Source organism: Protopterus annectens, chromosome 4.part0 (genome assembly GCF_019279795.1).
Source record: "Protopterus annectens isolate FY-2018-M chromosome 4.part0, PAN1.0, whole genome shotgun sequence".
In the NCBI taxonomy this organism is placed as follows: Eukaryota; Metazoa; Chordata; order Ceratodontiformes; family Protopteridae; genus Protopterus; species Protopterus annectens.
The window spans coordinates 1,042,869,326-1,042,941,414 of record NC_056733.1 but is presented as its reverse complement, the minus strand read 5'-3'; the positions used below and the strand labels follow the sequence as shown (position 1 = coordinate 1,042,941,414).

Sequence of the window (72,089 nt, the reverse complement as noted above, 5' to 3'; positions counted from 1 at the left end):
CAGCTGTATATTAACAAAAGGTCCCCAGGGTGGAGGTAAACATGCAAATTCACTGTTGGCATGTTTGCTTATGTTATATTCCAAACAAATACTACAATTTTGTACATACTGAAGTATCAAAGTGGAGACATAAGGGGCATACCAACTTTGGGTAATCTGATTAAATAAAGCTGTCTTACCTGTATGGGCTGGTAGATGATATGTCCTTACTAGCTAAGGTAAGGTAGCAAAGAGGCAGGCGCCACCAGTCAGCCATCCAGGTGTCATCATATACCATCAGAGGATTTTCTACATCCATCCTTGAGCCACCTCAGAACTTCTCCCTGTGATGTTTTAGCTTGAAAGGCTGACAATTTTGCAAAATCAAACATCATTACTGTTGTAGTTTGTTGCGGTCAACATACAAAGATGTTTACAACAATTTACTACTACTTGTTTAGCAGCTTGGTCTGCCACATTGTTACCTTTTGTAACAATGTTACTGCTTGTTTAGCAGCTTGGTCTGCCACATTGTTACCTTTTGTAACAATGTTACTGCTTGTTTAGCAGCTTGGTCTGCCACATTGTTACCTTTTGTAACAATGTTACTGCTTATTTAGCAGCTTGGTCTGCTAAGTTGTTACCTTTTGTAACAACATTTAACCCTTTTTGATGTGCACAACATTTGATTACAGACAGCTTTTTAGGTAACAAAAGTGCATCTAACAATGATTTTATGTACCCCGAATTTTTAATTTGATTTCCTGAAGAGGTTAAAAACCCCCTCTCTCTCCAAAGTTACCCAAAGTCATGTACCACCCCGAAAGCATAATGGCTGTCTGTAAAAATATTGGCCACCTTTTTGTTGGCTAACTCACAGGCTTTTTGCAAAGCCACTAGCTCAGCTATTTGAGCAGAGTGAACACCCTCTAATCTTTGTTGCAACAATATTGTTTCCTCGGTGCAGACTGCTATTCTCGAGATCAACTTTTCTGTTTGATCTCTTCTACAGGAACCATCCACAAACAGATGCATGTCAGCATTGGGTATAGAAGTGTTCTTTACGTCCTCCCTAGGAAAAAACAAATAGTTACACACACACAATAATGCTCTTTACTATCCTTTGCAGTAGGCAACAGAGATGCAGGATTTAGAACAGGACAGTGGATCAGAGAAATAGATGGATCAGAAAGAAGTGTAAATTCACATCTAGTTAGACATGCAGTCAAGAAGGGATGAGTTTCATTTTAAGTAATAAAGATGATTCAGAGTGAAGGATAACTACTGTAAGATCCTACTCTGAGATATTAAATATCCAAGATAACGTACCTGAGGGATAACTACAGCTGTAATTTTTTTGTTGACACTTTGTGTCCTTTTCCTGCAAGGATAGTCAGAAGATGCAAGGTATCCTGTTAGCATTGCTGAAAGGAATTTTGTGCTATCAGTAAATTATTTACATATTGTACTAAGACAGACTCACCTGGAAATGTCATATTGTCCAAATCTTTTGTAGAATTTGAGAAAATAATGAAGATTTAGTATATCCTTGTGGCAACCGTGTCCATGTATATTGCTGTCCCTGATAAGTAAAGGTAAACAGAACTGACTGTCAGGGTGAATAGGTATAGAAAAGAATGCTGAACATAAATCTATCACAGAAAAGTAACTAGCTGTAGGTGGTATGCAACTCAGTATTGTTGCTGGATTTGGAACAACAGGAAAAGTCGGTAGCACTGCTTTATTTACAGCCCTTAAGTCTTGTACAAAGTATCCTTTCCTAGCCTTTTCACTGGAAAATAAGAGTATTACAAGGGCTTTTATCTATTATTATTATTCCTTGATGTATTAGAGACTGAATTACAGGTTTGATTCCCTGCTCTTCTTCTGGCTTTAGTGGATATTGTGGACCTCTGGGGAGAGGTTTTGATGGATTTAATTTTATTTTTACTGGTTCTGCTGATTTTACATACCTACTTCATTTGCATGCTTAGTACCTGCTGCAGTAACTCTTCATCTGTCTGTATGCTTCCAGCAGGCTGTTCCTCAGCTTCTGCTAAAACTGCCAATACTTCCCCCTCTTATTCTGTTGGAACATTTAGATATACCCCTTCTGGCTTTAGTGGATATTGTGGAACTCTGGGGAGAGGTTTTGATGGATTTAATTTTATTTTTACTGGTTCTGCTGATTTTACATACCTACTTCATTTGCATGCTTAGTACCTGCTGTAGTAACTCTTCATCTGTCTGTATGCTTCCAGCAGGCTGTTCCTCAGCTTCTGCTAAAACTGCCAATACTTCCCCCTCTTATTCTGTTGGAACATTTAGATACACCCCTTCTGGCTTTAGTGGATATTATGGAACTCTGGGGAGAGGTTTTGATGGATTTAATTGTATTTTTACTGGTTCTGCTGATTTTACATACCTACTTCATTTGCATGCTTAGTACCTGCTGCAGTAACTCTTCATCTGTCTGTATGCTTCCAGCAGGCTGTTCCTCAGCTTCTGCTAAAACTGCCAATACTTCCCCCTCTTATTCTGTTGGAACATTTAGATACACCCCTTCTGGGGTACAGTAAATAGTACAACCCAGCATACATAACAAATCTCTTTTTTATCAGGTTTACTGGTGCAGTAATACTCAAAAGGAAAGAATGCTTTTCTTCACTCAGACCTAAAGAAATGGGGATTGGTTCTGAAACAGGATACATAACAGTTGCATTTGTTACACCAACTGCTTTTACTTTGTTTTTATACTGGTATTTAACTGTCTGAAGTAACTTTTAATACAGACCTACTGTTGCCCGTTTTACCAAGAATAGAATTGGCTTTGGATTTATTTTTACTTTAACATAGGGACATAGGGTCTTTTAGTGGCAGCAAAGGGATTAAGATTTATTTTTGTTTTATTTCCCTGCCATAGTCAGTACGGTGATTTACAGCACTTCATATGGAGTTTAAGTCTATTTCCTGCCAGTCTATAAGCACTTGTTTCATTTGATTCTTTTATACAGGGTTTGCAAACCCTGCACAAAGGCAGCTGCAATAGCTGGTTTAGCTTGTTCTTCTGGGTCTGGTATTCCTGAATGTCAAGCAAATACTGTTTTAAGGTGACTCAAATAGTCTGCAGGGGCTTCCCCTTTATTTTTTTTACATGCCTGCATTTTAGACTAATTAGTCCTAACTTGACACACATCTGTAATTTTATTTAACAATGATGTTTGTTTATCTATTACTGCATTTCCTATGAGAGTGAAATCTGTTATTTCAGCCTTTTCCAGTAACTGTTTTCTTATTTCATCTGAAATATCTACCCTGAGCAGTTGATTTAAATCTGTCAAAGTATGATTGTAACATTCTATTATAGTTTTTAATTCTTATTTGAATTTTAATGGATCTTCTCTAATATTTGGTAAATTTTTAGACATAGTATGCAAATCAGCAGGGTGACGATGAACAAGTTCCCTATTGTTAGCCCCCAAAATGTCCCTGAGAGGTGCCAATAGATCCACTCTAGAAGTTGTAATCTCTTGTTCTACCTGTCACGTGAGAGTGTATGGTAAGATACAGGAGTGTCAAATACTAATGCCCCTGTTGGGGAAGTACAAGCTATCTGAGAAAGATAGGAAGAAGAACCCCCCTCGACTGCAGATGCCTGTTCAAAAGATGAAGACTGAACAGGGGAACCAGTCTGAGATGTACCAGTATCACATGAACTGGGTCTCCAATGGACAGTAGACCGAAAGGTAGAAGTCTGAGATACAATGGAGTCTTGTACAGGAGGTACCCATACTGGTGCATATGGAGGTGGGGGTGCAGTAGCTACTGGAGGATTATCATTCACTTCAGAAGTTTCTGCTTATGGGCCATCCTCAGTTTGTTCCAAACCTGCTAAGACAGGATAAAGGGATCCCTTTTTACTGGTCTGTACTGCCTTTTTAACCTCTTTTACTTATTGCAACAATTTCTTATTAACATCCTGCAACCCTCTTAATGCTGACTCCTTTTCCCTTTTAAATGTTTCACTGTACCAAGAATAAAATGCTGTCATTTGTTCCCCACTTACTTTGCTTTTATTTTCTTCCAAAATACCTTTCATTGTCAGCAATTTAGTCTTATCATAAGTTCCATTTAATGGAAATACCCCACCAGCACAATTTTTTAGTAAGCTGAAACCAGTCATACAGGTATATTTACAAGTTTCCTTCCCATAGTTAAAATACATAAACTATGCAGCTGTTCCCTTTTCAGGGATTTGAACTTGCTGCTTATCTTTGCTCCCATTTTTTTTATTTTATAAATCAGTAGTAATAAAAATGTTAGGCTTACCTTACAACTCCTAGATCCTGGCAGTTCCAAAGACAGAAAATAACTGTAGTAATCCACTCACCATACAGGGAGGGAAGGGTAGGAAGTCTGTCACCGTGCAGCAACAGAGGAGAGGTTTCGATCAGCTTTTTCCCACATCACCCCCTTGCTTTCATCCTTGCATGAGCTCAAAAGTTACAGCTCCAGCATTGCGGCCGGGATAACGGGGCAGATAGGTACTGTGTCCAGAACTGACCACTGTTTCACACAGTCACACTGTTAAGTTCCAATGTGCTTTTGGGCTCATGAATTTATTTTAACAACACATACCTCTACTTCCTATCATGCGGTAGGCTCATGAATTTGTTTTAACAGTATATAGTCCATGTCCCAATCATGCTATGGGCTCATAAATGTGTTTGTATAGTCTACATTCCAATCATGCAGTGGCCTCATGAACTTGTTTTAACTTTACAGTCTACATCCCAATCATGCAGTGGGCTCATGAACTTGTTTTAACTTTACAATATATGCCCCAATCATGCAGTGGGCTCATGAACTTGTTTTAACTTTTACAATATACGCCCCAATCATGCAGTAGGCTCATGAACTTGTTTTAGGTTTACAGTCTATGTCCCAATCATGCTATGGGCTCATGAACTTGTATAGTCTACGTTCCAATCATGTGGTGGGCTTATGAACTTGTTTTAACTTTATCTTTAACTTTTAACTTTTTCTTTTCTTTCTCTCATGCATTCATACATTGACAGAATAAAAACATCTCTCATAATTCTTACCTTTCAATCCTGAGGGTACCGCCCTCGACACAAGGCGCCTCCTTGTGTTAATTTGTCTTTTACTGTATGTGCACATACATTTACTATACTCATTTATTGTGGGGTCCTTCCACTATTACTTGTATATCTTATAACCACTCAGTCAAACAAAAACACAGTCATGCACTTATACTACAAACACAATTATGCATTTATTCTACAAACACAGTCACGCACTTATTCTACATTTTGCTAAAATTGTCTAAAAGAGAGAAAGGAAAAAAAAACACAAACCAACCCTTTTCCCTTACAAAACAATTTACCTGCCAAGGCTAGCATGTTTGCACACCCTGAATAGCTGCACATCTGAGTCTCTGACTATTCCATACAAAGCAGTGTGAAATTCACAGAAAATCTGTGATGGGCCCTATTCCAGAACTGCCCTGCAGCAATTGGTTCAGATCCAGAGAACGGCACCAAATTGTTATAGTCATAAATAAATAACATTAAGAATTTACCTTATATGCTTCTAGTCAGGAACAACACTTCAGGATGTGCAAACAGAAATTTTATTCTTACAGCGCTGGGAGTTAGTTTTCATAATTCTTGATGAAGCATTCTCACTTTACATACAAAAACTGTAATTTTATACATTTTCTTATCAAACTGCTGATGCAATTTCATGACATTATAATGACTGTGTCCTATAGAAAACTTTGCAAATGTTCTCATCCCTCGTGATTTTTTCGCCTTAGACTTCATGTGAACACCTTCTTATACATGATTCACCTGCATCTAAAGGGTCTTGTTTCTGACCTTGGATGTTTCAAACCTGCTCTAGCAACAATGCACTGCTAGCCTGGAGAAGTCAGGCTAACAAATTCCTTTTTGTATAACTACATGCCTCACTTCATGCAACATGTACTATTCTCTCTTATTACATACCAATAGAATGCAGTTAAAAAAACAGCAATACTGTAGCTTATGAAGCTGTATTTTTCCCAGCCCTGCATACTAATTATATTTGCTTTTTAACAATCATATTATAGCATCATTAATAAACTGAAATTAATATACATTTTAATAAGCTGGTCTTGTCCCATAACACAAGAACAGGAAGATAAGCTAGGTTACTTGGAATGTTTAAAAGAAGTTGCATTCGCTAACTGTATTCTAAATTCTGATGACTTATGGTTCATCTCAGTGTTATGCTATGTCAACTTAAGTATGTTGTATAAGTAAACACATCAAAACAGTAGATGTTTGAAGGATCACTGCTGCAGCAGCCTTAACTATATGGGTTATGGCCTGCATAGGATATAATGCCTGGCCAGCTTCCAAAGCTTCAGGACATTTTCTATCTGCCCAAACTGCCAGTTCGGGCGCCAAGCCCTTCAAAGCTTTCCTGCCTCTGAAGAGCATGCTTGAGTTTTTTGAGGATTGATGGTCAGCTTCAGATGTTCCTTAGTTGGGCAGATAAGTCCATTTGGGGGAAAACTGATCTCAAAAGAAGATCTAGAAAAAAGTAGATCATATTTAATGTTACATGCTTATTAACATAGATTGTATGATAAATGTGCAGGACCGCATTGTATGTGTGCAAATGTTTTCTGATCTATTGCAAAGATGTTGATGCTGTCATGGCATTAATGCAGTTCACTGCAGATGATTAAGGTTATAGGTGTGCACTAGGCTAATGGCCCTGGGGCCTTTACAAGCCTAGCCATAGAACTACCCTGTCATCATACCACCCAACCTTAGTTCCCAGTGCCTCTGTCAAGTAGAGCACCTGGAGTGATCCCTGGGGTGAATTTTCTCTATGAACTGTTAATGATCTTCACCATATAGGTTCATAGGTAAGTACTAATCTAACTGCCTTTGCAGGCACTGTAAGCCTAGCCAGTTTCACTTTTTGTGCTCATAATAAAAGAACCCATCCCCTTTTGCTATAGAGAGGTCTTACTCATCCCATGGTTAATAATTATATAATTCCCCAGTGAGAATAACTGGAATCATACCATAGATGATTTGAAGGGACCCATGCATGGGATAAAACATTTATGAGTTGTCTCTGTTCATTAGTAGTACGGGGGCAGCCTGGGGTAAATTTTCTGTTTCCCATCCATAGGTCTCAGTTTTTCCTGAATATGGACAGGGATGAACTTTGTTTTATGTAGATGGTGAGTCTGTTCCAGAGCAGAAATATCCTCTATGAAATATACCTGTCCCTCAAAAACATTTTGTTGATGTTGCAGAAGATGTTTAGATCCCTACACTGAGTATTTCTGATGGCATTTTACTTTCTGATGTACAGTAAATCCATTAGTAATGGGTTGGAGAATGCTTTATATGTCAGACACAGGTCATCTGTTAGCACTCCGTAGGATACCGAGTATACTGCCAGGGCTTTGAGTTGGTCCATTTAGGACATGTTGTTTAGGTCTTGTATCATTCAGTAAGGTATCTCTGTGTGTGCTCCAGTTGTTGTATGTGTCTGGACAGATACATGCCAAAGGGGACATTATATTCAATTATTGGTCTAATGAGGGCTGAATAAAGGGGGTCAATAACATCCCCATATCTAGACACAATCCCTTTGTTTATAAGCTGTGCAGTATAGAAGGACTTTCTTATAACAGTGGACACATGTCGTTCAAAAGTTAGATCACTGCCCACGTAAGTTCCCAAATCCTAAACAACTGGGTCAACTCTTAGGGGCACAGTGTCAATGAGGTAGTTCCCTGAGGTAGATTATTTCCCAAAGGATACTATAATGATTTTTTGGCATTTACTTTCAGTCCATGATTTTAGTACTAGTTTGGGACAAATCTTCTTGCAGGATGGCTAAATCATTTGGGGATTGAATGACTGCTCCTAGCTTGCAGTCATCAGCAAACTTAGTCAGCCAGAGCCCTTAAGTATTAGGGTTTACTTCAGAAAAGTTGATGCCAAACAGAAGATGTCCCAACACAGAACTTGGACTGGTCTCTTTATGGAGGTAACGTCGACTATTTTGATTATCTGCATCTTATCTGTGAGCCAGTTGGCAATCAAGCAGGTGACATAGGGGTTTATTCTCAGTTTATTTAGCTTTTCAACTATGCCTGAGCAGGGAATTCTGTCAAAAGCTTTGCCAGCTCTTCTGTAGTCCAGGGTTTGATTCCCTCAGCCTGTGTGTAATATTCTGTGAGTCTAAACAAGTCACTTAACCAGGCTATTCTCTTCAATTACCACCAAAAAGAAGCTTGTGTCTAGTGGGTTTATCCAGTTAACAAATGAATATAAATAATAATAATAATTGTATGTAGTATGCATTACTTATAGAATATAATAATAATTGCATGTAGTATGCATTACTTATAGGATCATAGGATCAGAGGAGGTTACTAGGCTATTGGCCCTAAGGCCTCTACAAGCCTAGCCATGTTATACCCTTGTTCCCTTATGGACTAAGAATAAAATTTGCTCGAAACCACCACGAGGAAGAAATATTAAATCCTTTTTTATTGATAAGAACAAGCGCTTTCACGCAATAAAATGCGCTTCATCAGGTTACAATTCTACTAAAAATTTCAGCCATTTATATAGCAAAAGACATCATCAATTATTCAATTCATTTTGTAATTAGACCAGAAACAGTTAAAGCAATTTATCAAAATAACAGTGAAATGCTAATGCTCACTAAGACGGAAGCATATATATGTCATATATTAGAGTCCACAGTCTTCATGATGTAAATATTATGACACATACATAGTTCAGGTTGAGATATAAGTTATAACTGTGATTAATACAATCAGACTCCTACTTTAGTTCCCAAAGGAAGTTCTGCCCATATAAGGGAAGAAGTCCTTATTAGTAGCTAGTCATCGCACATCACATTTTGTAACTAGTAACAGCACAGAAGAATATATAATCCTGTTGTTCATTATGTCAATTAATTCGACTACAAACTCATACAACATAATAACTTCAAAGGCGCAAATGCATAATAAAACTCAGGGGAATTAACTTCCACTATGTTAAAACAAGAAACAAAAACAAAACCAAATTAAAATAATCAATTAATTGAAATTCTGCTACTAAAAGCCGAAGCTAAATACTGAAAAAAGAGCATTAAAATGCAAGAATTAACTGTGATTAATGCGACCAAGATATATAGTCTATGTTTGCACATGAATCTAAGATTAGCACTGGCTGCCCCTGCCTAAGAGGGGCATAGGTGAAACCCCCGGTGCAAATTTATGGTTTCCAATCCAGTTGTCCAGGTTACACTTAAATAGGGTCTTTGAGGAGCTCTGGTTTACATGAAATGGGAGTTTGTCCCAGAGGAGTGGCAACCTCTGGGAGACATATCTGTCTCTCCAGCATGTCTTGTTAATGTCGCAAGCTATGTTAAGATCCCTAGAGTGAGTGAATCTTGCCCCATTGGATTTGCCGATGTGCAGCAGCTTCATCAAGGCAGGGTCTGAGACTGCTCTGCATGCCAGGTACAAGTTGCCTATAAGCAGTCTAAATGATACCAAGTAAAGTGATAGGGCCTTCAGTCTGTCTCCTTAGCTCATATGTTGTAGACCCTGAAGTTTCTTGGTAAGAAACCCCTGAGGTCTCTCCAGTTGCTGCAGATGTCTGGTGAGGTACATACAGAAGGGAGCATTGTACTGTATTATTGGTCTGATGAGAGCTGAATACAGGGGAGTTATAACCTCCTTAGCTTTGGATGCTAATACCCTTACTTATGAGGTGTGCAATGTAGAAGGCCTTCTGTGGACACCTGATGATCACAATTAAGGCTGCTATCAACTTGTGTTCCTAAATCTCTCACCAATGGGTTTGAACTTAGGGGATATTATTAATGTTGTAATCAGCAGGAGTTTCTCCTTTGCTGAAGAAGATGATAATGTATTTTTTGCATTTAGTTTGAGTCTGTGGGTTTGACTGTCTGTGTAAGCCCATTTTCTAGTATGCTGACATCTTTGGGGGATTCGATCATTGCACCCTGTTTGCAGTCATCAGCAAACATGGTAAAGTATAGGCCATCTATCTTTGCCTGGATTTCTGAAAAATAGATATCACACAGTACTGGATCTAGCACAGATCCCAGTGGAATACCACTGGTAACAGGCATTCTAGTAGAGTTGGCATCCCCCAATTTTGACTGGATGTGTTCTGTTTATGAGCCAGTTGGTAACCCATCTACTTACCCTGCATTAATAACCAGGCTTATACATGTGTCTAGACATTTACATCTAATCTTTGTTGCTCGCTTTGTCACTCTCTCTCTTTATATATGTATATATGTACTTATATATGGGAGCACTTTACATGCTCGAATTACTGAAAGCTCGAATTGCATATGGTCGAGACCATATCCTCGAGCTTTCAGTAACTTGAATGTGTAAAGTGTTAAAAAATAACACTTTACTTACCTTAAAACATTACTTACATACAGAGGCAAGGACCCCTGTATGCTCTGTGTGTAAGTAATGTTTTCATTTTTTTTGTGATGTGGACAGGAAACATGAAATCTCCCATTTTGCGCTTCCGCATACAGTGCAAAATGGGAGATTTCCCTTTTCCCCACTGTAGCGCGATTTCGGAGTTGGTATATTTAAGTAGGGGGTGGGGGGTGCAGGGGGGAAAAGCTCCCCTGCGAAAGCGATGCTTGACTTTTTTTTTTTTAGCATTTTATTTTAGGAGTTCGAGTTTCTGAAAATCGAACTTATGGTCTTAACCACATGAAGTTTGGGTTTTTGGGAATTCGAGCTTATAAAGTGAATCCATATATATATATATATATATATATATATATATATATATATATATATATATTTTTTTTTTTTCACTTTTCTGTTATGTTACTTAGCATTAATATTTAAGTAGCTAGGTTAACCCACTGCAAAAGCTAATTTTTCCACAGTGTACATCTGTTATAGTCAGTGGATTTAAGCAGCTTAGTAATGCACTCCAAAGAATATGATTTATGTTGCATTTATAGTAATCTAACATTTCTGTTGGAGTAATGTTTTTTATTTCATCTTTCCTTTTTAGTGTATCTGTCAAATATTTTTCATTGTAATTCATATGTAATTGAACTCTCCTCCTTGGGACTCCTCTGAAAAATGAGGCCTCCAAGTTGGAAATTTCTGGTTAACAAATGAAATAAATAAATAAAATAAATAAAAATTGAGTTAAGCAAAATCACATCACAACTTAGAAATGTAGTTTGAATGAGGATTAGAAAATTGACTTGGATAATAATGAAACCTCGCTGGACATGGGCATTCCAAAGGGGTGAATTAATGAACAGTTTAATTTTAAAAAGTAAACAAACAAAAGCAGCTATTTATTGCACAAACCCCAATCATCATCTGAAATAATTTTCCTGATGCTATTTTTAACCCTTGCTAAACTTTCAAAGATGTAAGCTGCCAAGTATTATGATTGCTTTATTTCTAACTGAACTGTAACTCAGAAATGTTCTATGTATCTGAAATATTTAAATAATACAAACTTGCTGTGCATTATTAAAGCTGGAGTGAAGCCTTCAGTAGCTGTTTGTGCTACATTAGCGAAAGAGTGTTAGCTGCTCCTGTAAGTTTACAGCACATCTCACAGATGGATAAATCTGTATAGTGGTTCAGTTTTACTAAGGTATTCATTTTCGTCACTATGGAGGATGGCAGTGTGTTCATATGACTATGTGACCATACATGTGCTCTGTTTATGTATAAATTCTACTTTTGTATTTATTTTCAGCAGAATGAAAGAACATAGTGTGTGCATGCACATATGTAACTTTGCATGTGTGAGTGCAAGAGATTTCTGTGCACGTGTGCTGAAGAGAGAGAGAGAGAGAGTGAGAGGGATTGAAAGAGTCATATAGACAGACAGATTTCATGGTACTACATTCAGCTGTGCCTACATTTAAATTATAAATGAGCAATAGGTCTTTTATTGCCCAAAATGATTCAGTAACCTGACTATTCAAGTTTCTTCCATCCTCCATTTGAAACACTCAAAAATCAAACATTCAATTTGCACATGTATGTGTGTGTGGGTGTGTGCGTGCGCGTGCGTGCATGCGTGCGTGTGTGAGTGTGCACACGTGTGTGTGTGTGTGTGTTTATGCCAGCAAATCCATGTGCATACATTTCTGTTTAGGGTGTGGGGTATGGCACAGCCACACAAGTTATAAAAGCCCAAACTCACTCAATGCAGTTCTTTAACAGATCTCGCCCCTCTTCTATCTGAATATACACTGAAAGAAATCAACTTTGCTTTTCTTAGGAGGCAAGTCCATTTAGCTGCAGTTCCTGCATAATATAATCAACTTCTGAACTTGTGCAGTGATTAGCCAACAACAGGGACAAGTCATTTGATGAAGTAAAGGGCCCTTTATCTCAATTAAGCATCAGGGTACCTAGAAGCTTTAGCAAGCTACACATTAGAGAATCTTATTCAAATGACACTCCTTTTCCATATTTTATTACTTAACTTTAATTTCACTGAATATAACACATGTATTACCAATCTTTCACTTTAAGAGACCTCACAAAGACTGTATTTACAAATCAAATCAAAGCAAAATAGAAGTTATGTACTTACCATAACGTTCCATGTGAGTTGTTTATCTCACCTTTATTCTCACTGATGGGTTCGGAGCCAATCCTCGGCTCCGACATGGCTGATAGCAATTTCAAGGTTTGCCAGTAGCTCGAGACCAGCCCTTTATCCCACAATGCACTGCTGGAATTACCTCAGATCTTGTTTGCTGCGAATAATAGTCTATACATATATATACATATATACAACCCATACATACTCTTATATATATCTACGAAGAACAGTTCCCTAAGGGAAAGAAGAAATATTGAATAACCAGGATGGCACTAGCCTCTAAGTCAACAGTCAGCCAGGAGGGGGAAGGAGGGAGGGACGTGAGAATAGAGGCGAGATAAACTCACATGGAACGTTATGCTAAGTACATAACTTCTATATGTGAAGTTGTTAAATCTCGCCGTTTATTCTCACTGATGGGTAGCATCCCTAGCACCCTCAACCCTGGGTGGCTCATGGGAGTATGTCCTGCTGTACCGTAGAACCAAAGGAAGACCTGTCCCTAGAAGCCTTATCTACTTTTTGTAATGTGTGATAAAGGTAGGAGATTTAGATCAAGTAGCTACATCGCAAATATCATCAAGGGGCAATTTAGCTTGAAAAGCAGAAGAGGTAGAGACAGCTCTGGTAGAATGAGCTTTTGGTTTGTGTGTTAAAGGCATGTTCGCATTTTCATACACAAAGTATATACAATTGGATAACCATTTAGATAAGGTTGTTTTAGCCACTGGATTGCCTTTTCTTGCTTCTGAAAAGGATACAAAAAGTTGATCTGATTTCCTAATATCCTTAGTTCTGTCAAGATAAAATCTGAGCTGTCTGTGAACATCAAGTTTGTGCAGCATATATTCCAATTTGTTAGAGCGGTTGGGGAAGAAGACTGGTAGTTCAATGACCTGACTGATATTTGACTCAGCCTTTAGGTAAAAATGAGGGGTTTGTTCTGAAATACTCTATCAGCATGGAAGATCATGTAGGGTGGTCTGATGGATAATGCTTGAAGTTCTGACACTCTGCGGTCAGACGTAATGGCCACAAGAAAAATAGTTTTCCAAGATAAGAATTTTAAAGCACAAGAAAAGGCTGGTTCAAAGGGAGGAAGCATAAGTTGAGACAGCATAAGGTTTAAATTCCAGTGATCGGAGGTCTCATATGAAGAATGCCTTTAAGGAAGGTTTTGGGTACTTTATGGCTCATAATATTTAGCCATCAAGACCAAGGTGAAAATTTGAGATAGCAGCTAACTGAACTCAAACTGTAGCAGCTGCTGCCACTTCCTTAAAATTGTTTGTCAAAAATTCCAAAATGGAAGATAGCGGAGCTCGAAAAGGGTCAATGTTCTGCACGTTGGCCCAAACTGAGAACCTTTTCCATTTACTGCCATATAGTTTCCTGGTAGATGGCTTGTGAGAAGACAAGATAATCTGTCTTGTATCTTCTGAAATTGAATGAAGCCTGGCAATTAGGGGAAGTGGATTAGCCAAGCAGTCAGTTTCAGGGACTGCAGAGAAGGATGAAGGTCCCCTGACAGTTGCATCAGAAGGTCCTGAACTGTGTCCAGGATCCATGGATTCTCCAACAGATGATGGTGGAGAAATGGAAACCAAATCTGTTGAGGCCAGTAGGGGGCTATGAGTATAACCTTCCTTCCCAGCAATTTTGCTTTCTGTAAAAATCTGGGTATTAATGGGAAGGATGGAAATGCATAAAGGAGACCCGGGGGCCAATCGTGTATCAGTGCATCTCTCGGGGGATGACCTGGAGGTGGTATCAGGGCAAAGTAGCTTCTGCATTTTGAATTGAAGTGACTGGCAAAAAGGTTGCAGCAAGGCTGGCCCCATTTGCGGAAAATCAACTCCGCAACCTGTTGTTTGAGAGACCACTCATGAGGGAGTAATATTGCCCTGCTTAGCTTGTCCGCTATGATGTTGGATTTCCCCAGGATGTGCACTGCTAACAGAAAATGCTGGGATGACACAACCCATTGCCAAACCCTGAGGGCTTCTCGACAAAGGGGGTAAGACTTGGTTCCGCCTTGCTTGTTCAAGTACCAGACTACTGACATGTTGTCAGTCTGAAATGCAATAGTCCCTAGAGGGAGAGAGTCCTGAAAGTACTGCAATGCTAGAAGTACCGCTCTCAGCTCTAGAATATTGATGTGCAGATGTGATTCTTGATCTGTCCATGTGCCTTGGGCAGTCGTTCCCTGAAAATGCCCCACCACCCTATCAGGGAAGAGTCCGTGGTCACAATGGCTACTGGGGGGAAGAACAAAGGGTCTTCCTATTGTAACATGAAGAGACGTCAACCACCACCGAAGGTCTCTCCTGCAAGAATCCATGATAAGAATCATGTGGTCCATTGGTAGTTTCTGGTAAGACCACTGAGCAAAGAGGAGCCATTGAAGGATTCGCATATGCATCCTTGTGAGTGGTATAGCCAGGATTGCTGCCTCCATCAAACCTAGTACTTTCAATACCTCCGCTGCTGTAGCTTTGTTTTTTGACACCAGTGAGGTGACGTTTTGGCGGAGAAGAGAGACTCTTTCAAAAGGGAGGCATAGAGTGGTGGTTGAGGTATCTAACTCTGCTCCTATAAAAACGGTATGCTGAGATGGCGATAAGGCAGACTTTTCAAAGGTGATCGTAATGCCTAATTGATGGCAGAGTGTCAGAATGTATTGTGTTGCCTGAGTCAATTGATGCCTGGTGGTAGCGGTGAGGAGCCAATCATCTAAGTATGGAAACACCTGGAATCCTAGACACCTCAGGTGAGCCGTGACCACTGCCATACATTTGGTGAACACTCTGGGGGCTGAAGTGAGACCAAAGGGCAGGGCTTGAAACCGGTAATGATTGGCTCCCAGACGGAAGTGCAGATGAACTCTGGAGCATCTATCCAACTTTATGTGATAGTACGCATCCTTGAGATCTATGGAGCACATCCAATCGCCTTTCCCTAAAAAGGGAAGAATGGACTGAAGCGTGACCATTCGGAACTTCTCTTTCTTTACGAAGTTGTTGAGTCTGTTCAGGTCCAAGATAGGTCTCCAGTCTCCTGTTTTCTTTGGTTCCAAAAAGAATCTTGAGTAAGTTCCGAAGCCGACTTGGTCTGCTGGGACTGGTTAGATGACTCTTTTTTTCTAGCAATCTATGGACCTCTATGATTGCTTGTTCCCTACGATTGGGTGGAACATCTGGGATTTTTTTGATAGGAATGGGTGGGGTAAAGAACGGCATGAAATATCCTCTGGAAATTATGCTTTGTACCCAAGTATCTGATGTTATGTTTAGCCAGGCTTCTGGGTACAAAGACAAGCATCCCCCGACTGCCTCCAGAGCCGAACAGTCGGGCGCCCTTTCAGGGGTGCTGGTAGGACTGACCGGAGAACTGACTCCTGTCACCCTGTTGCTGCGGACCCCCTCTGCCACGGGGGTGGCATCTTCCATTATAATCCCCTCCTCTGCCTCTAGAGGGGGTTTCACCACGTGTGTCCTGAAAGGCTGCCTGAGTTTTTCGGCACCACACACCCCCCCCAGAGCCCTTGGGGTAGGGCCGAGTAGGAGTGGAAAAATGGACCCCAACGGCAGATAAAGTCTACCTTCCTGCTCACACCTGGTTAAAGTTTCCTTTACTTTGGGCCCAAACAGTGATGAGCCATCGAATGGGGTATTAATAAAGGAAGACTTGAAGGGTTCCGCAAAGGAACAGAGATGCATCCAGGCATGTCTGCGAAGAGCAATGCCCAAACTAGCGGCTCTACTCGAACCATCAGCTGCATAGGATATGAGACGCATGGACAAGTTCACTACTGAGTTTAGGGTAGTGAGCTGGGCGTTGACTTTGTTGGCCACTCCTGTAGCTACTGTACCCTGGAGAGTATCTCCTAGCGCTTTCAGGAGATCTCTCTGTAGTCTTGTAAAATGGGTCAAGTAGTTCCGTGATCGCAAAGTCGCTGAACTAAACATGCGCTTCCCATATCTATCCATAACCCTAGAATCTCTGTTAGGGGGATGGATAGAAGAGGATGTCTCAGATACTTCCTTTTTAGTGGCTGCAGCCACCACCATGGCATCCACAGGGACTCCTTTTGTCAAAAATGGCTTATCTACTGGGGCAGATATGAATGTGTTGGGTCTACGAGGGACAGGTTCCATGGCCTCCGGAGACTCCCACGCCTTATGAGAGATCAGTTCCATGAGCTCTTCATAAGGCGGAGACACCTAAGAAGTGGAAGGTTGAGACCCAAAAGCCTTCAAGAGCACAGACTCATCCTCAGTAGGGGTCTTGGACTGACAATCGCCCTTCTGACTAAGGATCTCTAATATCTCTGCAAAGGAGATATCCTCAGAGGGGGATCAAGGGGACCCTTCTGACTCATCTAAGTCCGTGTCAGATGTCAAAGACTCATGTGGGGAGTCTAAGTACCTCCTCTTGCACAGTCTCTTCCTGGGCACCTCCTCAGTGGGAGGATCTGGGGAGGTCTCAGAAGAGCAGGGGACACCCTGTGGGGGTACTTGAGGCTCGGGGTCTCTACACTTACAGGGGTTGGTAGATGCAGAAGTAGATACAGGAGCTTGAGGGGAGAGGGAAAGCTGAACCGATACTGATGTTGTATTTGGAGACAAAACTCTCCTCATAGCATCGAAGGCACCATGGCTCCGATGAGAAGGAATGGATGGACCCAAGAGCACTGTCCGATCCTCCCACACCGAAACCCTGGGCTCCGAGCCTGAGGTAGGAGCCGAGCTCATCCGAGCCGAAGCCCCGAGAGGAAGAGTCAGCACCGACAAGTCGATGCAACTATCCTCCCCGGACCCGACGGGAGAGCGTTGGCTCCAAGAGCCCTCAGTCGGTGCCGAGGACATTTGAGTAGATGGAGCAGATAACCCTGGTGTGGGTATTGGCTCCAAGGGTTTGACCACCATCGGTTCAACTTCCTTCGGCTCCGAGAGTCCAGTATGGCTCAGAGGAGGAGTAGACAAGTCTGGTTTCATGATCTTCGGCACCGATGAGCTGGTCGGGACCGACAACAATTTGGCAAGTCCTGGTGCCTGTAAAAGCTTCTGCACTAGCCAATCCATGTCCAAATCTGAAAGGCTGACTGAGGACTAAGCAGAGTGCACCGAAGGTGCTGACTGGAGCAGAGGTGAAGAAGGAACTTCAGAGACCGGCTCCAATACTGAGAGCTGGCTCCGAATCAAAGGTACACTCAGTTCCAATGACTGTGGAACCGATGACCCTCTTTCTGAAACTTTAGCCTTTTTGGAGATCTTATCTGATGACTTGGATTTTGAGGATTTGGAGGACATACTAGCACCTTCATGGCTACTCAAAACTTCCGAAAAAGATTGCTGTAGCAATCCCCTGTCTATAAGCTTCCTCCTTCTCTCCAAGAGGACTCTTGAAGAGGAGTGACAAATGCTACATGTGTCTTGTAGGTGCTTGGCCCCCAGGCAGTAGACACATTGAATGTGTCCATCAGTGACGGACATTTTCTGCCCACAATCTGGGCATTTTTTGAATCCCGATTTGGGATGGGATCTCTCCTTATCATCTGACATACTGAACAGAAAAACAGTAAATTAGATTCACAAACAACTAAGCCCAAACCGGGCACTATCCACAAAAGTATTTTTTATATATATATATATATATATATATATATATATATATATATAAATATAATACAAATATGGGGCTAAGAGGCCCACAGAAAAAGCCTAACTACTAAGGGATTAATAATAGGAGAAGCGGGCTAAGGCCCACACACACTAAGAAGCCAACAAGGCCCTAATTCTTATTTAGTGTTTGCTGTAGACTTCCTTACCACACCTTATTTAGTGTTTGCTGTAGACTGCCTTGCCACACCTTATTTAGTGTTTGCTGTAGACTGCCTTACCACACCTTATTTAGTGTTTGCTGTAGACTTCCTTTCCACACCTTAGTGTTTGCTGTAGACTGCCTTACCATACCTTATTTAGTGTTTGCTGTAGACTGCCTTACCACACCTTATTTAGTATTTGCTGTAGACTGCCTTGCCACACCTTATTTAGTATTTGCTGTAGACTGCCTTGCCACACCTTATTTAGTGTTTGCTGTAGACTGCCTTACCATACCTTATTTTCTTACTTTTGCATTGAGCCACGTGCCCAACTCATCTGCTTTTGTTGCACTTTCCCTTTATATATACCACAAACGTCCAACAGAGTGGACCTAGCATTTAGCCTTTTTACCAGACGCTACATAAAAATCTGACATGCATTTATTCACTGCAGCTCATCCCTCTTTTTAGCCACAGCCTTTTCCAGGCGCACAGTCTCTTGTCTTACTCTAATTTCCCTATAAGGTGTCATTTTTATCAGGCACCTCTTCTTTAAGATGCACTTATGTAACTTACAAAACCCTTGTATTTATAGACTTTACACCAGGTACATATATAGACTTTAACTCCAGTACCTTTATATTGTTTATTTGCATGTTTTCCAACCAGTGAAGTTTGTTCTGAATAAAAGGTTTCTTTATTCATTTACCCAGCACAGTTCAAACTTCATTCAATCACAGTTTCTTTTATGTTCCAGCAAAAGCAGAGCTGAGGGTGAGGCAAAGGGGGCAGCCACCCCAGGCACAAGGTGTTAGGGGGCACGACCAGCAAATCTATTTTTTATTTTTATTCTTCATGATGTGTCCCCTATGGGACAGAAGAGAGTGAAGGCATTAGGACCTGGAGTTCCTATTTAAGGAAGAGGGCAGCACCAGATCAAAGAAGGGACTTTTTTCTCACATAAAGAGTGAGTCCGTAGGGCATCAGGATGTGTGGATTAAGGCTTTAGGAGCTGACAAGGACTGCCAGATTCGAGAGGGGACCTTTTTTTGCCAGATCTTGGAGTGGCACCAGGCATCAAATGAACCAGATCTGGCTGTATGTCCCAGATTTGTTTGGTGAGCTCAGACAGACTTAAATAAAGGATATCTATTATGCACATCTGCACTACCTTGTTAAAATACTCCTTTAAACATGGTTTATAACTCTTTGTCTATTTTGCATTCTATCTGCTTTAGGTCAGCTATCAGCTCCTTTTTGACCATTTTGAAAATCAATTATAATGTTCTCTGTGTTTGGCAGTTCTCTTTTCAGTTTTGCTTATATCTGTATGAACTTTTCAAGCACTGTCTGTTTTAAATTCTCATTTAGTTCAGCAGCAGCTTTGTTAAAATCTTTTCTGTAACCTTTTGCATCTCTAAGATTTCCTGCCTTAAAGAGGGCAAATCTCTTTGAAATTATGTTAACTCAGTTATCACCGAATCTGTATTCTTTAACAAACCATGAAACAAATTAGAAACTGTTTATACATTCTTGAAAGGGCAGTGTATGAATTGTAAACATTACCATCCACTTTATTAATGACATTCCAGTTTGTGCCACCATTGTTGGTGTCATTTATAACCCTAACCACAGCATATTTCTTTAAATACAGCCTTAATCCACTGTCCCCATTCTTTTTTCCTAAATTAAGATAAAATGCTGCTTTTAGATTCATCTGAACTTCGCCTTTATAACATCTCTTCAATGTTGCAGATCCAGTTTTCATTTTTAGTCTAATAATGTCATCAGCAAGGCCCTGGATGAGGGAATGACGGTGCATACCACCTATCTTGACCTAGCCAAGGCATTCGACATAATCCCCCACTAAGATATTACAGGGAAACTCTCCCAATTGGGAGTTAACCCCTACATCACTAGATGGTAGCCAACTGGTTTGCCAACAGGACATATACTGTCAAAGTGGGTGACTTCACCTCTAGCAAAAGAACAGTCAGCAATGATGTACCACAGGGTTCTGTGCCCCTTACTGTTCAGAATTTATTTCTCAGAAGTCCAGGCAAACATGGAAGGCTTTTGGCTGACAAGTTTGTCGATGATTACAAATTGGGAGCAATCACTGAGTCTCCCAACGATAATATACTGCAGACAGAGTTAATGCAGACAAATGACTGGTGCCAAACCCACAGATTAAAGCTAAATGCAAAATAAATACATCATTATTCCCTTTGGGAAAGCTAACAGCCCTGCTAATTACATTATAGACAGCAGCCCCCCCCCCCCCCCCAAGTGTAGACTCAGTGGTATGTGATCTGGGTACTCAGGCTGATAGCAATCTGAACTGTGACCATCACATATACATGCATTCTCCTTTGGTAAAAACTCTGTACTCATGAGCTACCACATAGGTGGTAGTCTACTTAACACCAAAAGTATGATAAGAGACCTTGGGACACAGGTGGACAGTAGTCTTTCCTTTGATAATCACATTGCCACAGTAGTCAGGAAATCCTTCAACATGGCACACCTCATCACAAAAGGATTCTCATCCATGAAAAAAGAGGTCATTGTTCCCCTCTACTCATCACTCATTAGACCCATTATAGAGTACAATGCCCCTTTTGGAATGTACCTCACAAGACATCTACAACAACTGGAAAGGCCGTAGAAATACCTCACAAATGGATTACTGGCCTCAAACAGATGCCCTGTGCAGACTGTCTCAAAAACTCCAGCTTTACTCCATCACATATCGCCTACTCAGAGGTGATTTCTGCCTAACATACAACCTATGTCAAACCCAGAGCTGTTGGACATGCTCCACTTAAAGAAATCCCAATCCCTCTGAGCTATATGCTCTAGGGACCTAAACCTTGTCACCACAATAAACAGAACATGCTGGGGGGATAGATTCCTGTCTCAGAGACTTCCCATACTCTGGAACAAACTACCTATCTATATCAAACAAAGCTCCTCATTAGCACTCTTCAAGAAAAATCTTGATGATTGGATGGGAAATAGGAAATTCACCCCGGGGATCACCTCTGTGGCTCTGCTCAACAGGGGCACAGGAAAATAATTTTCTTGGGTGGTGAAAGCCAGGGTACCTTTTTGGCTAGAGTTGTATAGGCCCTAGGGCCGATAGCCTAGTACCTACCTATGAACCTATGCTAATAAGGAAATCCTTCTATGTGCCACATCTTATAAGTAAAGACATCACATCTAGATCTAAGGATGTTATAATTCCATTATACTCAGCCCTCATCAGACCAATAATTAAGTACAATGCTCCCTTTTGCATGTACCTCACCAGACACCTGCAACAACTGAAGAGAATATGGAGGTTTCTCACCAAGAAATTACAGAGTACACAAAATAAGTCTTATGCAGAAAGACTGAAAACCCTGTCACTGTATTCTGCCTCTCACAGGTTGCTAAGGGGTGACCTGTGCCTGGCTTGCAGGGCAGTTTCCAACCTGGCCATGATGGAAATGCCACACATTCGTAAATCAAATTGCACAAGGGTCACTCGCTCCAGGAATCTTAACCTAGACTCTGACATGAACAGGTCATGATAGAGAGATAGATACATCTCCCAGATACTGCCACTTTTCTGGAACAACCTTCCAATTTACATGAAACAGAGCCACTCCCTGACCCTCTTCAAAAGTAACCCAGATCAATGGATGTGTGACCCCAAAATTCAAAAATTCACTCTTGGGGTGGTACCCATGTCCCTCCTGGACAGAGGAAGTCATTATTAGCTAGTGTAGACCATTACCTCTGTAAAATTCACTCACCTAACTACCAACAACTGGGACAACTCAAAATAAATATGGCTAGGCCTGTAAGGGTTCTAGGGCTATTAGCCTAGTAACCTTCTGTGACACTATGAACCAATGATTATTTAGTAACTTCAATCCACAACAGATTTCTTGAAAACCACAGATTTTACAAGGAATAGATCAAAACTATGAAGCAAATTTAGGGAGGGTTGAAAGTTATACCCTCCAGAAATGTACACACACACACACACACACACACACACACACACACACACACACACACACACACACAAAATGATTTGTCAAACGATTAAAAGCCACTTGTATGATTTTGTATACTTCAGATACCTTCTTGGGATCAAAGAAAACAGTCAGCAGTGGAGTCCCCCAGAGTTCTTTGCTGGGACCTCTCCTGTTTGTCATCTACTTCTCTGACGTATAAGCCAATACCAAAAAGGATCTGGCTGACTAAGTTTGCAGATGACTGCAGGTTAGGAGCAGTCATCGAATCATCAAATGGTATAGTCATCCTGCAAGAAGGTTTGTCCCATGCAAATTATTGGGGCAAGAATCGTGGACTCAAACTATATGTAAAAATGCATTATTGTGTCATTCAGGAAGTTGTCTTCCCTAGGGAAATAGAAAATTGGCGTTATGCCCCTAAGAACTGACTCAGTTTTTCAGGATTTGGGAACATGAGTGGACAGTAACCTAACTTTCAGCCAACATGTGTCCACTACCATAAGAATGTCCTTCTATATTGCACAGGTTATAAACAAAAGGGATTGCACCTAGCCCTGGGGATGTTATTGTTCCCCTTTACTCAGCCCTCATTAGGCTAATCATGGAGTATAACCCCCCTTTAGACATATATATGTCCCGACAGATGCAACAACTGGAACACCCTCACAGATACCTCACTAAAAGGATATCTGGTCTAAACAATATGTCCTACATGGGCCAGCTCAAAGCCTTGCCTCTATACTTGGTGTCTTACACACTGGTAGGTGTGTGTTTGGGCTACAAGGCATGCTATAACCCAGTACTGATGGTCTCAATCCACTGTACAACAGCAAGTCAAATGGCATCAGTAATACTCAGTCCAGGGATATAAACCACTTCTGCAATGTCAACAGAGAACAGTTTGGCAGGATAGGTATATCTCCCAGAGGATACAACTGTCTGGAACCAATTCCCCATATGCACATAAAGAAAAGCTCATTCCTGTCCACATTCAAGTGCAACGTGGATCTCTGGATGGGTAAAACAAAATGTACCTTAGGACTCTTCCCTGACTACACTAGTAATGGACAGAGGTAACTCCCAATTGCTTTATCCTATGCAAGGATCCCCTCAAATTGTCTATGGTGTGATCCTAGTTATTCTCACTAAGGGTAACATTATATTATTTAGCATGGGATAGGTAAGGCCAGTCTAACTCCAAGTGAGAATGGTTAATTCAAACACCAAAAGGGAAACTGGTTAGAATTAAAATGGCTTGCAATGACAGCTAGCCTAGTAGTGCCTATGAACCTAAATAAATGCATAAATAATGGCTCAGGAATGCATTTCAGCTCATTCCTATCAAAACCATCCAGTGTAACCAATTGCAACCTACCTCGGCCCTTTCAACTTCTTATCCCAAGAATCAGACAAAAAAACTCAAAATCAGTAACATATTTTACATTTTCCTCTTAATATATTTAAAAATCTGCTAGAATAATACAATTTGCATTACCAAGCATTTTTCTGAAGGATGTGCAGTCTGAAACTCATATGCCTGTCAATATTTAGTGTCTGCATTGTACAACAAGTTGAGAGAAAATCATAATTTTATATCAAACTACCTCTCAATGTCTTTGCTCAAGAATTCTGAACAAATTCTACAGAAAAGCCAAAAGTAATTAGTGGACATCCACCCACAAAGGGGACTTGAAAGCCTTTGCAACAGTCATACAATATGCAATTGAAGATGAAAGGAATCAAACCTTGCACACTAGACTACAGGTAGAAGTTTATTATGAGTGTGAAACCGCTGAACCTTAATTCATTTCACTAACCACAAGACAGCTCTAATCTATATAAACAGATAATATAAAAACAGGTTTTAAATCAATATGTACTTTCTGACCATTATAAAGTATGAGATGCCATATGGCAGCATTACCGATTAATTGACTGTACTCCAAAGTGATTTACCAATGAAGGAAGCATTATATGAAGTATAGAGTAAAAGCAGAAGGCAAATTAATGACATTCTAAAAACTGAGAGACTCGAGAGGCAGATCTATTGCCCTCTGCCTGGCCCACACACACACACACACACACACACACACACACACACACACACACACACACACACACACACTGCATCATTTTAAGCACTGCATGGTTTTGTCTTTTTTTAAAAAAAGACTGCTGTAGTGTGCTGCAGGCTTGTTTGCTATTGGTCTGATTTGACTGTGATCAGCCCAGTAAACCTCTCTTTCATTGACTCTATAATCAAGCCAATGAAAGATAAGAAACTGGAACTTACTCATGTCAAATTGCAACAGCAAAGTGGAAGCAGATTTACTGTTTGAAATCAGAGCAGTCCACCAAATGTGGGTGTAGGAGGGATATGTCATCAAGGAGGGATAAGTCATAAATAACACAGAATGCTAGACATAACTCAATGCACAGGAATCTATATGAGACAAAGTATATGGACAGAGCTTCAAGCCTGTCTTGGTAACTGAGGGTATTTAATATGGTGATCTTTTTACCTAGGAACCTCTGGGATCATTTTTGTTGAGTGATATGTTTGCACAGATGCATATACAGGAAAAATAACTTATTTTGAATGAAGGATTTCCTGGCTATTTTAGTTTTATGGTTTTAAAAGACAGGGATATTTGTCTATAGAGTCTCAATGTCTCTGAGGACCCTATCATTAATGTGTAGGGTACTAGCTATGCTGTTGTCATGTTTTGTTACCAGAGATGACAACGAAATACTAATTTACATTTAATTTATGCTTATTTCCTAATAAACAATTGATCTGTATGGTTTAGCCCTTACTATAGTAACATGGTATCAACTGCTGAGTGAATGGCAGCAGCTATCTGGCAGTCATTGGCATATTTAGGTAGTGATACATCTGCGTTAGTAGTTTGGAGATCGTGCAAGCAGAGAGTGAATATAAAAAAAATCTCAGTACGGAGTCCCAAGGAATGCCTCTAACCATCTTTTTGCTTTTGGAGATGGCACTTGCTAAGCATACTTCAACAATGTGGGTTCTATCTATCAGCCACTTGGCTATCTGTTGTACAAAATGAGGGTTCACATTTAGGCATTTAAACTTATTTGGAATATCAGCTTGGGGAATAATATCAAAAATTTTGGCTTGATCCAGGCACAATGTATAAGCTGCATGGATATTATGTACAACTTTGCGTCTTTCTTGGAAGAAATGTTTAGTCAATTAATTTCATATGATCTCCTGATGATAAAACTATATTTTTGAAGGACTAGTACATGTTTATATTTATATTAGAGCTTATAAAATCAGATATGTGAGTATAGTGTATGGCTTTGCAAATTATGCTTGTTAGAACGATGGATTTATAGCTACTGGGAGCTGACATGGGGCCTCTTTAGAGAGGGATACAATAACTGCCATTTTGTATAACTCAGGAACATAGCCTGTGGCTATGTTTAGTTAAATGGTGTGTCCAATGCTGTTGGTTAAGTAGCCAGGTATATCATGAGTGGTTCAATATGACTCCAGTGTGCACAATTTGTAAATTCCTCAGTCAACCCTCATCTCTAAATATACCAAATTCAAGACTACAAGCTTCACTTTTCTTCAATTTAGGAGACAGAATTAAAGCTATGAGCTGTTAATTGGGTTTTATTCTATTATAGTCCAGAGAATGATTCTCTCATTATCCATTCACCTGTTGTGTGATTCTGAGCAAGTCAACTTCCCAGATGGTGCTGTCAGGCAGCTAATAAAAATGGACATCAGCCTATTTGTGCAACCCCATTAACGAAACAAATATACAAAAATAATGAATTAAATGAGGAGGTTCTACAGCAAAATACACCTTGCTACATACACAAACTCTGATATTGCACCACACAAAGAAGTAGCCACGAAGATATATCAAAATAAAAACATAGCAGACTGTATACTGCCCCAGACACAGCCTATGATGGAAGAAGTGAAGCCCAACTTAGAAAAAATAAAAACAGCATTAAGAAAAATAAAGTCAGGGAAGGCAGCAAGCTCAGATGATGCTGCAGCAGATATGATCAAGATCTTTGGTCATTTATGGGAGACATGGGCCCAGAGAGTACTCATAGTTCTGTGATGAGAAAGGCATATCCCAGATGACTGTAGAATAAGCATACTCATGCCAGTGTACAAGAACAAAAGGGACATCCACAACTGTGGGCAGTACAGAGGTATCAAACTCCTGGCATTGCATAACTGACAAATGTATATGCAGAGCAGTAGAAAGTCTGATGGAAGATGAGTTCAGATTCTGACCGGGATGCAGCACAACCATCCTAATGTTTGCATGGACCCTGTTAGGTGAGAAGAAGCTAGAGATGAATAAAGAGTTTGACTGGGCATTCCTAGACTTGGAGAAAGCATATGACAGGAGTTGGGAGGGTGGCCTAATGGTTAAGGTGTTTGCCTTACAAACACAAGGTGCAGGGTTTGAGTCTTACAAGGGATAATTGACTAGGCTTAAAATGGCTTGCAAGGGCAGTTAGATTAGTACTAACCTATGAACAAACACACAAGAAAGCAGATTTGGGCAGTCCTGTGATGTTTGAAGTCCAGAAATGGTAGAATTAACACAAGCTATGTACAAGGACTCAATGCTACATGTACAAACAGTGTTAGAACTCAAAGAGGGGTTCCCAATGTGAGTGGGTGTGCATCAGGGTTCAGCTCTGAGCCCAGATGGACAAAACTAGCAAACAGGTCAGGGATGAAATATTACAAAACCACTATATGGAGATGGTCTGGCTTACAGGCAGGCACTGAAAAAAAAGGTTCAAAAATGATAGGAGAATGGAATACACAGCTAAAGTCACAAAGGTGAAATTAAGTACAGAGAAGGCAATTGTGATGGCAACAAATGGGAGAAGTCAGAAGAAGCTGAGAACTGAGATAGAAGGGAAAACTGTGGAGCAGGTTAGCAGCTTTGACAAGTACCTGTGAGGAGTGATTGAGGAAAAAGGGAAGTTGGAATGAGGATGTCAGAGCTAGAGTCAGAGGGGGCTGCAGCCAACTCACACAGAGTGTCAAAGGTAGTGTGTGACAGAAGAATGCCAAAGAAGGTGAAATGTAAGGTGTACAAAGCAGTGATTCAACAAAGGAAGCTTGAGCTGATGGAGATGAAGAGCCTGAGATGGGTGGTAGGATGCCCATAGTGAGACAAACAAAGAAGTGAGGACATCAGAGCAAAATCCTATGTAACTGCAATTGCACAGAAGATCAGAGAGCAGATTACAGTAGTTTGGGCATGTGCAGGAAAGCAGAAGACAATCTGGGAAAGAAGATTTAGGACAGACAAGAAGAAGGCAAGAGGAAACAAGGGCATCCAGCAATGAGATGGATGGATGGATGGATGAACGTATGGATTATATGAAAGAACACCTTTGAGATTTAGGCATGACTGTCGAAGAAGGCAGAAAGAGTGGCACTGAATTCAGAGAGATGGCAACAGCTGACACGACACCCCAACCCTATATAGAAAATGGGAATAAAGGGGGCGATGGTGATGAAAAGTAACTTACTCTCAGCAAGTTTCACTGTGGCATGCATTGTCTGCATTTGGATAATATTCTCCTTTTCCCAAGGGTACATATGTTGAATTTGGTATATATATTTAACTAAAAGCAGTGGGAGGGACAGGGGAGATTAAAATGGGACATGAAATAGTATGCAACAGAAGGATTTATCAAACTCATATTTTAAGTAAAAAGTGTTTCCGTTCTGACTGCAAATGCAAGTCAGAACTGAAATATGCACAGCATACATTATACAGTAGTGCAGTAAAGACCGATTGGCATTTGCCAGTCATGCCCCCCTAGGATCCCCTTCAGAAGGTCAACTTTTCAAAAAGTCAAATTTCATATGGGCAAGACCACATGATCAAATTTTTGGAAGGCTGAACTTCAGAAAACAGCAAAAATCTACATATTTGCAGGGAGGGAAGCCCCCCTGCACCCCGTTGTGGGGGCTGTGCCCCCACACTCTCTGCATATTATATATACCAACTCTAAGATTGCACTACAGTGGGAAAAAGAATTCCCCAGTCCCCACTGTACTGTGATCTTCATTCAAAAGCTTCAACTTTATAAAAAGTCAGTCTTATGGTCTCGACCATATGAGGTTCGACTTTCCAAAGAGTCGAGCTTCTGAATAGGACCCACCTGATAACATTTTGCTCCAAGGATGGCTGAGACAGAGATTAGGACAATTTTGTGTAGCACAAAAATTAGATTTCATACCTCACACGTAATGCTGTGACATGTACAGTTGTTTCTTGGTTCTTACAAAATTTAGATTTTGGCCATTTGGCTTCTGAATAGGACCCACCCGATAACATTTTGCTCCAAGCATGGCTGAGACAGAGATTAGGACAATTTTGTGTAGCACAAAAATTAGATTTCATACCTCACACGTAATGCTGTGACATGTACAGTTGTTTCTTGGTGCTTACAAAATTTAGATTTTGCCCATTTTGTTTCTTATAGGAATGTTCCTATATGTAATGTTAAGGAAACATTGTTTCTCAGCATATTCCTGGAGTTAACTGTCTGATCCCCATCATGCACAAACCATGAGGCCATATACTGCCTCTCTGCATTTAAAAAGGGCCAGACAGAGTATTAGAGATGTCAATTAGCAAACTCAATTAACATTTTGTGCCAAAAAGAAATATAATATATGAAACAGCATGTTTTCACAGGTGTGTGTAATGAGTTAGGCTGTGTGTATTGGAAACATTTCTGACACAATATATGACTAGCTAAAAATTGTGGTTTTAATGGTACAAAAGTTAAGCAAATAAGAGACAGCATTGTGATTGGGTTAGCTAATGCAGAAGAGTCACAACAATTACAACTTAAAAAGTTAATTAAACACTTGAAATGGAAATACAAATAGCTCCAGAGAGGCTGAACAAGTGAAAAGGCAGAATGTTAACTCAGATTTGGCCAATAATGAGTGTAATGAAAAATGCAAACGTAATGTTCAAGTTCCATGAAAGACATAATGTTTGTCAGACTAAGTGAATTTTTAAGAAGCAGATAGCAAGGGTAGCAAATACATGAGGTGTGACTATTACCATAATGAGTCACTGACGTGTCCTGCACATGGCATGAGGTGTGGCCATTACTATACTGAGTCAGTGCAGTGTGCTGCATATAGCATAAGGTATGACCATAGCAAGGTTACCAAATGCATGAGGTGTGACTGTTACCATAATGAGTCACTGCAGTGTCCTGCACGTGGCATGAGGTGTGACCATTACTATACTGAGTCAGTGCAGTGTGCTGCATATAGCATGAGGTATGACCATAGCAGGGGTAGCAAATGCATGAGGTGTGACTATTACCATAATGAGTCACTGCAGTGTCCTGCACGTGGCATGAGGTGTGGCCATTACTATACTGAGTCAGTGCAGTGTGCTGCGTATAGCATAAGGTATGACCATAGCAAGGTTAGCAAATGCATGAGGTGTGACTATTACCATAATGAGTCACAGCAGTGTCCTGCATGTGGCATGAGGTGTGACTATTACCATAATGAGTCACAGCAGTGTCCTGCACGTGGCATGAGGTGTGACCATTACTATACTGAGCCAGTGCAGTTTGCTGCATATAGCATAAGGTATGACCATAGCAAGGTTAGCAAATGCATGAGGTGTGACTATTACCATAATGAGTCACAGCAGTGTCCTGCATGTGGCATGAGGTGTGACTATTACCATAATGAGTCACAGCAGTGTCCTGCACGTGGCATGAGGTGTGACCATTACTATACTGAGTCAGTGCAGTGTGCTGCATCTAGCATGAGGTATGACCATAGCAAGGTTAGCAAATGCATGAGGTGTGACTGTTACCATAATGAGTCACTGCAGTGTCCTGCACATGGCATGAGGTGTGACCATTCCTATACTGAGTCAGTGCAGTGTGCTGCATATAGCATAAGGTATGACCATAGCAAGGTTAGCAAATGCATGAGGTGTGACTGTTACCATAATGAGTCACTGCAGTGTCCTGCATGTGGCATGAGGTGTGACTATTACCATAATGAGTCAGTGCAGTGTCCTGCACGTGGCATCAGGTGTGACCATTACTATAATGAGTCAGTGCAGTGTGCTGCATATAGCATAAGATATGACCATTATGGCTGTCATTTGTAAACCCAAGCAGATTGCAGAGGTTAACACAGAAAATTCTGATGAAACTAATGCGTTTTTCTTCAGTTCATTTACTTTTGTGGCAGATGTAGAAAGTGATTGTCATGTAAAAATATTGATTTACAGAACAGTTTTGAGTTTTTAAATAGACATAGGATGAGGCCAGTGTTAATGATGATATCAGTACAACGTACGCAATTTCTCAAAGTATCCACAGCTGCCAGAGACTGAAATTCATAGTCTTGTGGGCGACCAGCTCTCTTAAGTACATTGATAAATTTCTAGCTATTTCTGAGGGGAAGGGAGTTTTGTGTTTATGTGGTCCATGCATAAATAATCTGGTCTGCAGTGCTGGGCAGTAAAATGGGATTAATTACCAAGAATAAATGAAATCAATTTAGACATGTTTGGTAAACTTGGCTTGCTTGATTGTGAAGTAGTAATAATCAAACTAAAATTGAACATGATTCTGTATGCCTTAACCACACCAAGGAGAGTGCCATTTGCTTTGCTGTCGAAAGCAGAGACAGGACTCAAATAGATGTAATATCTTACCATTACTGGAAGTGATCCTGAACTGATACAGTGATAATTAAAAAGAAAAGAGGAATAATCATTTACGTTGACTAAAACAAAACTCTCAGTGATACTGTTGTACACAATGATGGCATTATAAGACAAACATTAGTACTCCCAATGTTAGAGAACATAGTTCCCAAGCTAGTTTATAGTGAAGTGTTTTCAACTCTGGATGCTTCCTGTGGGTTCTGTCAACTATTTTAAAATAAAGAAGGTCAAAAGCTGACAAAGTTTATTACCATTCAGTATAACTTCAACACCTGAAATTTCACAGCATAAGGGCTGAGTTGCTCGACGTTCCAAAGGTTAGAAGTCAGTTAGAAGCTGTGCAGAGGTCTTACAATCAACCCAACTGTAACTCAGTGGTTGCTTAGATGGATTTTTTACCTTAGCCATTATCTGAACATCACTATCAAACCAGATACCAGCAAAGTTTGAGTAGCAGTTAAGTTACAAAATATCCTCTTGTCAAACTCAAGTGAGACAAGCCCTGGGCATAAGTAATTACTTGGGCAGGTTTGTACTAAACCTTTCCACAACCTGCTGTCTTTCTACAGATCTATTAAAGAAAAACTTGCAATGGTCCTGGAGAAATTTGCAGGCTCCAAACATGCATTAACTACTATAAAAGAATAAAAGAAAAGCTTCCAAAAGCTCCAGGTCCAGCAAACTGTGACATCACTAAACAGACAATAGACTGCAGATGCTAATTGCTATGACCTCAGTGCAGTGTTACTTCAATAAATTAACAAATGTTATGTCTTATAGCTTACTGTCCCAGAATGTTAACTGATATTGTGCAGACTTATTCTCATGTGGAAAAAATGAATGTTTTTCAAGTCTACAGATACCTATTAAGACCCAAAGAGTTTCTTTCCATCTCCAGACTGATGAGAAACCACTAGTAATGTTCCATTATTCAGTTCATACAATCTAGATAAAGTACTACAGGATCATGGGATCATAGGAGGTTACTAGGCTGTGTTGACCCTGAGGCCCTTATAAGCCTTGCCAAGAGTTTAGCCCATGTTTAGACAAGGCAGCACCCAATGCCCCTGTCCAGTAGGGACATGTTTCTCATATACTGCGCAGACATGCTATAGTTATACTAACCATTATCTGAAGGTAATGCTGCAGCTTATCTGCAAACCATAATAATAGCCACCTAAATACCAGAACTAAAAAGAGAATAAACAACCTACTCAATATAATAGTGAGTTGCAAAACGTGTGCTAGATGGCCCATGTACTGTCAGAGCAGAGTTAATCAGAGTACAATGGCTTACTGCTGTATCAAGACAACATACATACATGTGGGCCATCAAGAACTCAGACAACGCAGAGAATGAGCCAAACATGTCTATAGTGCATTGCCCTTTTAAGATGTGAACCGTTAATGCTGATGTCATTGCCACAGGGTGCCTGGCAAAAGATGGCCGCTGAACTGCACGAGTTCAATAACGACCTTGTTGTCAACTGTAACAACTCATGTACTAACTACAGCTAGTCAACAAACAAAGACACAAACTGGCATGTTAATATTAGAGTAAAACTTAAAACAAAAATAATACTGTTCCATACAGTAAAGAGCTATGTCCAAGCTGCAAAAGATTTCTACAAAACATTTAACAATCAAAGTCAGTCTGCCATTCTGCATGACCTCAACCTATTCTAGAGAAGAAGGAGGAAACACGAGTCACTATCAGTGAGGCAGTACAAATTACATGGTGTACACCACAGAGTCATACAATTACACAACATATTCAGGCAATCCCTGATGAGTGTTAATGTGATACAGTTAGCTACTGCAATGGTTAAGGTGTTTACCTCAGAAATACAAGGCACAGGGTTTGATTCTCACCTTTAAAGGGTAATTGGGTAGGCTTAAAATGACCTGCAAAGGCAGCTAGCCTATTCCTTACATGTGAACCTATAAACTGAATCCTGGCATTTCTAAAATGGTCAGTGTTGGACATAGCCTGCCTTTCATGATGCCATCCAACAGCATACGTTAACGTGTACAGTAGATAGAAACTGTAATGTCAGAAACCATAATACCTTCCTAAAAGTTATGTTGCTAGAATATTTTACTAACCAAATTTTTACCAATTATATCATCTGGTCAGTTAAAATGTTTTCCAGTGGCAATTCAGAGACATAGTGTCAGTAAAAACACCACCAATAAGGTTTCATTTTGAAAAAATATGTGCCTCTTGGTGAAAATGAATTAATAGTTATAACAAAGGAATAGGTACTTAATGTCTATTGTAAAACTTGTATCACCTATATGCATAATAAACTTTAATTTTTTGCCATTCTCAAAATTCAGATTCATTCATTTGACAGTATCTTTATGAGAAAGCAACATGTCTGCACACGCATGATTGTGATAATTCTTTCTTTGAATAAACTGAGCAAGACAAATGCAGATTCATTAACTTTGTTTAATTTATTATAGAGCCAAAGTGAAACTTTATGTTCACTCATAGAAGATTATTGGGTAAGTATATGGAGATTTCCATCACAGATATGTGTGAAGTAATGAAGACTCTTCTTTGCTGCTTAATTTGATTATGTAACCCTGTCAAAACCGTAAAAAAAAAACAGTTAATACAATGCTTAACAAAAATATTTACTATATAATTTAAATAATTTCTTGCTAGTTAGCTGACAAAAATTTTGACCACAGTACAATTAGAATTTAAGCACAGTACAAAAACAAAAACTAATGAATTAATACACTTTGAAAATATACTGACTGAGTTACATATTAATAAAAATATCAATGAAAACCTTTGCTAAACTTTTCTTGGCGGCTCAGAGCTGAAGGACTCGGAAGGTTCTTCATCCACTGACGTCTGGACTGCTGCTGTTTTCAGCTCAGGTGGGCACATTGGCAGGCCATTCACTGTTTTAAAGGACATATGCATTATTCAGATTAGTTTGCATATTATTTGTAAAAGCATTAATTGTATCTACACCTATAATTTACAGTTCATGGGCACAGTCGTGTTTCTAATGTACAGAGTTATGAAACTAAAAATAAAATCTTAAGGTGGTGTGCAACATTATCATGAAATTAGAAGTTATGTACTCACCATAACGTTCCATCTGAGTAGGTGTATTCATTTGTCTGCAACCTGTGGGTTATGGATCCGATATCGGATCCGAACCGGCATGGTTTTCCAGCTATGGATCCAAGCTCTCAGCTCCTCCCCTCACCCATAATGCCCTGCTCTACCCTCATGACCTCAGATCGAGTTTGCCAAAGCAACAACACCCTAAAAAGGGTAACATAGAATATGCAGGAAACTGAAAGGCCAGGGGGATAGGAGGGCGGGATGGTTGCAGACAAATGAATACACCTACTCAGATGGAACGTTATGGTGAGTACATAACTTCTAAATCTGAAGTAGGATATTCATTTGTCTGCAACCTGTGGGACAGAGTCCCCAGCTACCTGAATCTTGGGCGGCCATCATGGAAGGATATTCCGAGCACCGCGAGCCAAAGGATGCTCTACCCTAGATGCAAGATCCAACTTATAGTGGGAAATAAACGTATGAGATGAAGCCCACGTGGCTGCTGCACAAATATCATCTAGAGGAATCCTAGCCTTGAAGGCTGCCGAGGTAGATACTGACCGGGTTGAATGGGCATGAACACCCTCCGGTGCGGCCTTCCTGAAGCTTGATAAGCCAATAAAATGCACTGTGAAATCCAGCGGGACAGAGAAACTTTAGAGATTGGCTTGCCCAAATTGAATTTTGCAAAGGAAATAAACAGCTGGTCGGATTGCCTATGACCAGCTGTCCTGTTCAGATAAAATCTAAGTTGCCTGTGAACATCTAGTGAATGTAGCTTATATTCACCTTTGTTTTCATATTTAGGGAAGAAAACAGGGAGGTTAATGGATTGATTGATGTTTGCTTCAGAAGCGATTTTAGGAAGAAAGGACGGGTTGGTCCTGAGGGAGACACGGTCCGGATGAAATACCAAGTAAGGAGGTTTAGCTGATAATGCTTGAAGTTCAGAAACTCTCTTGGCTGACGTAATGGCTACCAAAAAGGCTGTCTTGTAGGACAAGAATTTGAGATCCACCATAGCCGCTGGCTCGAAAGGAGGGGCGGTCAAGGCCTGTAGGACCAGAGAAAGGTCCCAAGGAGGAACTGCTTGTTTTATAGGGGGCCTGAGAAGAAAAGTACCTTTAAGAAAAATTTTACACAATTTGGCTGACATAAGAGGATTAGAGTCATGGCCAATGTGATAGTGAGAAATTGCCGCCAGTTGTACTTTGACTGTGGAACTGCTGGCACCATCGTTAAAGAGAGTGGTTAGAAAGTCAAGCACTAAAGGGAGAGGAACCGTGAAGGGATTCAGGCCTTGCCGCTCCGCCCACAAGAGAAACGCTTTCCACTTGCTTGTAAACCTTTCTAGTGGATGGTTTATGAGCCGCCACCAAAATTGCCTTAACCGGTGATGAAATACCGAGTCCTTATCAAGAGTGGAACTGGAGCAGCCAAGCGGTCAGCTTCAGATTGTCCAGATTCGGAGGAGGAATGCAGGATGGATGGGATATCAGATCCGGATGGGATCTAGAATCCAAGGAGGATTCACCGAGTGAGACCTTAGGAAGGGGAACCAGATCTGTCGAGGCCAGAATGGAGCAATGAGAATCATTCTGCAACCCACCCGAGAGGCTTTCTGAAGAACTTGGAGCATCAGAGGCAAGGGTGGATAGGCATACAGAAGACCGGGTGGCCAAGCATGCACCAGAGCGTCTCTTGGGGTACCTCCGGGAGGAGGTATTAGAGCGAAAAACTGTCGCACTTGGTGTTTGAGGGAGAAGCAAAAAGATCGCATGAAGGGGTTCCCCACCGTGCGAATATGCGTTCCGCTACTTGACAATTGAGAGACCACTCGTAAGGGGTCAAAATGGTGCGACTGAGCTTGTCCGCTAGGATGTTGGACCGACCCGGAATGTGCGTTGCTATTAGAAAGCGATTGGTGGAGATTGCCCATTCCCAAACTCTCATGGCCTCTCGACAAAGAGGGTAAGACCTTGTTCCCCTTGCTTGTTGATGTACCAGACAACAGACATGTTGTCGATTGAATCGCAATTGTTCCCAAGGGAAGAAAGTCCTGAAGTGCTAGCAACGCTAAGAGCACTGCTCTCATCTCTAGAACATTGATATGCAGTAAGGTCTCTGAATCGCTCCACGTGCCTTGGACGGTCCGGCCCAAAGTGCCCCCACCCGAGGCGGAGGCGTCCGTGGTCACCGTGGCGAGAGGGGAGAAGCACAAAATGGGCGGCCTTTGTGGAGATCCGGGAGTGGAGCCACCACAAGAGGGACCGCTTGCAAGCCTTGCTGATCGCTATGGGATGATGCATGGGGAGAGCAAGGTATGACCACTGTACTAAGAGCGTCCACTGTAGAATGCGCATATTGAGCCTGGCAAGAGGAAGAAGTGCTATAGCCGATGCCATGGACCCTAGAGCCCTCAGGACCAACTCCGCTGGAACAGAACTTGAATGGAGAATGGCCCGCACCTGGAGCTGCAGATTTAGAACTCTGTCCGCAGTGAGGAAGGCTCGTAAACTCCTTGTGTCTAGCCTGGCCCCTATAAAATCTAAGAGCTGTGTGGGCCAGGTTGGATTTCTTTGTATTTATTGTGATGCCCAGAAAGGGAGCAAGATGGAGAAAGGAGTCTCGCCAATAGAAGTAGATGCCTTGTTGGGGCGGTAAGAAGCCAGTCGTCCAGGTAGGGAAAGACCTGCACCCCTGAAGCCTCAGGTGGGCCGCTACCACTGCTAATACTTTGGTGAACACCCTGGGGGCTGTGGTGAGACCAAAGGGAAGGACCCGAACTGGTAGTGACTGGCTCCCAGCCGAAGCGGAGAAACCTCCTGGAGCGCCTGTCCATCAGGATGTGGTAGTACGCGTCCTTGAGGTCTATCGAGCACATCCAGTGATTTTCTCCCAGAAGGGGGAGAATAGATTGTAGAGTGACCATTCGGAATTTTTCTTTGGGGACTGCCAGATTCAAGAGAGAGGTCTAGGATTGGTCTTAGTTCCCCCGTCTTTTTTGGCACTAAAAAGAATCTGGAGTAGAACCCTGATCCGATCTGGTCTGGGGGAACGGGCTGGATGGCTCTTTTCTTTAGCAGATGGCCAATTTCTGCCAAAGCGGCCTCCCGTTGACCGGGTGGGACGTCTGGGAGGGACTTCAACTTTGGAAGGTGAAGGAAAGGAATGCGATATCCCCTGGATATGATTTGGAGAACCCAGCGGTCCGATGTTATGGACTCCCATGCCGCTAGGTGCCCAACGCCCCGACTGCCTCCAGAGTAGAGCAGTCGGGCAACCCTCAGGGTTGCTGCGGGCCGTTCAGAGAAAGGTTCCCTGGACCCGAAGTTTCTGGGAGCCCCTCTGCCTCTAGGGCGGCGTCCTCCCTGTCCTCCTCTGCCACGGAAGGACTGGTTGTCCGAGCAGGCTGGGACTGCTGCGACTTCGAACCACATCTTCTTCTGACCCTTTTGGTTCCTAGAGTAGGGCCTCTGGGGTGCAGAGAAGCGGATTCCGACGGCAGACAGCGTCTTCCGTCCTTTCGCTCTGGGTCAACGTCTCGCGAACGGTCTTGCCAAACAGAGCGGCGTTCGCAAACGACGCTTTGAAGGGCTCAGAAAAATCGCAGTGACGGAGCCAGGCCTGACGTCTAGTGACCAGTCCTGTCCCCGCAGCTCTAGCGGCGCCTTCCGTTGCATGGGAGAGTAGCCGCATAGAAGTATTTGTAACTGACCTAAGAGTGGCCATACGGGTGGAGTGCAGAACTCTGTCCTCCTCCGAAATGGACTCGGGGGGGGATGCAGCGTATTCCTTAATAAGATCTCGCTGCATCCTAATGACATGTGCCAAATAGTTCAGCGCCCTTACCGAGAAGGTCGCCGAACTGAACATCCGCTTCCCCAAGCGGTCCATCATCCGAGACTCCTTGCTCGGTGGGTGGACTGAGGACTCTCCTGAGCCAGTTCCTCTTTGTGGCCGCCGTCAACATGGCATCTACCGGAGGCCCCTTACTCCAATGGGCCCGGTCGGATGGCGGACTAAGGATCCTATCCGGTCTTTTGGGAATTGGCTCCACGGTGTCCGGTTCCTTCCACGCCCTGGTGGTAATAAGGTCCACCAGGGGTCGGCAGGGGACACCCAAGAGGTAGACGGGCCCGTTTCAAATGCCTCCAAGAACACGGACTCGTCCGAGGAAGACTTGGGGGCAGACCACCCCCCCCTTATACGGAGCATTTCCATGATGTCTCCAAAGGAGACATCCTCGGGGGGTGACCGTGGGGAGCCTTCCCCTTCTTCCAAGTCCGTGTCTTCTGTGAGAGACTCGGGGGAGTCAATGTGCCTCCTTTTGCACGTATGCTTGCGAGGGACCTCCTCTGGGGGGCTGTCAGAGGAGTCCTCGCAAGCAGCAATTTGCTCCATAGGAGCAACTTGGAGCACAGAAACGGGCTGTCCCAGGGGCCGGATGGTGGAAGCCTGGCCCAGTGCAGAGGGAGCGCGGGACGGAGCCGGAACAAGTGCCGGGGGTCCGGAGACCCTCAACAGAGCCCTCTCCACTACATCAAAAGCCGAAGGGGAGCCGACCTCGACCAAAGGATCCGACAATCGGCTCCCCCTCGGATCCGAAGAGTGGACCGAGCCGGCGCCAAGCGCCGGATCCGAAGGACAGTACACTCCGACACAGACGGCGCCGGAGCACTGATCCCCGGATCCGACGCCGGATCCAGGCACCGAGAGGTCGGATCCGACGCACTCGAGGGCAGGGTCGGATCCGGTACCAAGTACTATCGGCGCCGACCCACCCCGAAGCTGCTCGGCTCCAGCTGCTCCGAACCCGGATAGCGGGTCGGAGAAGGAGCAATAGGCTTAAAAGGGTGTTGAGCTCCCGGAGGGGAGGCAAGAGCACTCCCATCTGCATCTGGGCCTGGATGAACCTTCTCATCATCCGGTCCAGATCAGCATCAGAAAGGCTATGTGTAGATCTCGACGAGGCTACCGAGGTAGGCCTGGAGTGCCTCCTCGATAGCCTCGACGGAGATCGGGTCTCCTCCTCCTCAGGACCCGGTGAAAAGCACACAGGGGACCGGAGCCGAAGGAGGAGACCGAGCCGACAACGGAGCCGGGAGAAGCCGCTTGGCTGGCGGGGCGAAACAGAGGTCTCGGCCCGCCGTGGTGCTTCTCCCTCCGGTCCTTTTTTCTCGCATCCCTCTCCTCTCCAGAAACGGGAGGTTGAGTCCCAGGAGCAGGAGGGGGTGCCACAGGGGGAACAACCGTAGCCACAGTTGTTCCCGAAGGAGCGGAGGCGGGCCGAGTCTGGCGGTAAAAGACCCGCCAAGACAAGCTTGGACCTCCGCTCCCTCAGTGCCCTGGGGTTGAACCCTGCACAAATGGAACAACCAGATGTGAGGTGTTCAACCCCGAGACACTTAACACACCGAGTGTGGCCATCAGCCGGTGAGAGCTTATGGCCACACTCGGAGCATTTGGAGAAAATAGATTTAGGCTGATCAGCCATAATCTAAAAAGCTACTAAAAGTAACTTAAACAAAAAGACACACAGGCCCAACACACACACTCTACGCAACAGCGAGGGGAGGGAAAAAAAATTACTTAATTTAACTCAAAATAACACTATCAAAGAGGGAAACCTAAACTTTCACACAGAAATACACAAATTAACTTTAAAATTTTCTGTTTTAACAGGTAATAAATCACCACTTAGCTGAGAGCTATGAATGCAAATCCAGTCACCAGCGCGGCAAACGAGATCTGAGGTCATGAGGGTAGAGCAGGGCATTATGGGTGAGGGGAGGAGCTGAGAGCTTGGATCCATAGCTGGAAAACCATGCCGGTTCGGATCCGATATCGGATCCATAACCCACAGGTTGCAGACAAATGAATATCCTACTTCAGATCTTAACCTTTCCCTGTTTTTTTTAAGTTCATTCATACTTATGGCCTGAGATTAAATTATATCTAATTACTGCAAGAAAATAATTGTACTGGTCTCCTGTATATTTCATAAAATAATGTATATCTGTAACTGCCTTAAATCAGTGTGTGTTCTCAAACAGTTTCTCTCTCTGTGTACTGTGCATGTGTTGGCATATGGGGAGAGGACAAGGCTACTGGGGATAACTAACAGTCTGGTTAGAAAAACCAGGAGAGTCACGAGATCAGCATTTTATATCTTATTGGTATATATATATATATATATATATATATATATATTTATAAAAATAACGACTCATATTATGTAGGGGATGAGACACATGAAGTTTTAAAACCTTACAGGTGATAAGCCGGAAGCCAGAACAAAGTCAAAAAAGTTGCAAATGTGAAGGGTTTGAATCATTGTATTGGCTGTGGCATCTGGTAGCATCTGAACCTGGCATATGTCACCTGGCTACAGCCCAAGGTAGGACTTTGCAGCCACCAACCTGTTTGATCTGTCTGCATCTACTTGTCATTTGCAATCATTTGCAGTGTCCTCTGGCAGATACATGGCTCAAGCCTTTACTGGCCAGTATGGCTAAAGGATGCTTGCAAGGAGTAACAGCTTGTTCAAGGGTAAGCCTTGCTACAACTTTGCTTTTGACAAGATTTAACTTCAACCAGATGAACTCATTACAGCCAAAGCTGTCAAAAAGATGTGTCTCCATGGTACCCAAGTTGACCCTTTCATCAATGGTCATGACTAAATGAAATATTTAATTATTTAAATAACACATTCCAGGGGTTGACAATGTTGGAGGTAATTATAACAAGGGAGGTATTAGGGAGGGGCCTCTCCCTACAAAGCAGGATTGGGTGGGCGGGGGCAAAATCTTAAGAAAAAAACAAAATGACTGAACAGTCATTGATCTTATTGTCACTATATCATCCAGAACTAGTACAAAACATGATCTGCAAAACCTAACTGATCAAGTCAAGGCACACAATATGATCAGCTAGTTAATCACACGTTCACATACCTTAGACACACACTGATACCGCTGCATACTCTGATGCCCTTAAACACACTCTGATACAGCTGCACAGGATGGCCTAATGGTTAAGGTGCTTGCCTTACAAACACAAGGTGCAGGGTTCGAGTCTCACAAGGGATAATTGGCTGGGCTTAAAATGGCTCGCAAGGGCAATTAGCCTAGTACTAATCTATGAACCTATGCACACTCTGATGCCCTTAAACACACACTGATGCTGCTGCACTCTCTGAATTCCTTAAACACAAACTGATACTGCTACACTCTCTGATGCCCTTAAACACACACTGATACAGCTGTACACTTTGATGCCCTTAAGCACACACTGATGCCCTTAAACACACACTGATACTGCTGCACTCTCTGAATTCCTTAAACACAAACTTATACTGCTACACTCTCTGATGCCCTTAAACACACACTGATACCGCTGTACACTCTGATGCCCTTAAGCACACACTGATGCCCTTAAACACACACTGATACTGCTGCACTCTCTGAATTCCTTAAACACAAACTGATACTGCTACACTCTCTGATGCCCTTAAGAACACACTGATGCCCTTAAACACACACTGATACTGCTGCACTCTCTGATGCCCTTAAACACACACTGATACCGCTGCACTCTCTGATGCCCTTAAACACAGACTGATACCGCTGCACTCTCTGATGCCCTTAAACACACACTGATGCCGCTGCACTCTCTGATGCCCTTAAACACACACTGATACCGCTGCACTCTCTGATGCCCTTAAACACACACTGATACCGCTGCACTCTCTGATGCCCTTAAACACACACTGATACCGCTGCACACTCTGGCTGGATGTCTGTGTGCTTATAATTATGAATTATGACTATCAGTTTAAAGCAGTAAGAACTTCAAATGCTAATCTAAAAGTAACTAAAGGAAATAATGGATTCTAAACTATATTCTGTTATCTCCCAGAGACAATCTGCAGACAAGTGATTTTCCTTAGAATTAAAACCTCAGCATTTAAAATTATAATCAGATCATTATTAACTATGCATCAGGTACAGAGTTCTCAAAACATGTTTACTGCAAAGTCACACTACGAATGACCTGCAAACATCAGGTAGGAAAATGCTTACCCTCTGTCATATGGAATTTCTGCAGGACTTCATCGTCGTTAAGGCATGGATTTTCTGTAACAACATAAATATTTTAAAATTTCATATGTCAGTGCTACACTGCATGCAATCGTCCCTGTGTGCAATGAGTTCTTACCATATTATCATTTCATCCTCATCTAAATTGCCAACGCTACCACACAACCAATCTATTATGTTGGTCATGGGATTAACTAGAACATTATCTACAAGTTTCTACTTCATGCATGTTAAAAAGATGCAAAGAAATATATCCCCAAAATACACCCATGACAAAATAAAAATAAAAACAAAATAATGTATAGAATTGCATTGTTGTATTCACTTTTAATCTGGGTCTGGGGAGAAAAAAAATGGTCCTGTTATCATCATGGTGGACTAAAAATGTTACTTCTTTTTATGTCATACTTGGAAATCATATTGTGAGTGCGTTAGCATCTCACACATACCTATAAACATTATTACACAAAGCTCCTCAAGAAACAAAGCATGGCTAAAGGTTTTGATGCAGAATTGTTAATGGACAGTCATTTTATTTTGGTAGAATTCCGATTTTCATTTGTTGCTCGGGGCCAAGCATCCACACTGCCTTCTGCGGTCATTACCAAACAAAGGAGAGGAAGGCAAAAGAAGCTGTAATCATGCCATGCAGAAAGGACAGCAGAATTTATATGACGGCCACCAGGTGTCCTACCCCTATCATAATCCAAGGGCTCAAATTGTAACACAGTCAATATCATCTAAGGAAACTTGAGCTTTTCCAAATTTGGTGGTTAAGAAAAATGCACTTTTAAATGCAGTTTCAGACCACTTTAAAGCTACGAAGATTTTTTTTTCGTAAAACAACACAAGCATTAAAGGGCACACGATTTAATGAACAGTTTCCCAAATGAAAACATGAGCCCAAAGAAAAGCAAAGGACAAGTACCTGGATGAGCGAACCAACAACGCAGGCTCTGCAAAGCAAAGCTTGATCCAGCAAATAGTTGGAAATAAGCTGCTATAACAGGCAAGGAAGCAAGTCAGAGGTAACAGGAAGGGATACTGTGTTGGAATGCTACTGTATGGGAAGCCTAGGGCAGATCTGGATAAACTAACCAGTTGGGGAGGCACACATTTTAAAATATATGCAAAAATCTATAAATGAGCGAAATTTCAAATATGTTCTCAAGTTATTAACAAACCTGCTTTGAACTTCAGTAGCCGTGAGAAATATACCACTGCAAACTCACGAACATTTGGAGGCTGTTGATTCAAAACCGCTACAGTGATCCCGCGTAGTGCTCTCTGCATCTCCTTCTTCAGTCTAGGTGACAGCGGCATTTTCTTCTCTTTTTTTCTATCCTACTTAAAATATAAGTGACAGTTTTTAATTCATTCAGTAACTAGATATTTGAGAGTTGCAACTGATGTTGCATTTTATGGATGAAGTCTTTTGTTTAAGAAACTAAACAGTGCAACATAGAATAACATTGATTTTTAAGCAAAAATTATCATTTAGTGATATCAATAAACAGTTTAAATAAAATAATTTTAGCCATATTGATGTGTCTATCCATTCCTTGTGCTCATTGGGATAGACTCACCCCCACAAATGACCCCGAAACAAATACAAAGTAATCACAGAATGAAAGGCCAGTGTTATGCAGAACCATATTTCAACTCATCAGAGCCATAAAGAGCAGTGAAAAAGCTACAGATGGCTACACCTCCCCCATTGAGATAGTGTATACAAGATAAAATTTATATGGTAACAATAACTCAGAACTACAACGGTGATTACTTGGGGACAAACCTGGAAATTATATTTTTCACTGAGCTCCAGGCAAGTGGGTGACCCACACAGAGTAGCAGGGGTTAACCCAAACAAAATATGTGGAACAGCCATATGGATTTAGGAGGGTGAGGTTCAGGTTTAATGTCAGTCAAATGTGGCAGGCTGGAGTGGACCAGATTGTGGTGAACTGTACTAACTCTTGGGACATGGAGTGTCACCTCACTGTCTGGGATGGAGCTGGCATTTATGTGGGAGGACAAAAAGTAGCAGCTTTATTTAGTTTGCTTTATCTGTCTATGCGCAGCATTGGCTCTGGAACTGGACTTCTTGGGGTTGAGGAGTGGTGTGTTGCCTGCTCTGGAGCTAACCCTCAGTGTCTTGCCTGCTCTGGAGCTGACCCTCAGTGTCTCACCTGCTCTGGAGTTGACCCTCAGTGTCTCCACTCCTCTGGAGCTGAGCCTCAGAAAAGGCCTTTTGTGGGTGTCAGTAGATTCACAAGCCCCATGCTGAGTGTCATTCATCTGGAGCTTGTGCCAATAAATAAGGCAGTAAGCTGAACATGACTGCAAGTTCTTCATTGTACAGGGCCTTAATAGAGATGCTCAGGACTGTATGACCTATGACCTATGGTTCACTACTTCTACCTGAAGACCTCAGTGTGCGTGCTGGGAATAATGGAGATAACGGACAGGGTATGATGGGAAAGAACAGCTTTCCTTTCCAGACTTGTTGTAACTTCTGTGCTTTGATGACACAACTACAAAGACAACCACTTACATTTGTCCCAAAGTTCTTGGTACCAAATAAATTTTTTAGCAGCCTTATGTTTCAGCATGTCATCTAACTTGATGACCGGTACTTTAGGTTCCTGGGTTAGGACAGTGATGCTTGGCTGTCAGTCCACCACCATTCAGTGATGAGTGGGTTCAGATAACTGAAGTGGCATCTGGACTGACCCACGAAAGGAATGTGTAGTGAGGACATCCAGAAATGCATACCTGATGCTCCTGTGTGGGATGAGTTAAATTATCACCTCCAGAAGAGCTTCTTCACTAACTATAGGGTGGTCAGAGACATGGAGACTGAATACATCCAGTTCAAGACCTCAACAGCTGAGGCAGTGGCAATTAGTTATGGCTATAAGGCTGTCATCAGCTGTCATGATAGTAATTATTTTCGGGTCCCTATCAGAACGACGAAAGTAAAAACAATTGAACAGCTAAAAAGCTGAATATTCAGCTACTTGAGATTGGTTTTCTGAGATCGCAGTACAGTGAAGATCAGAAACATTGCCCTTTCCTCACTGTAATGCGATCTCAGAGTTGGTATATATATACTTAGTGGGGGGTGTGGGGGGTGCAGCCCCCCACAAAACCGATTTAGAGTAACTGCATATTCGGCTATTTAGCCGTTCGATTTTTAAAACTTTCGTCATTTTAATAGGGACCCTTATTTTCTAGGATCCATTGCTGGATCATGTGAGAGAACTGTCAGGGTAAATAAAAAGGCCTTCCATGCAATGCTAGCGTGCTCCTTCCTGAATTTAATAGATTTGTACTAACATGTCAGGAAGGCAGGAACTTCAGTAGTCACCAATACAAAGGTCAATGTGTACGAGGAGTTTGGAAAGCCATGGAAAGTGACTTTTTGATGGTCTTGTATAGGTTCTAGCAAACTTTCGGGTTAGTCAAGAACAGAGCAGGGTTATCATTTAGACTGTTCTCAGCAAGGGTAAAAAAACACTAACTCTTAATAGGAGACACTGCTGGCAGGGCAGTTAGGATGCGTGCTTTGGGACAGCTAAAGAAATGTTGACATCAGAGCAGAAGACAAAGTACCTCCAATTGTACAAATAATTAAAGAGAACAGACTATGGTGGTTTGGACACACATGCAGGAAAGAAGAATATTTCAGAGAGATAGACAACAAGGTTATCCAGTAAAAAGATGGATGGACTGTGTGGCAGAAGACTTGTGACAGTGAGGCATGACTGTTGAAGAAGGAAAGAAACTGGCACTGAATCGAGAGATGACATGACACCCCAACCCCATACAAAAAACGGGTACAAGAGATGATGATGATCATGATGATGAGGATGAAGATGATGTTGATGATGATGAGGATGACTGCTGAGAGCGATAGAAACAATGCTCTAAGGAGTTTCTGAATCTGAAAACACGCCTTGCTCTAAGGAGACAATGCCAGAAAAAGATCCTGGAACTCCATTAATTTATTTTATCTCGGTAAACAAATGTAAAATAAATAAATACATTTGGTATCAGTGATTAAAAGTGATTCAAAGATACCCATGGCAAGGTTGTGAGAATGGAAAAGATTTGTCTGAAAATACTAAAGCTACTGGACATAGCTGGGGTGTCATGCTTAACACACCTTTTGCTCCGATGTTATCATTCAATCTTGCATGGAAGAGTAGGTCAGCACTTCCTGTGTGGCAACTTGTTTGAGTGGTCATCAGTACTTTTTGAAAAGAAGGAGAGAAGGGTGTGCTTCAGTTTTAGAAACTGTTTACTAAGATGATGCTAAAAAGACTTCTAACAGTCAAGCTTCTGATTCATGAGCAGACATACATATTTCATTATGACCTTGGAACTATGGGTGTCAGCTCTTTGATACTTGATATCATGGGGTCATAGGAGTTTACCACTATTGCTTATATGTGTTTGTGTACCAGGGGAAAGCATATGGCTCTGTAATACATGCAGGAAGTGCAGCAAAAGTATAAGGTCCCAAGGCCACTGCTCTGTGCCATTTAGTTTCTGTATTTGAGGAATGAGATGTGTGTCCTTACTCTTGGCCTTAAGTCGAATATATTTTTTACCTAAGATGTGTCCCCTCTCCTCTCATGTCTCTAATAATCATGAATTCCTCTTCTACAAACAGGATAGCAATACAGAAATATGCATGCCCTAGCAAAGCAAAGGAAGCCATAACATAACAAGTTATGAGACAGAATGCTATGAAGGGTGCTTATTATCTAAAGTTTTAATTAATGCTGACAGCTTTTGCAGATGGGATGGGTTTATAATAACTGTAAATCCTTTTGTCAGAATTTCTGCAGCAGTATTTACTACTGTGTCAGCTGTGCAAGAGGCAGAACACTTGTCTGTGGTGCAGAAGACTAACAGTTCTGTTCCCATACCAGGTAGATCAGTTGGTGATTTTGCAGTACAATATAATGGGGTGCTGCACCCCTGACTGTGCCATCCTTCACATGAGATGTTAAACTAAGGCCACATCTGCTTAAATTGATGGTAGCTCAGGTGTATGTATAAGATTATGCAGCACCTATCAAAAAGAGTAGGGGTCCTTTATTAAAACAATCATAACTGTGGTGGTGGTGCTGCGGTAGCGTTGTCGCCTCACAGTAAGACGTTGTCCTGTTCGATTCTCAGCTAGAACGTCTTCTGTGTGGAGACATGCGTGAATGGGCGTACCTTTGTTGAAGGTTGTGCGTCAGGGCTGGCAACTCGGCACGTAAAAAATCTACTGCCAATCATTAGCGGTCTGGAGTTCCGCTGTGGCGACCCCTAACCGGGAAAAGCCGAAAGACACAACAACTTATCTATAATGTATATACACATTCTACATGATATACACTATAAACAATATTTATAACATCTCTTTCTCTTACACTCTCATTACCAGAAATACAATAATCATCCTTTCCTTTCTGATCCCCACTCCAACTTCCATAACCAAAGCCTTATTTTTTTAACATCATAGCCAAATCCCATTTCTCATTGAACATAATTTCTTTCGCACTTTAATTCCAAATCAACCATATAATACAAAACATTTTTTATCAATTCTTTTAACATAATCTGTACTTTTGTTCTTGTAATATCCCAATTCAATCATGTTCATATTTATGTTATTTACTTCTGTGAATCCCGCCACATAATTCAAATTGAAAATATTTTTCCGTAACATTTTAACCCTTCTAAATCCTAAAAACATATTCACTAGTTTCAAATTCACCACATTATAAGTAAATTCTACCTTTTTACTTTTACAAGGCATATTTGCCTTCACTTGCAATTTCTGAATTGTCAACCTTCATAAAACATTCTTGCCACTTTATCATGTCTTTGCATCTTTCTGTTCTTGCATTGGTAGCACTCTTTTTTTTCTTTATATAATTCTTTCCATGGATATATCTAGAAACACGTATCCATAATATTTATACCATGCTTTCCTCCCATTTACAGTCTCTTTACCATTTATCTTACAAAGTATAATCTTATCTTGATAATCTTCTATTTCTTTATTGCAACAACCTCTCTTTCTTTTTGAATTAAAAAAAGGTTTAGCCATTCCATTTTATGCTTCAAACTTAATATCTGTGTTAGAAGACAGACATCCTTGTCCTTTAAATGGGCCTCCTTCACATCATCAAACTTTTAAAAGCATGAGTTTCATATGGCTGAGACCATATGATCGAACTTTTAAATGTTTGAGCGGTCTGAATGGAGATCTCCATACAGAGAGGAACGGGAAGATTTCCATTTTCTGCAATATACTGCGATCTCTGAGTTGGTATATTTAAATAGCGGGGGTGAAATGTTCATGTTCGAATTTTTAAATGTTCGATCATATGGTCTCGGCCATATGAAAGTCGAACATTTGAAAGTTCGATCATGTAAAGTAGACCCCTTTAAATACATTCATTACTAATACAAATAATATACCACTCAATGGACATTCTTGTCTAATACCTTTCTCAAGATGTATATCTTCACTTAACCACCCATTTGCCAATGCCTTAACTATATTCCACTTATATGCAGTAATACAAACATTTTTTATCTTTTTACTTATATTGCAAACTTCAAATATTTCCCATAATACAGAATGATGGATTGAATTAAAAGCTTTTCTAAAATCCCCTACCATTAATTTTGTATGAACACCTCTATACAGTATATCTTCTACTAATTTCCTGATTATCAATAACAAATCTTGAGCAATTTTTCATTTCATACCATATACATATCCATTTACAACTTTACCCACTTTCTCTTCAATTCTTATTTGTAATTTTCATGAAAATTTTATAATCTGTATTATTTAATACTACTGGTCTCCAGTTCTGTAACTCCTGTTTATTACCCTTTTTCCATATGAATCTAACAACACCTCCTAACATTCTTTATACAAAAAAACTTTGTCCAACTATTTATTTAATACCCTTGTGAACCATTATTTTGATCTACTGCCATATTCTTATACATCCTATATTCTATTCCACCCAGAATAGGACAGGCTAGAAAAGGCGTCAGAATTCTGCTGAGAGAGAGGCTTCAGAAGGCAGTTAGGGATGTCATCAAAATTAGTGACAGACTCATGGCAGTCAGACTCCAGTGTAAGGACAGGACAGCATTCATAATCTCAACCTATTCCCCACAGCAACATTATGATTGCAAGGAAAAGAGTACATTCATACAGCAGTTGTAGGACCTACTAGATAAAGCCAGACAACATGAATCATTTTTTTCTAAGAGGTGACTTGAATGCATATATCGGGACGGACATAAGAGTATATGAGGACTGCCTGGGTCCACATGGGTGGGGTAACACGAATAAAGAAGGAGATGCCATTATAGAGTTTTGTCTGGTATATGGCTTTATAGTAGCCAATACATTGTTTAGAAAAAGAGACAGTCACACGATCACATACAACAGTGGCCAACATGCAACTCAGGTAGACTTCCTCTAAGTAAGGAAAGGGCACTGGGGTAGAATCGGTAATTGCAAAGTAATTAGAAGTGAAACAGTCAGCCCACAGCATAAAGCACTGGTCGCCAAAATCAGGTGCAAGCAGTAGTCAGAGAAGGCTCTAAGGTCAACACAGACCAGGCTGAAGACCTGGAAGTTGACTGGAGAGAAAGTACAACAGTTCAAGGAGTTACTCAGGGCTCTAGCACCCCAAGAAGAGGAAAACATGGGTGGAGTTGAAGAAGAATGGCAGCGCCTAAAAACAGCATGTGTTAGGACTACAGAAAGGATATGTGGACGAGCCGGGTATGGGAATAAGGTACTTAAGGAAATGGTGGTGGAATGCAGAAGTCCAGGAAGTCATCAAAAGAAAGAAGTGCAGGAAGAAGTGGGAGACAGAAAAGATGGACCAGGCCAGGAAGAAATACTGGTTGGCTGACAAAGAAGATAAGAAAGGAGTTGCAATAGCAAAGAATAGAGCATCAGACACACTCTACCAGCTTCTGGAAAGTGACTCAGTAGATGACACAAAGAAACTATATCAGGTTGCAAGGCAAAGACAGAAAGATAAAGAAGATAGTCAGACACCCTTCATAAGGGATGCCAGCAATAACCTGCTCAACAGCCCACAGAATATCAAAGGCAGATGGAAGGAGTATTTCCAGCAGCTTCTAATGAAGAAAACCCCACAGAAGCTGTACTGCCTCAGACACAGCCTACAATGGGAGAAGAAGAGGAGCTCACCCTAGAAGTAAGAACAGCACTAAGGGAAATGAAGTCAGGGAAAGCCGCAGGCTCAGATGAGGTCACAGCAGATATGATAAAGATGCTGGGTAAGATAGGGGAAAATTACTCCTGAGGGTACTCGTAGCAGTATGTATAGAAAGGCTTATCCCAGATGGCTAGAGAATAAGTATACTCATGCCAGTTTACAAGAACAACGGGGACGTCCACAACTGTGGGCAGTACAGAGATATCAAACTTCTGTCACTGCATGAAAGTTCTGGATGGCTGATTGAAGAACAGATACGCAGAGTAGGAGAAAGTAAGATGGGACATGAGCAGTTGTGATTCCGATCAGGATGCAGCACAACTGACCTTATGTTTGCAGTGAGACAGGTAGTTGAAAACAAACTAGAGATGAGGAAATAGTCCAACTGGGCATTCCTAGAATTGTAGAAAGCATATGGCAAGATCCCAAGAAAGCTGATTTGGACATTACTGCGGTGGTTCAAAGTCCCAGAAACACTGGTAGAATTAGTGCAGGCTATGTACAAGGACCCAACGACTTAAGTACGAACAGTGTCTGGCCTCACAGAGGGGTTCCCAGTGGGAGTGGGTGTACAACAGGGTTCAGCTCTGAGCCCACTGCTGTTCATACTGGTGATGGACTAAATTAGCAAACAGGTCAGTTGGGACAGTTCAACAAAGTTGCTTTATGCAGACAATATGACATTACAGGCAGATATGATCCATCCATGTCACATCAATAAGTGTGGTTGTACCTACTGTGACAAAAGTAAGATCTAACATTTTTATCATATCTTTATACAGAATAAGTGTCCCTGAACAAGTCTCTCTCCCTAAATTCCAAATAACATTTTTCCTCACTGTACTTCTTCTTAATATCTCTCTACTTGAGATAGAAAACCCATCTCCTAGTATAATAATACCACTACCTTGCTTTCTACAACACTACAAAATCCCCATTTGTCTTTCTATCTTGTTAAACTGTTCACATTAAGAGCTAGAACCTTATAAGTAATTTTGTGCTATTGCAATAAAAACTCATCCTTTTTCTTTCTTTTTCTTTTTTAAATCCCTCTGTGATTTTCCTTTACCTCTCCTAAACTTGCTTACCAGCAGTATTTGTTTTGTTTAACTATATTCCATTTAACACCCTCACTATCACTTAGCCCTGACTTTCTTCCTCATCTCTTCCTATATTTAGTTCTTCCTTCATATTAACCTTTTCTACTTCTTGCTCTCTGTCTAGTATATTAACTGTTTCTATTTGCACTTTCACTGTTTCTAGCTCTTTCTCTGAAACTTTGCTCATTTGAACTTGCTCTGTTAATGTCTCTATCATTTCTGACTCTCTCTTATTTACTTTTTCTTCACACCCCCAAATGCCCCATTTTATTACATTTGCAACTTCTCAATTCAGTTCCTTGCATTGGGCCCCACTTTTCCACACGCAAAACATCTTCATTTCACACAATTATTTATTAAATGATCAGTTTTTCCACATAACATGTTTTAGGTTTGTCCCTAATATTTCAGTATACCTTTGTTATCGTCAACATTTATAATGCTCACTATTTTATGCCAGTAATATAGGGGTTATACACAATGTTATTGAATGTAATTGGCCTATTTTACAGACCGATGATTGTATGAAGCGTTTAGTAGATGACAGACCATGTTTTAGATATAAAACAACAGTAATGGACGAATTATACACCTTGAGCACACCTCCAAGGTGACCCTGGCACACGTTGATGTAACAGATGCAGTTTTTGCAACTATATAAATATGTCTAATATGTTCACCCATCCTAATACAGGTGCTGTTTTTAGATTTAATGTCATAGCTGATTGTCTGACTTCTGATGTGATTTATGTTGCTTCCTCTAAGTCATGTATCAATTTTTATGTGGGAAAACTGAACCACCGCTTCATGGAGCGGACTAGGGAACATTTACATAATATACGTATCGGCAATAGTAGAAATGCTTTAGGAAAGCATGCGATGGGTATTGATCTCACACATGCTTTCACTTTTATGGATATTGAGACCATCAGACAGGATGCATGTTTGGGGGACTTTAAGAATTACATGGAGAAGAGATAGCTTCATTGTATTACTAAGCTCCAAACAGATAAGTTACAGGCTTTAATGGGAGGGTCTCTTTTAAGACCAGTTCTCAAGTCTAGGGATTTACCTAGATGATGTAAGATTAATTTTATTGTTTCAATAACCTGAGCAGATGTTCTTAATCAGAACTGTTTTGTTACCGATTGGAATAATTTTGAATTTCTTTCTATTCATTTGTGTATGTTCTCATTTATTATGGTCTGAAGATGCACCTTTTGGTGAGAAAGAACGTACGTGTTTTTATTAAACTTTTTATGTTTTATTGCCCCTGCTATGTTTCTGTGCTGCTATCATTTTACATCTCACATCTTTACATAATTTTAGTACATGCTCTTTTAAAGTCCGTTTTTCTACTTCAGTCCTAAATTGTATATTAATTTTTTTCGCAGTATCCCTATAAAAGAGTTTGAATACATATAAGTTCCATGGTGTGCAGGTTTTCTTTTTTTTCATATTCTTCTAAGAAATTTCCATTATCTGGCCAGTTTGAAAAATAATGTCACAAAATGTCTCTTTATTTTTATGTATAAAAGCTCTTACCTCTCTTGGTTTGATTTCTATTGTTTGTGATTACTTCATCCCATACCTTATATCTGTCCAATTCAGTGTCTTCGTTCTTCTCGATATGCACCTCAGATCGCCTCTTTTTCTTTACCCCCATTTCTTTCATCCCTGTGTTTACCATCTCCACTCCACATATTATTTTTTCCTACCTCTGTCTCTTCAACTTGTTGTTCAAGTTCCCTCTAAATCTTCTGGATCAGCTATCCCCAAGACACATATTTGCCATTCTCGAGTTCACTCGTATTTGACATGTCCATTAATAACTCCTCCCACAACCCTCCTGACTGCAGAGTTGCTGCAACATATTTTTGTACTGTTAACTCTTCCTAGAAGAGGTTTTGTTGAAACACATTTTCTGAATCCATCACCATTGCCTTTGTCTCCTTAGCATCCTCATATTGCCATTGAAAAGGCTCAACTGCCTTTTCTAATGACTTCACATTGCCATTTCATTCTGAAAATGACTCCTTGACATATAACACCACCGTCACCACAATATCTGCATCTGCTTCATGAATAACACCAACAAAATCTTTGTTTCCAGTCTGACTACTCACAACTCCCTCCATATTCTCTGTATATTCTCCTGCTTCTCCAAGATGCCTGCATGCCAGAAAGAAGCAGGCCATGCCACTGTGAACAGCATGCCCACACAAAAACAAAAGGGGAAGCTCCCTGTTACCCTGGACAAATTTCTCCTAGTAGTAGTTTGGATCTGCCCTGAAAAGAGGCTACTACCCTAGTGGAACTTACCCACTCAAAAAACATATATATATAAATTAAATTGACACAGGCAAGTCAGCAGATAACTGTGTCAAAAGTGATACAAGCTTAGTGTATTACATGCTGTCCTGTTGCTGGTTTCTAATCATAAGCACATTATATATGTTCCTTATTTTCCTCTCATGTTTCTGAAATACGCCCTAGAAAAATGTGCAGGCAGTCTGGGGACTTAGCACCAAAGAAGTCTCATGCCTCCCAACTGCCCAGATTTTTACATAAGGTCCAGATTTTTTACTCATATTTTTGGTCTGTTTCTCATTTATATTTTTCCTGCACATCACTAAGGTTTGATGTCACTAAATATGAACTACATTTGAGTTTCAGACTTCATATCCCTCAGAAAAACGCATGTCAAGACAAATCCTGTTATGCTAGCAACTTTCTAAGTCTATAAGCACAATTTAAAATCTGTCTCCATTTTTGGTCCTTGACCCCCCCTCCCCCCCATCCTTCCAGGGTTTGACCAGATTTCTTGCACTAAGTAGTTGAGGGATATGTCTGGTGGAGAAATTAAAGATTATAGCTATCCCTTGCATATTTGCTCATTTCTGTTCTTAAAAAAGACTTTTCCTGTTTGTATTTAATTAATTGAGTCATTTTTTTCATAGAATGTACATCATCTGATTTATTGAGTATTTAACCCATTTGTAAAATTCGTACATTAACTGTTTTAATTATCTCCAAAATGCCAACAGTTTGGAAAAAAACAAGTAATTACTGATACCCATGGCAGGCATAAAGAAGATATTAACTATAAAATATTGTACTAGGGCTCCCTCCGAATATCCCGCTCTCGACAAGCGCAGGTTTTCAGCAAATAGAAAATAAAAATCTTACCCGTAAAGTTGATAAAACTGCGCTTGATGAGTATTCGATAAGTTGTAAATGTTTAGTAAAAACTTTGAACTTCACGTTCCTTTATACGTTAACGCAACAAAGCACCAACTCTGTGATGTCAAACGTGAAGCGCTTGTGACGTTCAGGAGAACGTCAGAATGCATGCTGTCGGGGTATCAAGCAGATCTGGAAGCGTTACACGTCATCATTTCATGGTGCTGTCGTTAAGTGCTCCTTAAAGTGAGTAAACAAGAAGGAATGAGAGACTGCATATAGTGGAAGAGTGTGCATTTACAAAGTTGGAGTTCTCACTGCAGAGGGAAAAATATGCGTGTTACATATATATGTGTGTGTGTGTGTGGGTGTGTGTGTGTGTGTGTGTAAATATATATATATATATCTAGAGACGCCATGCTAAACATCCTCATACCTCTCAATGTTTGACCAAATCCTAAAATAACAGAAGAGATGACAAAGGATAAAAATTAGGGAATAACAATTTTTAAATGTCACGTACCTCTCAACCTGTTAATGCAAAAAATCTGGACAAAGCAAAATGGGGGGTACCATACAACTAGGGACATATTTAAATATTTCTCTTATAAGCTTAGAAAGTTGCTAGAGTAACAGGATTTGTTTTAATATACATTTTCAGAAGGATTTGAAGTCTGAAACTCAAATGTATGTCACTACTTAGTGACTTCAATCCTGAGATCATTCCAGTGATTTGCCAGGAAAAAAAGAGGAACAGGCCAAAAGTATGAGCTGAAAATCTGGACATTCTGTGAAAATCTATGCATTTGAGAGGTATTATTGCCACTCTAATTCACATAGAAAATTTTAAAGAATGACAGATCTTGCATCAGTGTGTATTTTCTGAACATAAGAAGCACAAAACTAATCTGCCATTATTATCTGCTTTAATCCTTAGCGATTTACCAGAACATCTAAAACTGAATATGGTACAGTGCAAAATATTACGCAGAATCAGGGGCATTCCTAAAAAATCAAGAAGAATTGAGAGCATACCTCACAATCTCTTGATACAACAAATCTGGACAAAGTTATAACAACAGGGAACAAAGGCCCAAAAATAAGGACAGATTTTTAAATAATGTTCTTACAAACTTTAAAGATTGCCAGAGTAACAATTTTTGGGTTAGTATGCATTTTTTTTGAAGGATGTGAAGTCTGAAACTCAAATGTATGCCATTACTTAGTGACCTCAATCCTCTGAGATTTGCCAGAAAAACCACAAATTGTGTGAGGAACAGACAAAAAATATGAAGGATAAATCTGCACATTCTGCAAAAATCTGGTGAGTTGAGAGTTATGGTTGTGAGGTATACATACTCTCGAATGCATTGTTCCCATGCAAAATCTGAATTATTTCCCCTTTTAAAATAATCTGAACTTTACGTTTCTCCTGCTCAGCAGCAAAGTAGAGTCTATCAATTACAAATGCACATCTCATCACAATCTTGAACTAATCCCTCCTGCCTGGAAAATGACAGCGCCCTGGTGGTCATTAGAAGCAGACCTGGTGCTATAATGTAATTTTATCTGCCTACAGCTTATCACGTTGATCGCTGTTGCTTTTTTAATGCCTGATTCATGCACTGCAAAAATGATCAGATGCAGATAGGGAAAACAGCATTACAAGAATGTGCACGCTTCACACTACTGCTTCCAATTTCCATAGCTGTTTTTTTTTTATTTCCTTTTGGTCTGCAGGTCATAGTCATTACTTCTACTGCATGACGCTCTTGCATTACTTCCAGGGATAATTTCACTGTATAAGCCAATAAATTATTACAAAGTGTAGAAGGAGAGGGTAGGACTGCTGTCTTTTTCAAATGGTCAAAGTGATACATATTTATGAAAATAGTAGTAACAGATCCAAACAGGAGTCACCACAGGAGATGGATTAGATGAACGTAGTATCTTTTATTGAAGTACAAAACACAAACGCTTTCACGTAGTTAAACTACGCTTCTTCAGGTGTATTCAAACAATAAAAACTGTAGTCTTATATACATGATTTTTTGGCGCGCAAGCCAAGGAATGAATGTTAATCATTGCCTAATTGATTAATCGTATTCACTTTTCATTAATTAAAGTGACAGTGTATATAAAACAAATAGATATGGCTACAAAAGCCAATAGAGTAAAACACATTTCTGACCCGTTTCCTTGTAATACAATATTAGACTGAAAAATATAAAATAAAATACTAAGAACACTGTCATGAAAGGCTCCTAAAAAACAATAGTGTAGAGCAAGAAGAAATAAAATTAGATTGTATTGCGATCTATCGTACAGCCTTAGTATAATTGTTGTTACGTCCATGTCATGAACAGATCTCAAAATGCGAACAGACACCCCATAAATTCAATAAAGAAAGCATCCTTATCTGTTCTTATTCAAACTAAAATATTAAAAGTATAACATTTAATAGAATAAAATGACACTGAAGTTATACTTAGTATCATGCTGACCATAATCTTGTATATAAAAAAAGTGTAGTGCCGATATTTCAGAAAATGTGAATCAGAGCAAAATGAAAAGTAGAAGTATTCATCTCAAAAAGCTAATGAATTATGCTTAACCAACTCAAATGAGCATATAATGGACCTGACCATACTAAATAATCGAAAATTCTAAATAATTAAGCAACAGCTTATTAAAGCGTCTTTTAGAACAAGTTTTAAAGCTGTATATTAATGTATTGGATAGAACCAGTAAACATGTTCCAACGTTCAGTGATACGCTTAGCTAAATGCTATTACTCAGATCTTCCATTATGAAGACCAAACAAACTAATTAATAAATAAAGACAAGATGGTTCTTAGTGAGCGTTCTCCTTTCAAGATGTATAGGCTATGAAGATTACGATCATGTGTGCGTAGGCATTTAGTTGAACTACTTACTAACAAAGATCCATGTCCCAATACCAATCAAAATGCAAAACAGTGTGAACATATATCTTAATACATAGCATGTTTAAAATAGATATTACACTTCAATAGTGCAAAGTGTGACAAATTAGTGAATGCAAAAATAGTACATGATGCGGAAAATTACTGAAAACCTGCACAAGAATAAACGGCTGGTTCACTAAAGATAGGAACTGCTAGGTTACGGGACTCTGCAGTGAAAAACTGCAGGTACCGCTAATAATGTATGCCTAAGCATAAAGCTCATATGTTTCTATCCCAGAATACAAAAAAGGGAAGGGAGGCGAGCTGATAAAACTATGCCCAGAGCAAGATACATAAGGTGCCATAAACTCATTATGTAATTGCTCATATTAGTATCAGGATCCTAAAAATAAACATAAGTTGCACGCAAAAATACAAATTAATCATCATAAGGAGTTCAAATTAACTATGAAAATAAAACATGGTAATAAGTATTAAACTTTAAAAAATTATTCATGTGAACCTTTCTATGGAGATTTAAATGTTAAACACTCTTATTGAGAAAGACTTAAAAACATGAAAACTAACTCTCTTAGGTCATCTATTGAATAAGAGAAGCTTAAGTCTATGTACTCATATATAATTTATGACATATATCATAATGAATTATAAAAACAAAATACATTTAATAAATTGTTGAAAAATATAAGTAAATAAAGAAATGTATATACAATATATGTAGAAAAACATATATGTTTTTAACCTGATTATATTAGAATAATGTAAAGGTCTGTATATGTACAAATAAAGTAAAAACACATGTATATATATTATGTAGGTCTAACACATTCACAAAGTGTATGAATATGTTTATGAATATATGTATGTTCTCTGTGAAATAAATGAACCTTCATTATACCAAAAATACAAGAAGAAGGGGCTGATGGCCCACTGGGTCAGAAAGAAAAAAAGTGAAAAGGTATAAGTATGATGTAGAACCAGGAAGGGAAGAAAACTGAACTACCAGCCTAAAGATACCAAATGGGCAATGGAACCTGAGTTCTGTATATATATAAAAAACATGTTTGTTATAATTTCCTATTGTTTAGGATGGGTTTAACTGATACAAACTGGTTGATACCGGGATAAATGTGGGCTTTCAGGGTGAAGATCCATTTAAGTTCTTTAATAGCTAACTGATTGGTATTGTCTCCTTCTCTATGGTTTATAGCCATTTTCTCCAGGACCTTAAAGCTAAACGTATGAGTATTATATTCAATGATATGTTTAGCAAGGGCATTGCATTCATGCCCCTTCTTAATGTCGTAGCAATGGTTATACATTCTATCACAAAGTCTCCTCTTGGTTAGACCCACATAAAATACTTCGCATTTATCACAGGTAGCTAAATAAATTAAATTAACACTATTGCAATCACTATAAAATCTGGGTATAAAAGTAAAAAACCCTTCTGGATGTAGAAAACTGACACTCTTGGATATGTAAGGGCACATGTGACCACGGCCACAGGGAAATGTTCCCTGTACATCACTTGCTCCATTGTTATGTTGTGGAGTCCTCTCTAAACAGAGTAGCTGTTTTAAATTATTACAAGTCCTGTAGCTAAACCTAGGATAGTCGCCCACTATTGTTTTAGTGAATGGGTCAGTTGTTAACACATTCCAATTCCTATAAATAATTTTGTTAAGATTAATAACATCACTAGTATATTTAGTAACATAACTCAACTTATCAGTAAATTTCCCTTTGTTTCTTATGTAGTGTTTAAAGACGTTCCTTTCATAAATGTCTAAGTCATGGGTGATGTTCATTTTGTTACTAATTTCCTGCTTACATTCAGTAATTAATTTGGTGGGGTAACCTCTTTCTCTAAACAAGACATCTAGTTCATTGAGTTCTAATTGCAAACTATTCCTATCACTACATATCCTGGAAATTCTATGTATTTGACTGGATATAATCCCCTTAAAGGTAAACCTGGGATGCATACTTTCAAAGCGGAGTAATGTGTTCCTCCAGGTGGGTTTCCTATATAATGAAGTGACAATTTTATTTCCAATAAACTCCAGCGTCAGGTCTAAATAATGTGCCTGACTATAAGATGTCTCAGCTGTAAACCTTAGGAAAGAAGTAGTGGTTTCTAGTTCTTTGATAAAATTAATACAATCAGCCTCTGTGCCTTCCCAGACAAAAAGAACGTCATCCACAAATCTCTTATATACTTTTATTCTACTGAATTCTGCATGTTTAAACAAATGGTTACGCTCCCAGTTGTGAACCACAAGATTAGCGTAACTATTTGCACAGGGGGTGCCCATGGCAACCCCCCATTTTAGCAAATAGAGTTGATTCTGATATAAGAAAACAATTTTTGGGTTAGTATGCATTTTTTTTGAAGGATGTGAAGTCTGAAACTCAAATGTATGCCATTATTTAGTGACCTCAATCCTCTGAGATTTGCCAGAAAAACCACAAATTGTGTGAGGAACAGACAAAAAATATGAAGGATAAATCTGCACATTCTGCAAAAATCTGGTGAGTTGAGAGTTATGGTTGTGAGGTATACATACTCTCGAATGCATTGTTCCCATGCAAAATCTGAATTATTTCCCCTTTTAAAATAATCTGAACTTTACTTTTCTCCTGCTCAGCAGCAAAGTAGAGTCTATCAATTACAAATGCATATCTCATCACAATCTTGAACTAATCCCTCCTGCCTGGAAAATGACAGCGCCCTGGTTGTCATTAGAAGCAGACCTGGTGCTATAATACAATTTTATCTGCCTACAGCTTATCACGTTGATCGCTGTTGCTTTTTTAATGCCTGATTCATGCACTGCAAAAATGATCAGATGTAGGTAGGGAAAACAGCATTACAAGAATGTGCACGCTTCACACTACTGCTTCCAATTTCCATAGCTGTTTTTTTTTATTTCCTTTTGGTCTGCAGGTCATAGTCATTACTTCTACTGCATGACGCTCTTGCATTACTTCCAGGGATAATTTCACTGTATAAGCCAATAAATTATTACAAAGTGTAGAAGGAGAGGGTAGGACTGCTGTCTTTTTCAAATGGTCAAAGTGATACATATTTATGAAAATGTGAAATTTTGTTGGGCACACCTTATTCACTGTTAATGCAGCGGACCTGAGTTCACCTTTTTTTCTGAAGTAAAAGCTCACGCTTGCAAAGATTGAATTATTTCTGTTGTTTCATTTAAAATATTAAGTTGCTCCAGATAAAAAAAAAATATTTATGCAGCTATTAAAGGAACCTTAGGAAATGTTTTCTCAAAATTCCCAGGACATTTGATTTTTGTAATGCTTTTTTCACAGAACTGTTCTGCGCAAAGATGGACAGCTGACAGCCCTACGGTAAGGGTTAGCCTATTAGCATTTCAGGTAAGTGCTAATTTAAAAAAGAGGACACATATCTTACATTACCCTTTTTCAGTATTAAAAATGCATGACTTTATCTGGCAAAATTTTGCAATAGAGTCATTAAAGTCTGCTCATTTTACACTGTCTGCTTGATAATGTACTTATATTTTCCATAATTTTTCTCACTGTTTTTAACCTTTTTCTGAGTAGTATCCCACATTCCTACAGGAAGTAAGAAGTGTTATGTGGTATTTTTTAGTAACATTTAATGCTAATTAGATAGCCAGATCGTTTTCTGGATGTATCAACTTTTCAAAGATCTTTGTACCTATTTTAACTGTCTGCAAGTTGAGAGATTTACTGAAATATTAAGGAGAGCAAACACTCTTGATCCTTTGAGATGTGTTTTTCTTTTGAAGGTATTTCTCTAAATACTTCCGGGTAATTGCATGTGTGTGTGTGTGTGTGTGTGTGTGTGTGTGTGTGTGTGTGTGTGTGTGTGTGTGTGTGTGTGTCTATGTGCATACATGCACAGTGGCAACAACAAACATTACTCAAAGAAGAAATCCTGGCATTTTAAGTTCAAATTTATTAGGGCAGTTGGGTTGGCTGTAAATATCAGGATGTTCAAGTACTTAGCTGGAATCTTTCACTTTCTTATGATTACATATCGGTGGTGACTGGTGGTAAAACCAAATGGCACTTAAGGGATCACTGCTATGGTTGACATTCATCAAAAGCTGACATCAGTAGGTGGCATAAAGAAGATGTCTATATTTAGGGTGTGGAATGGAGGCAGGATATGTTTGAAGGCCCTAGTCATTTGTATTCATTTCTTGAAATATCAATGGTATGGCTTTTTCTTTGGGAAGAGGTGCTTTTGACTCTCTGTGTGTGTGCGTGTGTGTGTGTGTGTGTGTGTGTGTGTGTGTGTGTGTGTGTGTGTGTGTGTGTGTGTGTGTTGGAGTACAGTTGTTCACACTATTTGTATGTGAAAGCAACAAGCTGAAATATATTACTGTGGCAATAACTGATGGCCAATTTGTTTGGGGGTACAGTAGGTTGCACTCTAAGCATCTAACAACACTGCATCAAAATATAGTTGGCGATTGTACATTTATTCATTTAATCTGAAGTAGACATCTGTGGTGCACACAGTCAATAGAATAGATGTAATTGGCTGACAAAATCTGTGTGTGTGGGGTTGCAATGGGTTGCATTGTATGTGTCTGAGACTGTAAGATGAAGCATATTACTATGGATGTTTATGCATTAATTCATTCATTTAATCAGAATCAGACATCTGACATGCACTTAGTCATAAAAGTGAATTATCTGTGTGTGTATGTGCCTATGTGGATGGATTTGTAATGGTTTACACTACATGCTTCACACAGCAATAAGCTGAAATATATTACTGTACTATTTATGCATTTCTTTGTTCATTTAATCACAATCCGACACCTAATGTATGTACGGTAAATAAAGTAGCAGTAACTGATGTGTTTGGGGGAGTTTACAGTGGACTGTACTGTATGTCTGACACAAAAAGATGACATATTTTACAGTATCTCTTATTTTGATCAAAATCAGATCACTAAGGTGTACACACTAAACAAAGTGGCAGTAATTGATGTGCATGAGTGCATTGCGGGGATATTACAGTACAGTGCACTGTATGCGTCTGACACCAAAAAGATGAAATGTATCACAGTGGCTCTTATTTAGATGTTCATTCATTTGATTAGACTCAGACAATGAAGGTATGCATAGTCATTAAAATGGCTGCAGTTACTGGCATGTCTCCAGAAGGGTGTGTGTAAGTAGTTGTAAATGGTTATACTGTGTACATTTGAGAACAGTGCATTAAAATATATTACTGTATCTGTAATTTATATGTTTATTCTCTCATTTGATCACAATCGGACATCTGAGGTATACATAGCAAGTAAAATGAATCTAATTGGTGGGCATATCTGTGGGTGCATGTGTGTATGTTGTGTATATGTCCGCAAGTGTGCTTGAAAAGTTGCACTGGCTTTTATCTGTAGACATCCAACAGCAACAAGCTGATGTATATTTCTTTGGCTATTTTTATATATTCTTTTATTTGATCATAGTCAGACATTCGATTGTTGGCGAAATTATTTTAACTCAAAAATATAAAGTATATTCTTTTATTTGATGACAGCTAGACATTTAACTGATGGAGGAGCTATTTTACCTCAAAAATAAAAAATGTATATACTAATAATAAAAGAAATATAAAGCACTTTAGCAGATAACCCATTATCAAAATGTAATAATGATCTCTGAGGTGGCATTATAGGGCAAATAATGGACCTTCTAGGAGTGGAGCAGCGCTAGGCTTGCAGCTTCAAACCTCACCATACCCATGTATGGTCTGTTATTTCCCTATCAATGTCCACCCTGTCAGGCATTATTGCTTGCATAATGACAGGCGGTTCATATTTCTCTCTCCTGTCTACATCGTTGCTCATGATATTATTGATAGTTATGGCCCTGTTGTTCCCAGCGTAAGCTCTAGAGCTTCCCTTTTGAGTAGGAACTAGTAAGCTGTACATCTTCCCTTAACAATAGCGAAAACTTTGGCACACTGCCATAGTTTGTCCACAAGCTATAGCAGTGTGCCAGAGTTTTCACTTGTGGACAAACCCTGTAGAGAAGGGTTGTTTAAAGATGTGAAGAGAAAATACTGCATTGAATATTCTGTAATACCGCTAAAACTTCCTTGGATATGATGCTATCGGGACCATGAAACTAGTTTTTTTGTAGCCAAGGATGTTTCATTATAACGATAAGGTATACTGGGGGTTATATTTAAACCATAGTATACTAGCAACCTTACTTTTGGAGGTTCTGAATAAGAATACAGAATCATAGTCATAATTTAGTAGTTCAGTATATTGTTTTCTTATTTTTCATGTAATCATAAAATAGATGAATGTGTACACAAATGCCAACTGGTATATCAAGACCAGCAAATTCATGTCAAATGGAATCTATTTCTAATACATTAACTCTTACATTGCCTGGAGAAAATAGTACTTTTCATGAATATGGCACATCCATCTGCATGGTCACGCTGTCTATGATAATACTGTCCTGCGCATCTACAATTTTACAGAAAGGAATGCATCAAAGTGACTTCTACAGACAACATTAGCAAACCTATAGAATGTTATTTTATTTTATTAGCTGTGAGCTACAAGGTTAGTAGCTTTATTAGCCGAATTAAAGGACAGCCCAAATGGTTTATAGACATCAACTGCGTATCTTCCCGAAGTGATCATTTTCTCTTTAATGAAATAACAGTTTCAAATACTTTGTGCGGGATGTGGTCTACTACATTCTTTCTATATTACTGTCATCTAAATTGTGATAATGTTGTTCCAGAAATATAGCAATCACTCACGAAGTGTCATCTGATGTAAGATAATGTATTTAATATGCATTAGTCTTTCCTCGCAGAGGAATTATTTCAGCATGATTTAACCACTGCTAGCATTTATTCCTTGCAGTGAAATGTCTCATTATTTCTTTCTCAGTGAAACAAATTATTTTCTATCTTAATTAAATTGTAATTAATATAATGGATAAAGGCAACATGATCCGCATAAATTTTCAAAAGAATAGCCATCAAATCTTCCAGGAAGCTGAATTCTGATCACAGCCTAAACTCAAATTCTTCACTTACTCCCTTTGCATTCAGTGTGCTTACTGTGTTTTTTTCATGTATTTCTTTTATTGCTATGAGTGACATACTTTTTTGTTTCTATTTTCATTGCTATGTTTACATTTTTCATAATAAATATAATACTGTTACACTTTTGTTCGTTAGAGTTTCTACTTTTAAATCAATTAAAAATAAATGTGTCTAAAATGTTAAAACCACATACTTATTTTGATGGGTAATTAATTCTGACATTTGTCAGATCATTTCTTTTAGACAACTTTACATTTCTGTAAGGATTTTAATGAATTAGCTTCCTTAGATAACAAAATATTCCAACAGAAATCGAAGTAAGTCCAGAGCAAACTGACTTCAGAAATATGAATGACCTGATCGATCACAAAATGATTTTGTCTTGATTAGACAAGACTAGCATGTTTTTTGAATGACTGAACACAGATGTAAGCCAGGCATGGGAGATAAAATCTGAATCATTAAAACTTCAGCAAGAGTTTGAACACCAGACGAGCATACCTCTCAACCTTTTGCCAAAAGAATTCTGATCAAAGGCAAAAATAAAGGGGGACAAAGGTCCAAAATCATGGATAGATTTTAACAATTGCTCTTATGAACTTAGAAAGTTGCTAGAATAACGGTTTTTGCATTAACATATATTTCTGAAGGATATAAAGTCTGAAACTCAAATACCTGTCATAATTGGTGACTTTAATCCACACATTTTATGAGAAGACACAAAAATATGAGGAAAAATCTGGACATTCTGTGAAATTCTGGACAGTTGAGAGGTATGTTTGAGGTGGTTATATTGTTTGGTGTATTGCTTAACAGGTTCAGTGTAAGAAAGTTAAAAGCTGAACCTAAAGTAAAAAAACAGAGGCATGTCACTACATAAATCAGGGAGTATTAATGCTCAGTTAGTAAAAGGAGCAATTTTACAGGGAGTATTAATGCACAGTAAGTAAAAGGAGTAATTTTACAGGCAGTATTAGTGTTAATTTATTAAAAAGAGTAATTTTACAATGAGTATTAATGTCCAGTTATTAAAAAGAGCAATTTTAATTGACATGTTAAAGACAACAGTACTGGCTTTCTGAGATGTTAAGCCATGATTATGAGAACATGGCCAAAGTAAGTCCCTTTTTCTGGAGTCCTCATTAGTCCAAGATATAGAACAGTAAGCAGTGAGGTTGTACAAAAGGGGATGACAGAGGTGCACAAAGGTAATTTCTGAAGCCGTTTGAAGTGCTGATGCTCTTCATGAGGCTGAGACAAAATTAAATGTCACTGCAAGTGTGATGTGACAGCAAACGGATGTGAAAGGAATCTTTTATGACATTTAAAAGACCAACCTTTTCTGGGGGGAATCAATTTTATTTTTTTTTTGCAGCATGTTTGATTCCCCACAGCTGACTATCAGCTGCTGCCAGAGCATTTCTTTATCCATCAGGTGTACCAAACTTGACCTAACCACTTGCAGACTAGCGCCAACCCACAGTCAGGGCCAGTAAAATGAAGGACACTTTTGTGGCACTGCCATACAGCTACTGAGGAGTGTTGTCTCCTAAGGACTCACCTTCCTCAACTACACCTGCCCAGTCCCAGAGAAAGGTGCGTAATGAGCTAATCTGGTGTATCATCCATGCCTTCATGTACAACCTGTCTAAAACACTGTCCCCTTGTGACACCCCCCATGTGTTCCCAAATGTTGAACTGTAAAGATGCATTTGAGCATGCTCATCCCCTCCATATACACATCAACCTCCCTGCTTGCACAGTCAGGTACCCTAGCCACTACTGGAACTCATGTCACCTGGGCAGTAGTCAGGCCCTTGTCTCTCTACACCACTAGCACAGCTATTTATTGGGAAGACAGGAGTCATCAGTACCAGTCTGTAGGCTGGAGGCAGTTTGTGACAGTAAGATCATGGCATCATAGGAGGTTACTAGGATAATGGTCCTAGGGCCCTTACAAGTCTAGACAAGTGTAACCCCTGTTCCCAAGATCCAAATGATTCATAAGTCTTGTTATGCATGTGGGGGCACAGAGCAGTGAGAATAATATTGGTGATGAAGGTATAGGTGGTTGTTAGTTTCACTTATATCATCACAAAAGGGTTCTCATTCAGGAAAAAATAGGTCATTCTTCCCCTCTTCTTGGCACTCATTAGACCCATTATAGAATGTACCTCACAAGACATCTGCAGCAGCTGGAAAGGCCACATAAGTACCTCACAAAGAGGATTACTAGCCTCAAACAGATGCCCTACACTGACCATCTCAAAAAACTCCAGCATTACTCCATAGCATATCGCCTACTCCAAGGACATCTCTGCCTAACATATAAAGCTATGTTAAACCCAGAGCTGTTGGACATGCTACACCTAATGAAATCCCAATCCCTCCGAGCTACACGCTCTAGGGACCTAAACCTTGTCACCACAATAAACAGGACATGCTGGAGAGATAGATTTCTGTCCCATAGACTTCCTGTACTCTGGAACAAACTACCCATCTATGTCAAGCAAAGTTCCTCATTAGCACTCTTCAAGAAAAATCTTGATGAGTGAATGGGATATAGGAAATACACCCCTGGGACCACTTCTGTTGCACTGCTTGACAGGGGCACAGCAAATTAACTTTCTTGGGTGGCATAAGCCAGGGAACCTTGTTGGCTAGGCTAACTTAGGCCCTTCGGCTGATAGCCTAGTACCTATCTATGAACCTATATTCTACAGAGACACCAACTAAAGCACTTCACACCCACAATTAATATATATTAAACAGGGCTGAACAAATCAAATGAACTTTAAGCGCTTTCATTTTAATTGCTTTTAAAACTTCATCAGAACAATGCAAAACACTACACGTCACTTTGTTTAAATATCAAAATCACTTGTCACATGACTGCCAAGCCTCTAAAACATCACGATCCAGGAACTCACTTAAAAGTATTGTACACTCGTTACTTAAAAATACTTAACAGTAGTAAATTCACAAGTAAATTAAAATACCACAACATCGGTATATTTATATATTTACATACATTCAAGACACCCATAATGATTGAAAATGTGACAACATGGCCCGATTTTTTTAAAAAGCCTCATGTATTATATAGTAATCGAGTATCCATCCAGGACATTGTATCAAATTTACGATTGCTGAGAAGGTAAACATTAGTGAACATGGAGGCCGATGGCCACTACTTTTAGAGAAACAAGAACTTTACTGGTTGCTCTTACTCAATGCCAATATTAGTCCTGGCCTTAATGACTATGTTTCCATTAGTTGCTTTTTAAATTTGAAAGAGCTTACCAGAAAATATTTATTGTATAATACATGAGGCTTTTTAAAAAAATCGGTCCATGTCATTGTCACAGATGTGACAATAGTGATGACCAAAGTACAGTTCACTGCATAGACTTTGCTTTACGTAAAAGCCTACAGCAAGAAAGGGATGGTACCACGCAGGTATGGATTTTAAATGAACCAACTGTTGATACTCTGGATCCTGTCTTAATTATTATTTTTTTTTAATGAAAGACAGTTGCACTTAATGATACTTTAGCAGAGAAAATAAGACAGTGGATGAATTTTTTTCTAACCAGCTTCTTTTTCTACAATATATTAACCACTACAGCAGACTGGTTTGTGATACTGACACAAGTATGAAAACCTGTAAACTTAGGAAAATATAATGGAGACCTGAATGACTATAAGTTTAATAGGGTTTTTATTTGGCACAAGGAAATGTAAGACTATCTATAAAAGTTTACAAGGTTATGACACAATATTCAGTAATAAATAATGTTTTAAAGGAAAACAGAAGTGGGAAGAGACCAAATCAATATTAAAAGTTAATGATGCCTTGGGTTCTGAGTCCAGAACTATGGACGATTCTTCTTCATTTGCAGAGACTGACTGAATAATTGGTGAATTTGTGGGATAAGAAATATTTTTTCTAAAAGACAGTTTCATGGTCCTTCTCTCAATTCTGAAATTACCTATTTAGCAAGGTAAGAATTATTGGAGTGGTGGTAGAAAACATTCTAAATATGGACAAAATAAATCAAGACTTTTAGGATGTTTTAGATGTTTGAAAAATTGTCATTTGGACTGTAATGAACTTATTAACAGATTCATAGTTTCACAAAATGTTACTAGGATAATGGCCTGGAGGGCCTTTCTAAGCCTAGCCAAGTTTTCCCTAAAGAATGGTGATGTCCTGTAGTCATACAGGACATCAAAGGCCAGGCATTTATCCACTGCCTCTGTCCATGCGGGACATGGGTGCCAGACCCTGTGTAAATTTCCTGTTCCCCATCCACTAGTCTAGGTTGTGCTTAAACTGGGTAATAGACAAACTCTGCTTCACATGGATGGGAAGCCTGTTTTATAAGAGGGGCAGTCTCTAAGACACATACCTGTCTTTCCAGCATGTTATGTTCAAGTTACAGACAAAATTCAGATCCCTAGACCTTGTGTTTCTGGTTCTCTTTGAGTTACGAATATGAAGGACATTTATATATCTGGGGTTTGCAGATGCCTTGTAAGCCAGGCAGGAGACTGAGTAAATAGAGAGAAGACTTTAAGGTGCTCTGTGTGAGGCAGGTTTGTTATGCCTTATATTATTTTTGTATAGAACTTCTGAGGTCGCTCTAGTTGCTGCATAGTGCTGGTCAGGTACATAACAAAGGGAACATTGTGCTCTATGATTGGTCGGATAAGGAGAAGTACAGTGGGATAATGACCTCTTTGGACCTATATGTCATGTCCTTACTTTCAAGTTGTGCAACATAAAAAAGGATTTCCTCACCACTGTGGCCACATTATAAATTATTATTATTATTTTGTCTGAGTTTGCACTCAGTGAAACTGATGTTTGACTGTTGAATAAAGATTTAGGATTTGTTCTCACACATTTTGTTACCCTACTAGAGTTACTAAGAGAGCCTTTTTAACATTTATTGAATTAAAAGTTGTTTTATTTAGGCAAGGATAGTCAGCTAGTGGGCTTTGATGTAGTTCCTCACTCATTTAAAGCACCAATCTTTCAATCACATTATTTTTCGAAAGATCTGTTGAACAGGTAGTAATTAAGATCTTCTTACTAATTCCAAGATTCCAGGTTATCTTTAGGAGGTGTGGGGACTATATTTCCAAACAAAAGAATTGGCTTTACAAAATCTTAGTAGCAAATGTATTGTGCATATTAGGCAAGCTGTATGGGGGGAATGATTTTGTGGGATGATTGTTTGTACTGAGGGGAATCATTGTTTCAGTTGAATAATAATAGATTTTATATGAAAATGGAGTTTGATCCTCCATTTTTATTTAAAAGTAGAATTGATAGTTTTCATAATTATGTTGAATTAGGTATTATTTCATACCAGTTATTGAAAGACAAGATTGCGGATAATCATATCCCCCATCATTTTTATTTGCTTCCCAAGATACACAAAAATCATTCTACCCCTCCAGGATGAACTTTTATCTCAAACAGGGGGTCCCTTGAAACACCGGTTCATGTTTTTGTAAAGCTATATTAAACTTTTAAGTCCTTTGGTTAGGGCCAGAATTTGGGTACCACTGAATGGAACCTTTGTACCTTGGATGCGGTATCATTATATACTAACATTTCTCATAAAAGTGGTTTCAAAGGCATTTAAGAGCTGTTATGAAAATGTAGAATTATATTCCTCTTGTTTTGAACACGAATACTATTTAATTTCAAAATTAAAGCTTTTGGCTTATTAAGGTATGGCAACTTGGGTAGATTTTACTCCATTGTATGCAGACCTCTTTATGGGATTGTTCAAGTTTTAAAAATTTATGATTCTAAGCAGAATGCTTTTCTGATATGTGAAGTCAATGTCTTGATGATATTGAAAGGTGATTGAGAGACTCTGTGATATGTAAGTATATATATATATATATATATATATATATATATATATATATATATATTTATATATATATATATTTGTGTGTGTGTGTGTGTGGGGGGGGGGGGGGTCCACTATGTAATCTCAAAATACTGAAATCCCGAATTTCAGTATTTTGAAATTACATAGCCAAAAACTCGAAGTTCTGAAACTGGTAGAAGCGCGAAATTCAAAATCCCGAAGCATGGAGATATTGAATTTCCACTTCTGCTGGTGTGGTGTGTGCATGCATGGGTGGAAGTTTAGGTAAGTATGTATGTGTAAGTGTGTTGGTTAGGGGCTTTATTGTGTGTAAGCGTGTGTTGTGACTGTGATGTGTGTGTGTGTGAGGGACTGTGAAATGTGTGGGTGTTTGTGTGTCTGTGCGATCTCGGAGTTAGAATATATAAGGAAGGGGGGTGCAGGGGGGCTTGCCCCCCTGTTTATCTGTAGTGTAGAATCATTTATTTGATTGTGGGGAAGAGTTGTGTGTGTGTGTGTGTTTATGTGTGTGCTGTATGTGTGGCATACCTTCAGGATTTTGAATTTCACGGTTACGCAGTTTCGGAATTGTGTGCTGTGGTTGGGTTTTCGGCTATGTAAGTTCTAAATACTGAAATTCGGGATTCAGTATTTTGAGATTACATAGTGGTCCCATATATATATATATATATATATATATATAAATATATGTATATATATATATATATATATATATATATATATATATATATACATATAAATATATGTATATATATATATATATATATATATATATATATATATATACATATGGGTCTACTGCTTTTAGTTGAATTACATTTGGTCGAAAATGATTTCAGGCAGCCCACTTCACTGAAACCTCATTTGAATGAAAGCACATTTGGTCGAATTACATTTGGTCAAAAATGGAATATAGCCCCTACCCCACTGTAGTGTGACCCTGGAGTGAGAATATAAAGTTGGAGGGGTGTGGGGGTGTAGCCCCCCCCCCCACATTTTGCAACCAGTTTTTACTGTCTTTATATGTTTCAATGCATTTTTTAATGGATACACATGTATATAATAG

At 39.8% G+C, this 72,089-nt stretch overlaps 1 protein-coding gene across 2 annotated transcripts; it reads right to left on the bottom strand.

Annotated features, from left to right (window-relative positions):
* Positions 1-33,729: 33,729 nt before the first annotated feature.
* On the bottom strand, positions 33,730-55,308 carry LOC122800165 (calcium-binding tyrosine phosphorylation-regulated protein-like). Of its 2 annotated transcripts, none has more exons than XM_044069679.1 (5): positions 55,059-55,308; positions 43,669-43,831; positions 42,467-42,520; positions 34,093-34,207; positions 33,730-33,880 (listed from the first exon to the last, which is right to left on the bottom strand). In XM_044069679.1, the coding sequence occupies exons 2-4, from the start codon at positions 43,805-43,807 to the stop codon at positions 34,098-34,100; spliced, it is 303 nt and encodes a 100-aa protein (XP_043925614.1). In that variant the 5' UTR covers positions 43,808-43,831; positions 55,059-55,308; the 3' UTR covers positions 33,730-33,880; positions 34,093-34,097. The 2 variants fall into 2 exon arrangements, with proteins under 2 accessions (XP_043925614.1, XP_043925613.1); XM_044069678.1 differs by having other exon boundaries at positions 43,669-43,828.
* Positions 55,309-72,089: the final 16,781 nt, after the last annotated feature.

Coding starts and splice junctions, on each gene's coding strand:
- LOC122800165 (XM_044069679.1), bottom strand. CDS start 43,807: ATGCCGCTGTCACCTAGACTGAAGAAGGAGATGCAGAGAGCACTACGC. Junction 42,521..43,668: donor GCTACTGAAGTTCAAAGCAG/GTTTGTTAATAA, acceptor ATGTTGTTACAG/AAAATCCATGCCTTAACGAC. Junction 34,208..42,466: donor GAAATTCCATATGACAGAGG/GTAAGCATTTTC, acceptor CCTTTAAAACAG/TGAATGGCCTGCCAATGTGC.